Source organism: Megalops cyprinoides, chromosome 7 (genome assembly GCF_013368585.1).
Source record: "Megalops cyprinoides isolate fMegCyp1 chromosome 7, fMegCyp1.pri, whole genome shotgun sequence".
Lineage (NCBI taxonomy): Eukaryota > Metazoa > Chordata > Actinopteri > Elopiformes > Megalopidae > Megalops > Megalops cyprinoides.
In genome coordinates, this window is record NC_050589.1 from 7,092,358 (window position 1) to 7,164,446 (window position 72,089).

General features: G+C 43.4%; 1 protein-coding gene across 3 annotated transcripts; it reads right to left on the reverse strand.

The window, feature by feature from the left end:
- Window positions 1–18,193: 18,193 nt before the first annotated feature.
- On the reverse strand, window positions 18,194–42,012 carry LOC118781162 (SPRY domain-containing SOCS box protein 1-like). 3 transcript variants are annotated; one of them, XM_036534073.1, is made up of 3 exons: window positions 41,894–42,012; window positions 22,835–23,726; window positions 18,194–19,167 (listed from the first exon to the last, which is right to left on the reverse strand). In XM_036534073.1, exons 2-3 carry the CDS (start codon window positions 23,526–23,528, stop codon window positions 19,040–19,042), a joined length of 822 nt encoding a protein of 273 aa, XP_036389966.1. In that variant the 5' UTR covers window positions 23,529–23,726; window positions 41,894–42,012; the 3' UTR covers window positions 18,194–19,039. The 3 variants fall into 3 exon arrangements, with proteins under 3 accessions (XP_036389966.1, XP_036389968.1, XP_036389967.1); XM_036534075.1 differs by lacking the exon at window positions 41,894–42,012 and adding an exon at window positions 41,440–41,485; XM_036534074.1 differs by lacking the exon at window positions 41,894–42,012 and adding an exon at window positions 40,283–41,023.
- Window positions 42,013–72,089: the final 30,077 nt, after the last annotated feature.

The window sequence follows — 72,089 nt, forward strand, 5'->3', positions numbered from 1 at the left end:
GATGAGAACCATTTGTGCTATTTGAGTTTGCCACAACTCTGCTATTCCATTGAATAAGAACGATTTTTGTTGAGGTCATTGATGGACGATTTCCTGTTTCGTGTCTCTATGATCTTGCAAAGGCTGGACTGATTCATAATTCCCTGTCCATTCTGTTTTTTAACTCTCAGCACTCATTCTTAAAATTGTTCTTTCTCTGTTAATTTCAATCAAGTATGGAGGGGCATCTCCTTTCACACCTGTGTTTTTATCTGCTCATTAAACACAGAGAAAGACATCATTTGGAAACAATTTCTCCTTGTTCACTTGCTGGAGAGGGAATCTGTGCTGGACTCCATATACCCAACAGAAATGTCTATAGTGCTGTACACGTTTTAAAATTATCACCTCATCACATCCGAGAAAGCCGAAACGCTGAAGCCTCAGGACTTAAAGCTCAACGGAAAGCGATGGTGCTGGTTCAATGGAAGATTCTGAAGCTTGCTCTTCCAGAGATGTCACTCCTCCCATAAAGGGACATTCTTCTGAGCACTGCCTATCTTCACTGTATTACTCAAAACTGTGGTTATCACGTGAAATTAATCCCAAAATTAGATTATATTTAGATTCCACAAACTTATGATTGAAGGTGTAATGTGACTACATTTAAAAGCATCCTAAACAGTATTGGTATCCCACCTCTGTTTTCACTATAAAGAACTTAGTTATAGTTGTCAGCACAATTTTTCTGCCACATGTTTATCCTATCTTGGTAATCTTTAGTCACAGTTTTAAAACCGTTTTCCCAAGATGTGATGAATAGAGTGTAGCTGCAGTTTAGTTGCAAAGTGTGTCTCTATTCTATATATAGTGATAATAATATATAAACATCATGAACCTGGTCTGATTGATATCTGCACCTCACATGGGTGTGGTGGCACCATTACATTCAAAGCACAGGGACAGGATGACTCAGACAGGGTATGAGCCATTCAAGCTGGGAGATCTCTCTCATGAACACACACTTGCTCTTCTTCATTCACTGGGGATGTCACCATCCCCCAAGCCACTGGGCAGAGGCAGGGACAAGACAACTAAAGAAGAGGGGGAAAGTTGTGTTTCTTCGCATTCAATTCAACAGCTATATTTGAACCTTAATGCCACAGTCTGTTTGAAAAATAAATCCCACAGAGCTCAAAAATAACTTCTTCTTAATATTCTGTAAGGGCACAGTGTTGGTATTAGCACACTGCCCTGATTGCTTATTATTGTACAAGACGAGGGCAGAAACCACAGAGACATCAATCTCATTAATCTGACCCTTTAAGTGAATCTCCATGGCCCTAGAGAAACTGAAAACAGATTGCATCATGTTCTTAGATTCATTTTTTTTTTTGCCAAACTTGATTTATTAGGCCCAATTTTCTTCATAGCCTTTCTCCCGTTCCTTCCCAAAATCAAAGCAGCATCGCTAATTAAATCCTGGGCGTCTATGGGGAGCTAATCAGGGTGCTGATATGAGTTGCTGACCCCATCAGCTCTCAGTGACCCCCATCTAGAACCTCAGACCCATGCCAATATGACATTGTGTGCCCCACAATTCTAACCATTTGTTCATTATTCATTTTGCACCCGGAGACATGACACACAACGCAGGTTAGGAAGGAAATAAAATTAATTCCCAGTTTTTCAGCTTCACCTATAACTGTGTCTATCACCTGGGGGCTAACTGAGGCATGAAGAATCCCCTCAGAGTGGGACCAAAAGAGAGGGAACGAGGACAGTGTAACACCACCATTTTGGGCGGGGTGGGAATGGAGGGGGGGGGGGGGGGGAACCACATTGAGGCATTTATCTTTCCTTTTTCAGCACAAGCCTGTCATTTACACAAGTGAGTCTGAGTTTCACTCTCCTTCCCATAAAAGAGGGGCCTGCTGACGGGAACCAGAGTGTTATCTAACACCATAATACACACCACAGACGCCCTCTATTCCCCTTCTCAGTCATCACAGCATGGGTTATCTTTACACTGTCTCACAAAAAAAAACCTTCAATAAACATGACAAATATTTTTGCCAGTGTTCATGAGCAGAACCAAAACATGCTACTACCACACAAATTAGTCACCATTGGTTAAGGTTTTGAGGCAATTTCAGTCCACCAAAACAGAAAACCTGTGTCTTTTGAAGTTAATTTTCTGGCAGGGTTTTGCAAATGTCTGTACCACTCCCCCCACCCCCCACCACCACAAGGTCGCAGCTGTTACGTAAGTCAGTGATGCTGTCAAAAGTCTGAGGGTAATCCGCAGTCTCACAAAAGACAGGCTCACTGGCTTTGACAAATCAATCAAAAGAAAAAAAAAGAGTTGCAAATACTTTCACTGTCCCTGAGGAGCTGAAAACCCTTTGCTGAATTTAAATGTCATGGTGGTATTAACTAAAAAGCTTCCCAAAATTTGGGGGGGGGGGGGGGGGGGATCTCCCAAAGGACATGCAACACAACTTTATTTACAAACAAACACAAATGCAAACGTGGACAAAACAAGAAGCTGGGCTTTGAATCTTTGAATGCCTGCATTCTTTATAAGGTTGAACAAGCTGTATAGCGCTGTATAAGTATTCTGCACATGTACCGACAACCTGCAAGATGCCATATGGAACACCTGCCATCGCAATTAACATAGTGCGTGATGAGTTTGAATTGCTGAAGTGTTGGGTGCACAGGGATGGGTGTGCAGGAAGACTAAATGCTTAAATCAAGGAGATTTGCCAACCTCCTAGCTTAAGTTGGCATATACTGCAATTCCAAACTTTTGGATGGATGCAAAGGATGCAAAAGGACATTTTTGTAGCCTGGCTTTAACATTTTCTTTCCTTTCCTTTGTCCTGTTGGAGTTAAAGTCAAAAATTATCTCAATGTAAAATACGATATGCATCCTCAGCAAAACTGTTTTAAAGTGGTTTACAGCAGCAATTTATGTTTAAGACCTTTACCTTATGTGCAATAACGTAAGATATGATTAACTGTTATAAGCAAACAAGCAGACTTAGACATGGACTGTGTGATAAACTTGAGTACGCGAGCACATGAGATCAAATGAATATATACTACATATGAATATATTATATACCATACTTTGTGTACCACATGTATTTTGTTAATACTGTAACTATATCATAGAAAACAAATCAATAATTCATCTAATGGGAATATTATGAGAATGTACTGCCTCTACTCCCAGCAGACACTTTGGAGCTAAAATGTTTCTAAAAGATGTCAGAATGATCATGCTAGAATTCCAAAGAGAGAGAAAAAAAATGTGTATGTACATACTAGCTCGTAGGAATACATCATGGTTTACAATTTAGTTTTTCAAAGCAAGTGAGATATGACTAGAAATATTATTATAGTATATAAAAATAATCTCTCCAATGGTCCCAGTGAAAGATGAAACCGCATACCATAGTTTATTGGGCCTCTGTGCTTTGGGATTGATATTATATAGTACACAAGACATTTAAGTTCCTTGGACAATTTGTCCTGTATTGAAATACAATTGGTCAACTCTTCCATGTTCCACTTCCCATCTCAGTTTTGTGGCTGTAATTACAGCTTCCTTGTGTTCAAAGAAGCATATATTCCAAATAGACCACCACCCTTCTTTAGTAATTATAAACGCATGGTTGCCCACCAGACACACTCCACAATTCACACAAAGAACACAGGCCAGGAATCAACTCACCACTGTTCACATTGTTAGGGTTATTAGGGTTATTATTGGTGAAAACTTCAACTGGGTTTATTAGTCAGCTAGAAAATTTGTGAAGGTTTTTGGTCACAATTTGATGTATTTTCCCATGATTTCTCCTCCACAATTCATATTGTTATATATGTCAGTGCCAACGTGATGTATGGAATATATAAGCATACCCTATTGTGTGTTGGTGCTGCAGTGCATATATCAAGCAAAGTCATATTTGTGCGACAGGTTTGATATGCACTAAGTGGAGTGACGGCATATTTTTCTGAGGAGTGAGAATTAATTTCTGAGAGGTTCAAAGTCGTGGTGACAGGGTGAGAAAGTGGCCCAGATGCTTGGACCGAAAAAAAAAAAAAAACCAAAAAATCCTGTCCAAGTGTCCCTGTCCTGGGCATCTTTTCAAAAGCAGTGTAATCACGACAAGATGCACAGTCATAAAAAGAGCTTTCTAACTATTCTGAATGTCTTCACATGGTAATACCAGGAGTCTAGACAGGGACAGTCATATCCACATCCTCATAAATAACACCAGAGACTCCACTCTGCTTTAGCCAAGTATAAAGTTGCTTGATGGATGTGAGAACAGAAGATGGAGAGACATAAATAAAAGATATAAAACAAGTGAAAAGCACAGACGAAGAAGGAGACTGCAAAAAAAGAGAGAAAATATTCAGGAAATGCAGAACCCAGATAAAAGGCTGGTGCAGCAAAATGCCAAAATAATCATTTTTTTCTTAATAAGAGGACTTGTCCTTTATGTCATTTTTGTGAGTGAGAGTGATCTTAAGCATACAGTCATTTTGAATGGCTTATCAGTTTTACAGACGTGTCATTGTTGTAAACGGTGAAAAAAAAGTATTAATTTCTGTGTTTTACAAGAGCGTATCCGAAAAGCAGACATATGAAAGAAAATGAAAATATAGATCTCTCCAGACCTTTAATAATTATGAGGCTGTGTGTTCTGGCACTCACAGACATCTTTCCACACGGAGTCTGCAGAGTCTGAGCGATAATGTTAAATGGCTTCTGTTCATGTTTTTGCACTATAAGGCCCCATTTGGGCCCACCGCCTCCCTCGCCAGACCCTGAGTCACTGAAAAGGGTCATAGCCGGAGTGCCTCTGTCAATATCTTTGTGGTTAGTGCAGCTGCATGTACATTTCTCAAGCTTAAAGATTCCTTGAAAAAAATCACAGTTAACAGTACAAAATGATTGGGGGAAGGGAACTTCTACAGCTGTTCCCAACAGAAGAGATGGGGTGGGAGGATGGAGTGGCTAAAAAGAAACTCAGCACCGAGACGACAATGCTTTGACTTTAGACAGACGTCTTCGTACGTCACTCTGAACAGAAGTGTCCGTTAAATGACAATAACATAATGCAATCTCACTGCCTCACCTATGTTAGCATCTTTCCTTAAACGTGGCGAAAAACACAAACGTAACTTCAGTGGATGTGATGACGCATTAGCCATTATTTCCCACAGTAAAAGTTGTGGGACAGCCATAACGTGCTCCTCTGCGGTTCCCCACTGAGAGGGCCCGGACGTGGTGCTCGATCTGCAGCTCGTTCACTGGGGGAAATGGGTCAGATACATTGCACTCTGCCGCATTCCCCGCCAGTCGTTCCAGGTCAGCTACACCATTGTGTCTGCAACTGGGGCAAATTGCTCACACAGCACTCCCGACGCACTAGGTCGAAGCGACTTCCATGTTGCTCTTTTTTTTTTTTTTCTTTTAATTTATTTTCCTTTTTTTGGGGGGGGGGGGGGGTCTGTGCATTTCTGCCAGGCTTTTTCAATCAGTGCATATCGTCGTTAACCTGCAATGAGGGAAAACTAGAAAGGTCTACTGCCAGCCACCGTGAAGAAATTTCCTCCCTTTTTTGTTTGCCCGGTACCAGGTTTCTCAGAACTGCAAGTGCTTAATGACTGTTTTCTCTCACTGGCCTCCTGTTTCACCACTTAAAGCTAACAGATGGTAATGATTTTTTGGGGGGTGAGTGTGTGCGTATATGTGTGTGTCTGCACGTGTGTGTGTGTCTGGTTTGATCTGTTGACCTTCAGCTCTGGCTGGAATTGGTCTAGTCTAAACCAAACATTTATTGCTGTGATTAAATGCTCAGAGCGGTATGCATCACCATCATTATGTTCCACACCGAAAACACAAGCACAGGATATCATAGCACGTACACTTGTTCTCTGATGCCCCGAAATCCAGACGGGTCACACAACACATCTTCAGGACTTACAAGTTGCAATACATGTCTTTCCCCAGGGGGGGCTATGTTTTCTGCTAAGATATTTAGAAATTACCTCTCTGATTTGAATGTTTTCACAGTGCACAGCAGAAATAATCTAATGGGGAATGAAAGCTGGATACCCTCAGATGCATGGCCAGAACCCTAGACACAAATCCACAGCTGCCTCAGATGATCTAATCTGTGTGTCTTCGTCCCGTACCTCCAGAGAGCAGAGAACCAGAGAGCCCCCACCCCACCCCAACCCCCCCCCCCCCCCCCCCCCCCCCCCCCCCCCACAACCCCCACAACCCCCCCATCCCTCTTTCTTCACAGTAACTGAGAGATGAGAGCTGAGTCAAGTATCTTCAGGAAGTTTGAGAGACAGTCTCTGTCGCAACCTTCAGAGCGCTTTCTGGAAATAGGTTGGCACAGGGGTATGTAAACTGTACCAGTTAAAGAGAAAAATAAACACAATTTCTAAAAATGCGTGAGAAATTTGCTGACAGCCCTTGTGCTATATATATCCACAAAAAGCATTTTGCAAAAGTCCTTGTCAGCATATATGTGACATCGATGACACATGCTTATGGCTGCAAAATCAGGGCTAGGGTTAAATATAAGTAAATGTTTTCCTAAATCCTATGGCATTTATTGATATAAATGCCTGGTACATATTACAAATTATGCCAATGAAGTGTCAGACAAGGACCTATGGGCTATGAAACAAATGAGAGCAATATTATTCCTACAGAATTACTGTCACATCAAAAATACTAGAATGCAAGAACAATCTGAGCTCACATCAATAAAAACGTGGTGAAAACCATACGTCAATTTTGGTTCCAGCCCACAAGATGTACCAGGCTGAGACTCATTTGACTCCTATTATTTGACTGTACAGCTGCATGCAGGGCACTGCATACAGTAGCTGAGCTGTCCTCTGCCATTTTCTCCCTCTATAACTGATTCTCATTATGTCAAAATATGAAATTCTTTGTTTCTATTGGAGAGGAAACGACTGATGGTACTAAGTCTTATATACTGTGTAGTTACGATGCAAAATTCATTGAAGAGCATAAAATAGCAATGTTGAATATACGTACCCAACATTCACAGAATATTTTGCCTATACAAAGCACATGCTGCAATGACATTTATTTCTGGACGGAGGATTCGAGCAACAGTAACTTTTTATATCTTTGGCAAAGGACAATATCTGACGGCAGGCGACTCTTCCAAGAGATGCAGATTCATGCCAAATTGACTAAACAGAAATTAAACTAAACAGTAATTACCATGGCTCCCACAGACCAGAAATCGCCATCTAAACCTGCTTTGATCTCTTCATTAAATTGGTCTTGAAGCCATTCCATCCAATTTTAGTCCCCTGACTGCAAATGACTACAGTAACTGTTCTTTCAATCCTCGGGCCCCCCGACCAAGCTGCTTTCTGACACCCACCACTTCAAACGTGGCGCACAGACCGATCCGGGCCTTAATTAGAGAAGCAGCTTCTGGCTCTGTGACACGCTCTAAGAACACCTAGAGGTTGGGGATATCTGTCACCTCGCTTTCAGAGGTCCTTTGTCTGTCCACCTCGGGATGACCGAGCAGCATTAGAGGATTAGCAGAATGACATTTTGTCGAGGTGCAATATTGTGATGTAAGAGACCTCCTGTGGGTTTGCCCTAAATTTTGCTGAGCGTAATCGGATTTCCACTGCTGATTCATCTGGTCGTGCCAGGAAGCAACAGGCACGCTAACATGGAGACAATGCCGCGCTGAAGCGGTGCGTTTGAGCTCAGATGTATCGGCTCTGTCACTCTGCCAAGCTTATGCCTCCTCAGGCTTCATTAAGTGGAACTGTGCAGTAACTCAGTATTGAATATCAATGGGGGAAAAGATTCGCCTCTTAGACGTATAAAAGGAATAACGTCTGCAGTACCTTCAGCAAAATGATACAGGCCTGCTCTGTATTGGCTGTATTTCCACAAGAACAATCACGTCAGCTCTCAACAGTTAAGGTGAGAGAAAAAATACAAATTGGGTTAAACCAAAAAGGACCAACTCTTTGAAATCATTAGATTATGATTAGGATATGATCATAGATTAAATTTAATTACCCCCTACTACTTTAATGGTTTAACCTAAATGGCTAGTGTGCAACATCATATCAATACACCTGAACAATATAAAAAGATACATTTCCAACCGTTTTGAATAAATCAGGGCTAATCCACATGTTCGTGCTAATCCATGTGCTTCAGCTGTAACAATCCAGTGCTTTTGTTCTGGGGTGGCAATGAGGAGGCCCCGGGGCATGAGGAACGGTCCTGTCATTATTCATCCGGATCAGAAACAAAATTTCCATTGCTTGCAGAGGGTAACAGAGCCCCTGGCCAATCTCTTTAACTGTGACAGTGCACATCAGTGTGTGGCCTGGCCTTTGTGAGTCACTGCAACCAGTAGGCTGGCGCCATAGCTGAGGCCACAGGATCTCAATCACATTCATTCTCAAGCAGTGGTGTGAGGCTGGCTCCGGCAGGTTTCGAATAAATTGCAACAGGTCTCACAAGCACCAGCCTGCCTTGAACAGCTCACTTACTATAATGGCCATTGTTGCATGGTGTATGGGGTGGTCTGGGAGACTGCTGATGGACTTTTGCCCCCAAGAGACGCGACAGAAATCACACCAAACTGGGATATAGCGCAGGAGGGCTGGAGTCACCTTGTGCCAGTGGACGCACTGCAGAAAACACTATTTACTGTAACAGCAGGCAACTATTTCTTTTCCCGCCTATTGAAAATCTCCCTTTGGTATGGAGGGCACGTAGGGTGCTACTTTATAGACAGCACAGACAGCTACGTGTTGTTTTTTATTATTTTATTCCAATGTCTCCGACTGGGGAAAACGGGCGAAATAAGCCCGTAAATCTCCGAGAATGTTTAATGGAGTGGTTCTCAGCTGTTACGCCAACAATAACAAAATAACAGAGGAAACCACAACTTAACTCAGCAGGGAACTGACATGATATGGAAATGGATGAATAGCAAAGGCGGAATCTCTCCGGACTCGTTCCCAAGATCAAGATTAGTGACGGCCTTATGGACATCAGTTAAGACTTGATTAGAGCTAATCAGGGTCTGAAGATCTAACGAGAACCAAGGCAACTATTTTGGCCCCGTTTATTCATTTCCTCTGCAGTCAACTACAGCCTCTCCTTTTTTTGCCGAGTGCTGGGGTTTTGGAGAAAAAATAGTTATTTCCAAATTTGTTCTTTTTAAAACTGGAAAACAGTTGTCCCCTCTCCTCTGCAAGGTCACCTTGAAGTAATGGAAACTTGTGCGTTGGTTCAATGAACATAGATGAGGATGTGGATGGGGTAGGTGGGTGAATATGTATGTGTGTGTGTGTCTGTGTGTGTGTGTGTGAGACCGGTGCCGGTGATGGAAAAATTCCTCAATTCATTACTTTGTGTTCCCTTCATCGCTGCCCAGCACACATGTGCAACAACTGGCCAAGACTCTGCCAGATCCCCGGCACTACCACAGGGAGCCAGCAGGGAGATGCCCTCCTGACAGACAGACGGACAGAGTCCAACCAAGACGGAGAAACTGGGCACCCTCCCTGCGAGGTTATGTAACCGCGTAGAGGGGGAACCCTGGTTTCTGAGGACCGTGTCGACGCGACTGCTACGACAGGGAAAAAAAACTTTTCCACCCGCGGCCTGCTCCGTGCCAGCCTGAAGGACCGGCATGGCCATTTCTGTGATACGTCAGGACAGAGGCTCTCGGAGGGAAAATCAATTAGCCACATTCGTCAGGCTTCCACTGGCAGAAGCTCACGCTGAGAGCAGAGCGAGTCTTCCTCTGACCTGCCTACGTTTTTATCCAGCTGTATTCACACAGGCCTAGATCCTGCCAGTGGGCTTCAGCAACTAAACACTACAAAGAACTTGCTGACAACAGTGCTGTACAGCTCCACATCAGTACGGGAGTGCCTATAGCCCTTTATAGCAGAAAAAAGAGATGACTGCCACATAAAAATCGAATGAATTAAAACTGATTGTTTTCATTGACAGTCAATTTTCACAGCAGTTTTCTCTCTCAAAGATGAGCACTGCTTTTTCATTTGTAGGTTAATGAGCAAGTTTTATTAACATCTCATTAGGGAGAATTTTTTTGTACACTTTTGTACACATCACCAGAACATTTTATCTCTTCTTTAATCCTTAAACCAAAGAACAGATGAGGATTCATGTCCTTTTTTTACAGAAGGAGAAGGGCACAATTAATACCCACAGGTCAGTGCCACCACCAGCACCAATTAATCAGAATGTCTCTATGCAGTAGCCACAATTACAGACACAGTACTGACCTTCACTGGGTTTTCAGACAGCCAAGGCCTTCCATTTCCCCATGTCCACATTACCTAGCAATAACGCCAGGTACAAAAAAAAATAAAATGGGAAATGTAAAATGTCCTTAGCTATTTCAATATGTACTGGGCTTAGAAGCTGAGTGCATGAGACATCTGGATGACTGAGCTTTTTCCACATAATTTGATATGTAGACACTAAACTGTTTTTGTCAGACTGAAGATGCTTTTGGCCATAGGGCAGCTACGTGCATAGAACAAACAATTGTGTTGAAACAACGCAAGATGTGCTTGAACAGGGATGTTGTCTTTTTCCATTTCACAAAGACAAATGTCAATCATTCTTGGGAGCATCATCGTTTCGCCTCGGTTCACCTGAGCCGTTCTGTTCTTTTCCTTCAGTCTCCATCCTTATCCATGAGTGCCAAAGCCACACAGAGAACACAGTCAATCCAGCTGCAGTTTCAATAGTTTTTTTCCACCTTGTTTCGGATCAATTTTTCCATTGTTTCAAACCCAGTTTCATTTTTTTTCCCCCTTGGCTGACTGTAACGTTTTTACGTACACCAGCTTAATTTTCGCTTTTTGCTGCATTGTAGGACATCTCATCAGCATCACAGCTGTTTTGATGTCAGTTGCGCTCGTCTGGCCCCATAAAGACAGATAACCGGTAGAAAATCCTTGTTCTCGTTTGAGGGACTGTTTCAACCTTTCATTCCATCAGGGCTTTCAGAAACCTGGGTCCTACTTTTTGCCTCTGTTGAGCAGTTTCCATAGAGTTGAACACCGTCATTACTGCCATAACAAATATGGTTATGATTTAATTGCGTCCAATAAACACATCCTTGATGAGCATCAATCCAAGACAGTAGGAGTACAGGTGAAACAAAATGTGTATCTAACAGAAGAGGAAAACCTTTTGACTTACCTTATGGCCTCCACGACCCTACAACTTTTGGTGAGTTTTTCATTGTGTCCGTTACAGTAAATTAAAAGATCAAAGAGGACAAAAACTTATGTCTTATTATACGATTTCCATCTCTAACCTTTTTTCATGCTCCATGCTTACTGTAGCTGGTAGCCTTGTAATGTATATTATTAAAATGTATATTATGTAGTGGAAGTTGCTCTGGTTAAGACTGATGCTCATCCCTGATACTTTGACTTTCTACAAAATGAGAGAATGGCACCAGTACCCATAACATGCAGTCATTTAGGTTGAGGACTTGCCGTGATCCACTGACCGAAGTCTATGTTTAACATTTCAGAGATAAAATTTATTGAATGTAGGTTTTTTTTTCCCAAAATGCATGAACAAATTCACTTTCCAATCTAATTTCTATCCACCATCACTGGATCCCAATTCCAAATGAATCTTCAAAGGTAGAAAAAAATGCATTATGTCAGAGCTCCTACAGAAGTACTATCAAATTTATTTAAGACATGAGCAACTCACAACTCATACCAGCAGGACTTGCATTATTAATGTACATTTTTTTTCATTGACGTCATTTGTAATTGCTAACATAGTTTTGCTCATATGATTTAAGAAAACAGCCGAGCTGCATTTGACATATAAGAAATAAAAGCATAAACATGCTGTTGTCACACTCTATTAACGTTTTCCCATTTAGCGCAGAGGCTAACAAGGGTAATAGTTTGTTTTCAAGTACTTTCTGTCATATGATGTTTTTGTGTCACAGGGTATTTTTTTGAAAACACAAGCACAAGATTCTTCCAGTTCCTCTCTGCAGCAAAACAAGGTCATTTGTAATAATTAAGTCTCCACAGTGGCTACTTACAGCAATATATTACGTTCTTACAGTGATTTGTTGTCTTAACCAGAAATGGAATAGAGACAAATGGTTCCCGTTTTCCTCGAATGGAGTGAAACATTTGCTGTTTCACTTGTGGAGTCACCCTTTGGGAAATGGTGGTTGGGGGGATTATAAAGGACATTGATCAACTTTGGTTCGGGATTAGATTGCATAAATTGGTTTAGTCATCATTTAGTTTTCAGTTAGAGCTAACCGGGACTTAAAGTCTGTCAGGAGGTCAAGTCATTCAGTGGAGTTCCACATTATTTTTATTGCATTATGGCAAATTCGTGCACGTATTCCAGAGTGCCCTTTTAAAATGCTTTTTCTTGTAATCAATGTAGGTTAATTTAATCACGTCTGTCCCAATGCCTTCATAAACTGCATGTTTGCGTTTCAGTACCTTACCTTCTGTGTGTTACGGTAACATGATTCCTGTGTGGTCTGCTCCGGCATAAAGGCCTGTGGTGTTTTCATGACTGCAAGTGTGACATGTGAATGTTTACCCCTGCCCCCCCCCCCCCCCCGTGACATGTGAATGTTTACCCCTGCGCCCGACCCCCCCACCCCCGCGACATGTGAATGTTTACCCCTGTGTGTGCCCCCTGCGACATGTGAATGTTTACCCCTGTGTGTGCCCCCTGCGACATGTGAATGTTTACCCCTGTGCACACCCCCCCCCCCCTACTCTGTCTGTCTGCGTGGGAGTGTTGTTGTTATGATGGCAGTCAGGCCATGCTGGGAACTCATTGGTGAACAATATTTAACAGTACAACACAAAGCAATTAAAAATACAGTACACAAATGTTACCACTTTGGTGACATGTATTATCCAGATAGTAATCCAGTTTTTTTTTTTTCTTCTTCTTTCTTTACTTCATTTTCAAGGTGCAGTATAGGCACAATGTTTTCTTTTCAAGGGGAAATAAGTTAGAGAAATTGTTTTATAGCAATGGTTCTAACCTCCAGATGTCAGCACACACTTAATTAGTTGTCACTTATTTTGGCATTCAAACTGTTGAGAATCATGGAGATATGAAGAGTAAGATTTCCCTAGTGCATAAGAGCTGTAGGTCTCATAGTGGATGACCTGTCACCTTTCACCACGTGTCACCTTTAAGACTGACCTCCCTATTCCCTCCCCCTATTCCCAGGGGTTCCCCTGCATTTCTGGTCCCTTACTGGGTGTCTGTGTCTGGGTTCCTGTGACTGAACCCACAGTTATGACAGACAGTCAGAGGACATTTTGTCCAGCTGCAGAACCACTTCCTGAGGGAATCTCTTCTGTAGCATACACAAACAAGTAGAGAAACAGCCATGCGGCATCATCAGTAGAGCCAGACTTGCATTGCGTCATCAATGCCCCAACCAGGATATGAACCCACAACCTTGGGGGTTAGTGTCTTAGGTGGGGCCTTGCTGATGCACCCTTAATTAAGATAGCTGAATTGCTGTAAATGGAAGAAGGAAAAAACAGATGCAAAATATTAGCAAACCAACAAATGAGAAAACTGATTTTTCAAACAGAGCAATCTGAAAGAATGTGTGTATGCTCTCATTACATGTCCATACAGTGAGACATCTCCAAACCTACACTGAACCCCATCTGTCCACAGAGTAAACCGTTACCTCACCATCCTCCATAAATTTTCCACCGAACCAGGAGTGATCTGTGTGAGGATTAAGGGTGAATTTGTATAACTCTGCAAATAAGTAACAGAATTTAAAAAGCTTTTGAGCATGGCACAAAAAGTCAACATCTTTCAAAATTAATGCATAAGGTCATGAATATACATGCCACCCACTTTAAAACACGTAATGATTGGGCCAATTTTCCATTGATCATAGATATGCTAATTTTCCCTTTCGAGAGTGATGTAAATTATCTTGAGCAATGCCAAATTATGTTAAATTATGCTAAAAACACTGAATTATTCATTGACCCTATTCATTTCAGTTACACTTCCAGTCAGGCTGAATCTGAATTTTGGCCTGACATTAAATATCACAGTAATAAAGTATGTCAGCATAAACTTGGGCCTAATTTCTCTACACAGGTCTCTCAATTACCACTCGGTATATAAATATAATGCAACATATGACTAAAATCCAAGCTAATATTTCATGGAAAATGGAAAAACAAAGCCGGAAACTTCTGCACCCTTCTCTGCTTTTCTCACTGAGTTAAGGGTATGGCAGGTGCACCAGAAGACAAAGGGGCCACAGCAGTCAACCACATTTTACACCCTGTCTAAAATCTGATGACAGGATTCTATTGCATAATATAAGTCCCGACTGGTTGAATCAGAGTGCATGTAATCCCCGCTACTTTCCCAGAACGGGTAGGAGTGTGTGTGTGTGTGTGTGTGTGTGTGTGTGTGTGCGTGCGTGTTCCAGACACCCAAACACTGTGCCGTTCCAGCCTCGCTGCATATTTGAAATGAATGACCTCATCCAGAAGCTGCAGATCACTGTGTATGCAAATACAGCGCCATGGCAACCAGGCAGAGTCGGGAAGTGGCTCAGACCATTGAAACAAACTCCACTCAGTTACGCAAAGCTGCACTGAAAGCCATTTGCCTGCCATCAACGACTGGCAATCGCTGCTCTTCTCCTCCATGAGGGTTTTTCGTTATGGAGATTCCCTATGCACCACATCACTGTGCTAAAATGCAAAACACCTTCTTACTCAGACAGAGCAGGAACAAGATTAGGCCCAGCTTGGTGGCAGATTTGTTAAGGCGTGAGAAAGATGTTCCTTCACATGTATTTTTTTTTTATTACAATATAGGTTTTGTTTCATGGAACAGGTAGTGTACTAATGAAGCAAACAAAATAAAATATTTATCTATAAAACATAATTAATTATCAACAGGTAGAACACGCACTCTCTGCCCTTGCCTGGTCAAGCTAAGAACATCTGATTTTTACTTAGCCTGCTGAACATGAGAAAGTCGTATCACAAAACATCTGGTTCAATATTACAGGACAGAACTTTAAATGAGAAGTGGAGAGAGTCCATTATCTTGAATTTATACAGCATCTTTGATATGCACTTTAAATAACACACTGCATTAAATACATGAACGAAGAGTTGCACTGGGCTGAATTAAGAGGTAAGGGTGGCAGTGTAGCATAGCGGTAGGGAGCAGTTAAATTCCCCCCTGGGGCACTGCTGCAGTGTCCTTAGGCAAGGTGTGTAACCCAGAATTCCCTCAGCAAATATCCAGCTGTATAAATGGATAACATTTAAAAATTGTAACCTATGCAAGTCGCTCTGGATAAGAGCATCTGCGACATGACAATAATGTAATGTAAGGTAATGCATGAGACTCAATTGCTGTGTTACCTTGCAGTGTCCCATTAAATAAAGCTGACCAGGGACCTGTGTACCGAGACAGGGTTTCTCCATTCCCCAGCAGAGGCTATGGGGGCTCGGAATGTTGGCATGCACCAGCCAGGGATGGAACTGTCAGTATCTCCCGGCACCACCACACTCTTTTCCTCCTCACAAAATAACGAAATAAGAACAAATTAAGGCCCCGGAGTAAAGAAAACATCATTCCTCCCCGCACCGCCGGCCTCAAAAAAAACAGACGCTTTCTCTCAGGTTACATAAGGCAGAACGTTTCTCACTGCGACCACTGTCTGTCAGTAACTTTAGCTAACTTTATCAGGTCTCCATCTGCTAACTGTGGCGCGCTGCAGACCTCTGCGTCATGGAAATGAGACAGTCCAGGCGTACACCGACGTCACAAATTTTTTCCAAAGATAGGCACAGCTTGCTTTTCCCTGTTACTGGAGATACAATCTCCTGCCCAAATCTAATTCCCGTCACTCCCATGGACAATTGATTTAAATGATCACCTGGAAAAATGTTACTCACTGAATGCTATTTCAGGACGCAGCAGTACAGACTTCCTGGTTCCAATATATTTTCCTTCAAAGTGCAAGAGGGTGGCACTGCATCCACAGCACTTAAACACTAATAGTTTCTTAAGCCTGGAGTGTGAAACTGGTGATGCATTTAACAAAGCAGAGATTAACAGGAATTTAGAAAGGAGCTGGAACTGGGTCAGGGATCTAATTACTGAATTATGCTTTCATAGATATTTAATAAATTACTGTTAGTTTTTTCAATTATTCTTCTGTCTGCACCATTACCTGTAGCCTCAGGAATAAAAAATAAAACCTAGCACAAAAACCTCACTTCAAATAGAAGGAAATTTCAAAATTAAAGTTTCAGGAACAATATTCTATTTCATAACCATTCCAGTAAAATGATTATCAAGAGTATGGAGAGTACCCTCCATTATCACTTTAGAGATTCTACATGCCTATGATGCAGCATAAAAGTGATTACAAAGACAAATACAGCAAAATGTACAGGCCTATTACTTTCAAAAGAAATGTATTCAAAATAAATACTAACACACTATCTATGGATCCTTACATTTTCTCCTTACATGATCATGAAATCATAATTGAGCTGGTAAAAGGACTTATGGAGCACGCTATGCTTTTTTTTTTTTTCCGGTTGCCGTTATGAAACAGGTATCACACAGTGTGACCCTGCGTTCCCCTCTGAGATGCAGGAAGAGTGCCTCTCTACTTCCTGCCGCTGTCACAACCCTGGGCAGGGACAGTCTGAACTCTATGACACAGGAAGCTGTGTGACTTCCTGTGTCTGCAGAGGCTCTCTTTCCCATCCCTGCCAGTTATAGCAGCATCACCTCGGGCACAGGAGAAATATAACCTCACCGGGCCAGCGCGATCGATGACAGGTCAACAACCTTTAATCTCTTATGTCTTAAGTAAATAAATTACCTTTATAACGTGGCAATTATTATAACATATCGGCAGCACTTAGAAGTGAGTCATACCAGGATGAAAAGGACAGGATGGGCAAGGCAGAAGACCTTTACAGAACAGTTATGGTGTTTAACTGCAGGGTTATTGACTTCCCTTTAAACCCAATGGACTGTAGGTCAATCTTGTACCAAATGTCTTTGCAGACATATCCCCATTTCATTCAAAACTATACTTCAATGATGGTAGAAAACAAAATTGGTTGACACAGAAAATGATAATTTATAATAAACTTTATTAGGTAGTTAACATTATCTACAGCACGGAATCCAAAGAAAATGATACTGTGCAGGCCCGACAGTAGGACAGGAGAGGAGAGGAGAGGGGAGCAGCACTGAGCATCCATGCTTAGCAAAGTGAACACCAGACAACTACACTCACACGTCTTAAAAAAAAAACAAAAAACAAAAAAAAAACAGAATTTGTTAAGAGAAAAGCCTATGAAGAGAAACATGACTTGGCAATTTTTCAGCCTCCCTACGTCAAGGCAGAGAGGGCTGCACTATATTTTCCGATTTGTCATTACACCACGTGGCCTTCCAGCGAGAAATTTTCACGACGGATGATTCATTGACAAGGCACCATACAGCAGCGTAACCACATATACAGTTTTAAACGTCTTAACGCCATGAACCCCGCTTGCCCTTCCCTTCCCAGCTACCTAAGCCTCCATTAAAACAGTCTTCACATACCCAATACAGACACACAAAACCCCCCACAAATTTCAGGACACATGATCAGATTCATTGTACAGTCATTTTTTTTTTATAAAATAAAGGATATTTAAAAAGCTGTAAGACTTCCTGATGGGCATATGCTACAGCACCCATCACAGTGATGTGATCATTTCTGTGAGAACCCACTTTAAACGCAACCTTTTTTTTTTTCCTGTAAATCTGCGATGTTCCAGTATTACGCGAACAGGCACTTCATATGTGAAAGACACAAACCCTTGTGCTTCCTGAAGACAAAGAGGGGAACCAGCTCCTCAGCTACACTGAAGCCACAGATATCTGCGTATGTGGTGTGTGTGGTGAGTGTCCGGGCTGCCCCCAAGAACACGCAGCAGTACTCAACAAACAGCGAAACAGCCTACATGTATGACTGCAGGGAGCAGAGGATCCATTTTACAGTCGAATTACAGAATTACATTTTTTTTTTTTTTTAATCTGACAAGATGACAAACAAGAACCATGGCGAAACCCACAGGTGATTTTTAAAAGGTTCATTCTGATTGACAACGCCATTTGGTAATACAGGTGACTTTTTACATGATACGTTTCCGAATATCAGCATCAACGAAAGGAGGAGTATTTTAGGTCAAGTGCCAGTTGGTCTTGAGTCTTAATTAAGTTGACTGACAGCACCAAAGTCCTCTATCAAAAAAAAAATGCCAGTTATTGGTCAGCCATCAGAAGAAAAGTCATTGTCATAAAATCCATAAATTAGATGTGTCTTGTCAAAAGGAGTTTCTCTTTAAAAAGTGGGAGAAGGAGATGATCATGCATTCATTTAAAAGAGGCCATTTCATAGCCCTCTATCGGGTTCAACGAAACCCATTAAAAAGTCAACACACAGACAGAATCACATGGACGGCCTGCTCGGTCTTCAGGGTCCTCATCAACACAGAAAACGTTCGGTGCACCTCTATAAATACTTCCAGTACATGTTTAAAGCAAGCCAGGACAAGAAAAAAAATAAAATTCATTAAAATAAAAAAAAAAAAAATTGATAAATCTAGCAGATCTTAAGAGAGGTCACAACTGTAAGCATTTCATACAGGGATTACAAGTGTCCTCCGAGCAGTAAAAACAGCCCAAGTCAGTGGAGTGGTGGTGCGGTGGCGAAGGGGGGTGGGGGGGACGACTGAAACAAACCGGATCCGATAAAAGGTGTCACTGTGGAGACGGCTCGAACAGTTCGGGAGGAAGAGCGCCATGCCGTCGGCCCGTTCTGCGGGGGGGAGCAGAAAGCAGGGGCACACGCCCCCCCAGTCATCATTGGTAGAGCAGGTAGTTCTTAAGGGAGGCGGGCAGGGGCAGTCCGTGGATCTCGCTGAGCCGGTCCCTCCCCAGCGCCATTCGGACCGAGCGGCGGCACAGGTCCATCAGAGGCAGGGGCTCCGCTGTGAGGAAGAGGAAGAGGAGGAAGAGGAGAGGAGAGAGTGCTTAGAAATGGAGCAGACATCAATAGGAAATCCATGAGCACAACATTGCAGGGGTAAGCATGGGAGCTCGAGCTGATATGGTATTCAAGTCATCTCGTCTTTGTGAAACCAACCCCTTGTGCCCATTTGAAAGCAGCTTTATAAGCCTGGAAATAATCCCTCTGGTAAGAAAGCTGCAATGACAAGTTTGAGTCTCTCTGTGAAATGGTGAGCAAACTGAAATACCGCTCTCAAAGGGCTTAAGCTGGAAATGGATGGGGAGTGACATTTCAAATTCAACAAACACTCCTGTGATGACAGGCTCAGAAATGACCTTTCTTCTGAGCTAGTAAAATCGACACTGCTAAGTATTATTTATCTTGCCCAACAGTTACAACAAACTTGATTATAGTTTCCCCATGCATCTGCTTTCACTTTCATATATATAGTTATTTTAAACTAGAAAAGAAATAATGAATCCATTTTCCAGAATGGGAATGAACAAATTATTCCAATTCAAAAGGAAAGTTGAATTTCTTACTTTGAATATATGTCTTCTTAAATGTCCATTGTAAAAGCTTGTAAACTAATGGATAAACCCAAATGGTGAGAAGAAACTAGTAACATATTTAACCATTTAACAGCTAAATATCATGTTTACTTTGTTCTGGAACACCAAACGGCTTTTTGTTCCACAAATAAAAAAAAAGTCTGTTACAGCACCACTTCAAAGGCTTCCTTGTAAGGATTCACATCACAATGTAGGAAATGAATACTCAGAACAGCCATTAAAACACAAATGCAGCAAAACGCAAAGCACTGTGGGTAATGACTCTTGGGACGACTGAGCCCAACAAAGGATTGCCCAGACTAAACTCAACAAAACCCGTTCGGGGGGTTATGGCCTTTTGTTCCCAAACGCGGCCGCCTGTGTCAAGACGCAAATGTTTATTCAAGGTCAGACATCTGTGACCTCGGTTTGAATAACTGGCGGCGGAGACAGGTAGGCCCTAATGTCTGACCAGTCTGTCAGCACGTCACAGCAACATCTGAATCACCCTCCGAAAATGTTACTTTAAACTCAGGACGTGCTAACTAACGCCGCTGTGGGCGTCCAGATCTGTTAAAAGGAAACATAGTACACATATTCTGACATAACAGACATCTCACTCAGCCAAAGCTGGGTCATAAAGGCCAGTAGCTCTCACAGCCTTCTACTGAGGAAAAGGGGAAAAACTTCCCAGAAAAAGAAAAAAAAAAAAAAAAAAAAAACACAGGAACACCTGTATCCTGAGTTGCTGTGTCACACTACTGTAACATTTTAGCGATCCTTCTCTCCTGTGGTTTAGATCTTCGTCAAAACAACCACCCCACCCTGCTTCACTCAACCTCCAGCCGCCTCACAAAATCAAGCCTTTCCTTCTGTCTGAGTGCCGAGAATCACGCCAGCAAGTAGTTGCACTTCACTGGTTTGGATGAAAAGCACTTTTAGGGCACAGACTACCTCTAACTAAACAAAAGTGCATGCTTGTGGTGGCCTCACTGGACTAGCAGACTACCATTTCCCCCCTAATGCTGATTACCAGGATCCAACATTAGCAATGGAGTCTACATGCCCCAAAAGCCACCATGTCAGCAGCGGAGGGCTTTATATTTGCACCGGGCAGAGCCACCGTCTACAGCCCTCATTAAAATGCAGGTCAGATCCTGCCATTGTTTCTTTATACATATAGGAGGTTCAAAGCTCAGAAAAAAATCCTTTTCACAGTCATCTCATATATATATATATATATATATATATATATATATATATATATATATATATATATATATAGGTCATACATGCTGAGTATGCCAAGGGTCATATGGACTGAATGTACAAAGGCAATCCTTGTATGTGTTCTGCAGTTACATCACACTCACTCACTCACACACACACACACACACACACACACACGGCATATCAGTGATGATGTATCAGTGAGGTGACTGTAGATTCACACACAGCAGTATGTGAATAACCCCCCCCTCCCCCCCCCGTTCCACTCCTCATCGACACCAGCTTTGCGGTGCACTCTGGAAGGTGACAGTGATTTATCAGGACTGCACACTCGTCCCGCGGGTGAGCGAGTGGCCCCTCATTGTCACAGTGGCGGAGAGAGGACCAAGTACCCATCAGCCCTCCCCCTTGGGGCTATACGTCCCAATCCATCAGCCCTGACTGCCGCAGGTAAATGTGATCGATAGCAGGGGGGGGGGCTGGTGGAAACTGACAAAACAGGACAGCAGAACAAAGACACCTCCAGAGCAGCACTGAAATGGGTGATGCCTCCAATCTATCAGGCTGGAGCACCAGACGTGCAATTCGTTTTTAGAGCCCTGTCAGCGACTCTTCAAAGCATTCGCTTTATCGGTTTACACGCACAAGAGGCTGCGCCTTAAACATTCACTAGCGTCAATACAGTCAATTGATGAATCAAATATACTGGACTTTTTTTTTCATATCATGGCCAGATTCAAACACAATACTATATTTTATGTATGGAAAACACATTTCATAATCATAGCACAGGAAGAGGCCAATTGCAAGGATGCATTTGCTGTCAACAGCAAACAGGTTGTTGGTGATTCCTTTTCCACACTGAAGATCATTCAGTCTCTCAGCAAACAGCACTATAAGCTAGGCCATTCCAGTACTAAATACTGTATTGATTCCAAGTTTATGGGGCTCGCATTTGATTCATATACGCCCAGAACATACTAGCTAGGTTAATCTCCCATAAAAAGGCAAAATCTTACTTCATTTTGGACAAAAAAAAAAAAAAACATACTGCGTGAATGGACAAAGTGCACTGTACTAAATGAGCAACAAAGAGTGCCCTGACACAGGTATACATCGCTAGCACCACGTATTTGCACCAATGCGCCAATTTCAGAAAATAAAGAATGATAACCCAGTGATGGAATTTACTGCGATCATTCCATGAAGAGAAAATTTACAGCATATGCAAGCGGCTGTCGCACTTGGCGCAAGTTTCCCGGCTGGGGTGCAAAGGTAAACGATGATATAATAGGCCGTTATCAGGCCTGCGGTACAGTAAACTAATTCACAAGATTACTACACTGGCAGCTGTGAGAACAGCTCTGGAACAAGAACAGAGCACTCAAAGTCACTCTTTTCACGGCCTGCTGAGGCTTACTGCAGATTGTACTATGCCTGGGTTTAGCGAGAATCAAGGCAAGAACTGTAATACTTACAAACTGTAATCTCAGCTTCTGAGCATTTGTAGAAATGTTTTTTTTTTCTTCCCCTGAGAGTACTGGAATAAGGAAATATTTTCCTGTGTAGGTCCACCTATCTGACACAGCGGTGGTGCGTTCTGCACTGCAGACAGGGCTAAGCCGGTTCGCGCCGCCGTCCTCACTTCTACATCGAGTCACACGTTAGCCGCATGACTCCTCACAGCCCACACAACACATGACACCAACCATGAGGACCATCTACGAACAGGACCAATAGCAATAGCAATAGCAGTAGGGACAAGGTGGTCTTTAAAAAATTTAGCACCCTAAACACAACCCCCCCCCCCCCCCCCCCCCCCTTCATGAGACAGACTAAGGCATTGGACTTGAAGGAAGTACTTACGGTCGAGTCCGTTAATGTACCGGATTCTGATTTCACAGTGACCCCAAACAGCGCTCACTACAGGGTACAGTTTTTTGCCCTTAAGTCCTTTGAATGCGACTCCCAAATACTGTCCGTCCACAATGAAACTTAGCGTCCCCTCGTCCATGTCCAAAACTACTAGAAAGGAGTCGGGTACGATAAAGGTCTCGTCTGGTTCCAAGAAAGCGGGATAGGTTTTACTGGGCTGGTTCTTGCCGTCGTGGTACAGTTTATTCCTGCCCAGGTCCCAGCCCCAGGACTCGCCGTTGTTGCCTACTAGCGCCGTGTACCCTACGGAGTGCAAGGGGGCATCGCCCGTGGCCACGCCCACCACCGCGTGGGTGCCCCGCTGGCGCATGGCCCAGCTGATCTCCCAGACGTGAAGTCCCCGTGTGTAGCCCACCCTGCCCCGGATGCCATCCGTGCTCTGCGCCACCGGATGCCGGTGAAATATCAGCTTGTTGTCCTCCTTGACGAAAATGTTGAGGGAGCGGTCGTCGTTGTTCCAGGAGTGTTGGACCTGGACGTCCTGGCTGGCCGGAGGCATGTCCAGCAGCATGTCCAGTCGGGCCGGCTTGGTGTAGGCCAGGGCCTGCAGCTCCAGCTTCAGCGGCCGAAACGCCGGGTCCCGCATGTCAACTGTCTTGATTCCTCCTGGAACCTTCTGCCCCATGCTCTGGGTGGATTTAAGAGCGCTCTTTTTTCCCCCCGCCTCAAAGGAAAAAAAAAAAAAAACCAAAAGAAAAAAAAATCCAAAGCTGTGGACCCTCCCCCACAGCAGCGGCTTTTTCTACCAATCAGGCGGCTACCCCGTCCTCACGGTGTCGGTTGTTGCTAGGAAACTAGGTCAACACGTGTTGGTCAAGCCCACCTGCGGAGATTAGAGGAAAGAAAAATGCAAAGTGAAGCTCAAAGTTAATCATTAAAACAAGAAAAATATTTTACCAATCTCCTCTTTTCTAATCATTGCCCAGACAGCAAGCACCTCAAAAAATGAACAAACATGCAATTCTCCTTACATGGTGCTAACTATATCTTGACCCTTGCGGTTACACCCTGAAAGTCACATGGTCGTAAAACTGACAGTAATGCTGTGGAGATGCATGGATGACTACATGCTTCACATAGTGGAGGACACGCTACCCGGGTGTTTCATAACAGTCTCAGTGTTTCCCCTGGTTTTGTTTAAGCCTAGTGGCAGCAGCAATCACTGCTTTAAAACGGTGCAAATTCAGTGAGGCTGTGGAAAAAGGTTGCCTTTAAAAATCAGGGGACAAAAGAATCCTTCGTCATCGCCGTCAAAAAGTAGTAAAATGTAGGCTATACATAAAGCTTCAATTACAAGGCAGTGTGACTGATTCCATAAACCGTGGTCCATCAAATGCATCCTTGTTCTGTAATGCTCCAAAGTCCTGGTGTGCAAGACCTTACCCAAGAACTTCATCTAAAAGGATGCTGCCCGCGCTTATTAGGCTTTCAAGGCAGAATGGCTAAAAGCCCTACATGGAGTAACTGACTGTGTTCCACACAACATGCTCAGGTGTGGTGTGAGGGTAAAGCACTTAATCCATGAAGGTGGGTGGAGAAACACACATTGGTGTTGGACTTTTAACTGTAGAATGAACACACTGTGATAAATCCTAAAAATCAATCTTTGTATGCATTTAGCGGAGTCAATGGGAAGAACCATGCGTACATATGACTTTGTGCTGTACTTATACCGTACTATTCTTTCTTCCCTCATATAATGGTATTGCCTGCTTTCACAGGGTTTGATCATATATTGGTCACAGTCCACAGGTGTGCATAAATTAGGTCAAGTCTGAGGGAACACCCAGCATAGGAGGCAGATGTGTTTTTTTGCATGTCTGCAGTGTTCGCATGGCTGTGGAGAGACGTGAAGGCTGTGAAGTGTGCAAACTGCTTTTCACGGGTCTGGGACCGGGTCCCTGGTCACGTCCTGCCATGACAAATACAGCTCCAAGACATGACGTGTGAAATACTCTTCATCACTCTCAGACAAACTATAGCCATTACGGCTGCCGGAGGCGTTTTTTTTTTTTTTTAGCTTCACTTAAGTTACTGGATTTTTGACAACATTCATCTGACCACTGAGTCAGCATCTATTCAGCGAGAAAACTCCTGCCTGATTATGCATATTCCTGTCCACTCCTACTGGACACAAGTCAGATTACTGTAGCAGCCTTAACATTAGTGTTTTGAACATGACATAGATGTGATATTTTAAGATCAGAAACAGGTTCCATGTACTGGAAATGTAAATGGTTTAAGCATAAACATTTTGTGAACAAGTGCAACATGATGCATACAGCCACAAACACACTCATGGAAATATGCTGGACACATTCAAACAGGAACTGATTCACAATGAGCTCACAAATCAGGTCTACAGAGCTTTTGCAACAGTCATTGCAAATGCACAGTCATCAGTGCAAGGTTCAGCACATTGTATAGGACACACAATTGCCATCTATGAGTTTCCATTGAGCATTTCCTGACATGTGCTGGTCATTTGACCCTTTATGCCAATTATGTAATGGATTGTAAACATCCCTAAAACAAAGGAAATTGATGTATAAATCAGAAATGTATTTACCAACCACTGGTTCATTAGATGGGCCACTCTTACACTGTACAGGTCTCCTTTACTCCCTTACACATCTTGAAGACCATGGCATGGAGTGTGGTATTGCACTTACCAGAGCCTCACCATTTTTTTTTATTTGCCTACTTCAGGTGATGTATAACTCGAGCATGAACTTTTCCACAATCACAGAATCACAGACAGAACTGCAGGACTGACTTTTCTCCAAATGGAATTTCCGTTTTTGAATGGAACTGGAATTCCATCCGGAGTGGAACTGGGCATTTCCAAGTGGAACTGTGTCACCTGAACACTCGTGTAATTTAATGCTTGACAACTCGGCACAACAAACAGCAAGCACTGTCCAATTATTTGTTACTAATAAACAGGTAGGCAGGTCTACATGGACACAACTGTCCCAATGCAGAAAGCACAAATTAGTTAGCTTTAACGCATTCAGTCTGCAGCCTGGCCATGGTGCATGCATCACCTCTACACAGCCAACGTTGATGGCAGTGCCATTCCGCTTCACAGAAATGTGCTTGTCTTTCACTTTCCAACTGTCTGACAGCTTGACTGAAGTGAGAAGCTGCTAGGCAGACAAGAGAAAAAAAACCTCAAGGTTTATGCCCAGAAGAGCAATTATAGTCTCTGCATTAAAAAGGGGGCATCTGAGGAAGATTTTAATGGTGTATTTTAAATCTTATTCAAATACATTAGCACCAGTGGATGGGGAGAGAACATATTTCCAAGTTGATTTGGTACTAGTTAAAATAAATAAATACATTAAAAAAGCAAAAATAAAAAAACCACATTCCACCATTTTCAAAAAGGAATTATCACTTTTAAAAACTAAAAAGTGGTGTGAACTGACAAAGTTTATATATAGCTTCACCTTATAGTCTATATTTGTGGGTTACAGTCTATATTTGTAAACTGCCTTGCATCTTTTTTTTTTTTCTAAATTGCATCTAATTCTTACATAAACTTTTTGATGACTTCAAGGCATAAACAGAAACTTTGGCGAGCTGTAGGCCTATTCTGCTCTTCTGTACAGTTCTGTACAGTTGTTGTCTTTCAGTTTTCATGAGACATGACCAGCATTTCAGCAGGCTAGTGGCATACAGACACAAACAAAAAGGTTACATTCATTCATCAAAAAGGAATAACTAACAATATTTTAAGAAAAATTAAATACCTTACATAGGTCGCATTTTATGGCTTACATTGAATCTACCTGTGCATACTGCGGAATTTTTTCTCCAACGTGCATATGTACCATTGGCATTTGGGTGGAAGGAACAGGAGATTTCTCAACTGCAAATACAGTCCTTGCCTTTCTATGTGCACTCATACTATCAGTATAGTTTTTATATTCTTCCTGCCTCATGCGACTCCATTTCAGTTAATAAACTACCATACCCTTCCAAAACACAAACAAACTCCTAGCAATACTAGGAAATACGAAAAAAAATAGGAAAAATAGAATGTTCAGCCATTTCCTTTTATGAGCTTGTCTAGCCTGAAGATAACAGGAAAGCCAATATTAAAATGTCTGGCTTTAAAAATATAAAACTATGCAACTGTGTCTTTTTGAAGGAAACCACAACTGGCAAAACTCGGCCAGCAGCCACGCTGGCAGGGACGGAGGGCCACTGGGACAAAATGCTCCACGCTGTGAACGGCGAGATGCAGACGGGCAAAACGTGACACCTCACCGTCCTGGGATGGAGGGACATCACCCACGACTCCTCAGAGACCTCCCCAGAGATGAGCACAGGGCGGCCCGCACTTCCCCACAACGGCGTCCTTCAATATGTACAAATTTACCTCGACTAACCCCACGGCACAGCCACATTACCACTTTCACACATCAACAGAGTGGAAAAAATACAGTCGCGCTCCACAGCATGAGTTCAGCTAATTTTGCAACCACTATGCTGGCAACACGTAACTCAAGATGTATAATTCAAAAATTATATACTGTATTCCCTCTCATTCAGAAAAGCAGGTCGGGAGGAACAAACTCTTGGCAGAAACAAAAACTTTGGTTTTGCCCCCCCAACAACAACCCCTCTGCCCCCTGCCTGATTTCATTTATACTAGCGTAACAGAACTAGTAGGTGTTGGAGTATCTTGTTCCAGATTTATTAGTTCCAAACCCTTTAGCACTGAGCTTTACAAAAATACTACAGTGGCTAAATAACATGGATTGCCATTTCTACATTAAAACCCATTGCCACAAATGTACAAACAAAGCAGTACATGCAGATGTAAGTGTTTTTTTTGTAATTGGTCTGCAAATAAATGAACATACTGTCAGGTGCAACCTCCATCACATCTAACAGCACATGTGGCTCTCACGTAGTGGGAACTTCATAACACAAACAGTTACGGAAATAATGGGTTGCTGTAGGGCCCGGCTCTAATTGAATTGTAGACAAGAGTTCATTGAGAAGCGTTTTGGCCCCCACTCTAATGCGAGTAAACAGACATTTAAATGGGTCATGTCTTTCCACTGACAGCCAAACAGAGGGGAAGGAAAAGCAAGCAGTGGGTGGCGAGTTTGTGAATGTAAACAATATCCTTTTTTTTCAATGTCTGTCCAGCCTTTGGAGAAAATGAAACATGTTAATTTGCACACTCTCCGTGCCGGGTTTAACCGTTTCCTCTCCCCCCAGCGCCTGCAACCACCCCCCCCCCCGACTCCCCAGTCTACTATGTTTAAGTGTGTTTCAGTTTGACGTTTAGACGCAAGACAACAAAATTAATTTGGGAAGGAATTTATACACATGTACATTACAAGGAAAGTGAAATATGAGAGATCATTTGGGGTGGGGGGGTGGGGGGGGGCAAGGCCACTGGAGAAAAGCCACAGCTGGCTCTCTGAGGAGAGATCAACAGCAGCGGTGAGTTCAGGCTGCAGGAATGTGTGGCTGTCTGGCTGGTGAACACTTGTCGATTAATAACTGCAGGACAGACGGTTCCGAGGTACAGGCGGGGTAGGGGGGGGGATTGCCTGCACTGTAACGATCACACTGTGGGTCTGTCTGCACTCGGTGTGGTGCTACATTTGTTTCATCTGATGCATGCAGATCTTAAAACATAACAGACAATAAAAAACGGATACGATGCACTCAATGGCACTAACATAACATGTGCAACTTCATTTCTTAATATCTAAAAACAACAAAAACAATTTCACTTCTTTAAAAGAAAGCACCCAGCTCTCACTTTTTCCTGGTGCATGTTGTATCTTTAAAAAGGGTTTTTTTTTTTTTTTTTTTTAAGGTGTCTGCAGGCCACAATCCTGCAGCTGGTCGGGGGTGTTGGCCCGCCGTTTTGGGGGCTGATTGAGATGCGGAATGGGTTCGGTGGATGTGCAGGACCTCGAGGGGGGGGGAACACTAGCGTCTTTTGTTTGGACCGGCGAGCCCACATTTAATCCTCATGCAAATAGCGGGGCTCTCGGTGGACTTTGCGCTCTCGTCCCCGCTCTGTGATTTGCAAACTGCTGTCCCTCTCATTTCTGTCCCCTGCGCTCTCCTGGTCAACGTCCCGCTTGCACATTTTCGGTCCTGAAGACTCAAAGACTGAAGTAACATTACAGTCTCCCCTTTATGGGGTTGCTGACCGTGTGGGGGGGGCTGTCAAGAACAAGGGGAGCCGGGGTATACAGAGGTTGTTCACAATCCACTTCAACACGCGTCTGTATGTAAGAACGACAGTGAAAGTGCTATTGCTGGCTTCCAGCTCAGCATTAAAAGATAGTAGATTATTTTTCATTTCTCCCTGGTATGCACAGGCCGGAGAGGCCCAATAAAATGACAGACAACAAATCAACAGTCTGAGAACGTGCTCTTGGACAGTTTTTCTCTGGAGTCTGAAACATCTGGCCAGCAGATGTAAGCGCAGAATAGAGTTAAGAGGGTAACTGACCATCGATCAAAGTTTAAATCACATTTAGGATCATAGATCAAGGATATAAGTCACAGAGATGCTGCCCTTACTCTGGCCGCAAGTTGCTAGGTTTGTTAATGCGGCACTGAGCAGACAGGAATTTTCTACACCTATCCTAAATCTCTACATTTGAATTCAAACCAACCCTCTGAGGGCCTGACAGAGGAGGCAGCCTGTGTGTACAGGTTCCAATTAGCACATTTTGATCCAGGATTAAATTTCTACACCAAAAACGTTTTGTATTATGAGCTCGAGGAGAGCGGAAAATAAACGCCTCGCCACAAAAGGCCAGGTTGAATAGGACAAGTTTTAACACTTGGCAGCGTGGGGGTGGGGGGTGTGCGCGGACTCGGGTTAACCCTGGATTAAAGGGGTTTGGCTGTGCCGTAAACGCCAACAGCTCAGCATAGCTCGCTCCACCGGGGCTGAGAGAGTGATGAACACCTCCTGCCTGACTGTTCCACTGGCTAGACAGGTTAAACTGGTCCCCCCCCCGTCCTTGGGTGGGGTGCCAGGCCGAAACAGGTGCCACGCCGTTGCCATTCGTGGGACGGGATGCGGTCGGCACGTGATTACACATCAACCCACGGTCTGCTGCCGCCGCCGCCGCCGCCGTTCCGTGGCCAGACAAAACGAGAGCCACACGCCGCCCTCAGCCCAGCAATCAGCCGAAAAGGCGGCCTTGTGGGATGCAAGGGAAGGCTCAATTCTCCAGCTGCACTCGCCATATGATAGTTTACTAAAAAACATGTCGGTGGCGTGGTGCACAGATCCAAATTGGTACACATCGACATTTCAGTTCCTGCAATCCCTTTATTTTTCTTTGGCATATAGCTAAAAAAAAAAAAAGAACTGAAAACATTATGCAATGTCAGTGTACGGCAGACATATGTATAACCCGTAAGAGAGCAATCCTAAAGCAAAGGCTGGTATTCATGAGCATGTCACCTCTTATTGCCTTCCCTTAGCAGCAAAGCTTGGCTATGCAGTTCTCATTATCAGCCCTGATAGTACTGGAATCAGTGAAATGTTACTCTACCAAGAGCTCACCAAGACTAACAAATATGATTAAAATCATCAACCACAAAAAATGACAAACAAAGCCTTCAGCATGGACCACATCAGAAACGGTATTGAACAGTGCTTTATGTAGTCCCTCAGTTAATGTTCTCAGTTTCATAAATTTAAGTTATAGTAACATCAGGAACACCAAACTGCTAGCAGTGAACCTGAAAGGTTCACTTTTGCTGAAAAATGCTTTGTTGCTTCACTGCTCCAGCCTGCCTTTCTCTGAAACTTCAGAGGCATCCAGCTCTTTTGGTGGTTTTAACAATCATTTAGTGATTATTACATAATCATTTAGTCCCCACACAGCTAGGCAACACAAAAGGTCACCCAAATAACCGTTTTAACGTCTGTATTCTTACACACTTTACATAACATGAGCCACACTGCTGCGCTTCAAGACGCCGACCTCTGAACCTGAAGAACAGGTACCTCGCCTTTCAAATGTCGACAAGGAGCACTTATTTTTGCTCATGCATGCGTGTGTGTGTGTGTGTGTGTGTGTGTAGCCCTCAAGCCCTTGTTTGAGGGGTATTCAGTTAGTGAGCAGCTGTATAGCAACTGTAACCAGAGCATTGCATGACACTGTCATCCTTGAGGATCTCCAGGCAAAGGAATGCTTGTTGACTGCAGTAGTCTCAGAAGCAGCTAGTTTTGTGTGATATTCTTGGCTAGGGTAAGCAGAATATTCATTGGCAGTGGAGAGCATGTGCACTGGGTGTAATTTTACACCAAGCAGGTGCGTCTGAAAAGGAAAAGGAGGGGGAGGGGGGAATATTCTCTGGAAGACACTGGCTGCTCGGGTTATGTTTGCATAAGACAACTGATCACATTGTCTCTCAAAACGTTGGCCCTTACTATTGAATGTAAACACTGAGTCATATGCTGATCACCAAGCTGACCCATGAGGCTACTGAGAGCTGCGCGTGAGAGTGTGCGTGTGTGCGAGTGTGTGACTGTATCTGCGTCTGTGTGGGGAGATTACCCAATATTACCATCTGAAACGCGCATGCAAGCAAATTTTCTCTCCGAGGACAAACTTTGATATCAGCAGAATAAAACGCAGAACTTGTGACATTAAGAGACACACAGTATTGCTGCAGCAGGGAAGGATGTGGTGAGGGAACTATATGTACTGTAACATTTTCAATGTGAAATGTTGGTTACCCATAAAACATATTCACCATAATGAGCCTGTCCAACAGCAAGTGCACAAATTATATCTCAGCTAGTCCTGTGGCTCTGTATGTGTCATCAGTTTGACTGAAAACTGACAGGCAGTCTGCAGTATACAGCTGTTGTCAAAGAGGGCCAGGGACAACCAACATGTCACCTTCACAGCTACCTACTGCATTAAGAATAGGCCCATGTAAAAAATACCCTGTCAATGTCATTGACCCTACTCAATGAACTCAAAATAAGGGGTTAACAGTTCCTCTTTTGCAGTCACCCGGGTGGTACATTCTATGCAGCAGGAAAAGCCTTTTTGAGCAACACGATCCCAATACCGATGATGTCATTCTGAAGTGCATCCAGCCCTGTTCTGGATTTTCTTTTTAGAAGTTACAGGATTCCAAAGAGAATAATAAGTACAGAGGAGCATGGAAAATCTCCACACTGAACTAATCTCCTCCCTGTTTCTGGAGCAACCAGGTCTACATCTCCCCCTGAAAACATGGCAGGGACCTGCCATGCACCCTATAAATAACCAAGCTAAAGATTCAACACCAGAGAGGAAACACGACCGCACTGCCCAATTTCCGAAGAAGGGAGTTAACCGTAGCTTTATTTACCAACACTGTGCAAACAAATCTCAAAATCAATGGCTTTACTTAATGAAATGCTCAAAAAAGGTGAATCTACCGCACATGGACCGTAGACAAAATTACAACACCCTACTTGAGACGGGGAATTTCACTGACCCGATTTCTGAACAATGTGACAACACACTAAAATGTCAAGCTAAACAAGCCGACATATAACGCTCACAGCTTAGACTATCGATTACCAGCATTCGAGTTTCGACGTCCAACCTGGCCAAAAACTCGTTCCAAGATGTATAACCAGTTCAGCTGAATACTGTGAAAACACACAGAGAAGAAACTCCTTCAAGCTTTGATTAACACAAAAACAAGTGGAGACAAAACACCCTCACAGACAAGCATTAAGCTACTTTTACTGTTGCATTTTGTTGGATGGTTCCATCATAATCATTCAGTTTCACTGTAGCGATATCACGCGAATGAGTGACACAGAGTGTTCAGATGAACAACTCTCCTCCGATACAGTTCAACAGAACACCTACCCTTTCTACGCACTCTGCACTATGAGGAAAGACTTCACGTAGCAGCAGAAAACATAGTAGTCACTGCACTCAAACTACTGGGCTGGAGAAAACTGTCCCAACCACAGAACCATAGAGATGCTTCAGAAAAACAGAGATGCACACAGGACCACTAGAACTGCAATCCTGCCATAACTTTACCATAAGAGCAATGCTTTTTCTGTTCCACCACATTCCATATAACCATCACATCCCATATTTGTGCCATGTGAGCTTGCAGTAAACTGAAACAAACACTCCTGACACCCTCAAAAACAGATACAGAGAACTTTTTTTCCAAAGCTGTTAAGAGGCAAGTCTTTGTACATAATATAGTTTACCAGACTTGTTTTGAGTTTTCAAGACCAGTGCTTTGGAACTGCTGAAACAGGGACACAAGCTTGCCAGGGAATATTCTGAAGCAAATAACCACCTAGCATCTAGATCTCCCACCCCAGAGACCTGTGCCATGCCAAAAAGAATGCTTTCGATTAAGTAGTTGTACCATCTGCAGTTGGTGCACCACACAGGCCAAGAATAAAACATGAGGCAGTAGTCACTACAGGCAATAAAATGTTTGACACTCTACAGTAACTACAACTTTTCCCCTTGTTTAGCACTCACTTGAGCTCACCCTCGAGAGAATCCCTTGCCCTGTACGGAGTAAAGTTTCTTACAAGCAAGTACTAAATAAACAAAAAAAAAAAAGTCATGGACATCACTTCGGAAAAAGGAGAAAGGACTAATGGCCAAGCTGTTATAGGACACTTCCTTGGAGAGAATAAATTTCCACCCCAAAGTGTTCAGCTCCTGGTGGACCACGGTCAAACAGGTTTTTCTAATTCTCTTCACATTACAAACACCACCTGAATAAGGGAGTGAAGTTACACTGGTTCAATCAAGATACTGATGACTTCAGTCAGGTGGTTCAATGCCTGGCCAGAAAGAGACCTTGCAGGTGGTGTTGCACACAGAACAAGGGTAGAATACCGCAGCATAAGGAAAATGTCAAGAAGCTACCGGAGAGATTAAGTAATATCTTAAATGTGCAGTCTCCAGTAACTTACATTCCATAAGGAAAGAGACTCAGGGAAAGCATTTTGTTGGCCATGCAAAGCCCTTGTAAGTCATCCTTGGCAGGGCTATGTACCCATCATGCACTTGACATTTTAATACACTGAGCCAAGTGGAAGTGCGAATGACACATCTCAAAGAATAAGGACTCGATGTTACCATCTGTCAGCATTAAGTACAGGTCAGTCATTTCTGTATTACATAACTGCCATGAATTGTTCCAAACCTGTCAGCAAGAGCAGTCAGCCACGAGGGACATGTAAAAAAATAATAAAATGATCATTCATTCTCAGGGAGGGAAAAGTACCTTCAGCAGGGCCCAGTGTGCCGAGCGTGGCGATAAACACTGGGTTGCCATGGTAACCCCTCGCAAACTCCGATCTAGGTACAGTGGATTCTTTCAAGGCAGGCACCAGCAGTCGTTTCACTAGCGGAGCCTGGCCGTTCACATTCTCCGCTTCTCAAGTCTAAACATCAGTCACTTTTCCGAGAGATCAACTTACAACTTGTTCACCTTCACCTTTCTGGTAGATGGAGGAGGGGCTTTTTTTTTTTTGGGGGGGGGGGGGGGGGGGGGGGGGGGGGGGGGTCAGGGGTGGCTTTTTAATATCTCCCACAAAAAAAAACAAGCTGTGAGTGATCCCCCGCTGCAAACAGTGTTAACATTAGTGCAAACCCTCAGGATGAAATCATTTTAAAAAGTTAACAGCTACCACATGTCTGAGACTTCACACCACAACATTGGCTCAACGGTGGGCCTGAGGGACAGCTACTGCACAGGGGGCCCCTGAGTAAAGGGACAAACTCCCATCATGCCTCTGCCCTTTAAACTGAGCTAACCACCAGAAGGGGATGTGGTTGCGTCCACCATGTCACATTTCATTTATCTGCATTGAAACCTCTAAACCCTCCAAAGTTAAGATGTTTTCCCCAAGCAATGAACTTTCAAAACATATATTTCAGTGTATAAGTTCCAAGTAACACACTGACAACAACAACATCTAAACCGGGCAGCTTCCACTAATTAAAAAAATTACAAAAAAAAAATAAATAAAAAAAACTAACCACATATGCCCTACAAGACAGAAACTTCAGCCCTGCTTTGACCTGGCTGCCACTGTCAGAGATATCATTAGGATTTACATTGTTCAGGCAGCCAGACAGATGGCCAGAGCTGGTACGACAGGGCACTAATCCATCATGGCAGTCACTGGGAGTCTGAGTCAGTGTAGAAAATACACCCACAGGAAAGATTTTTTTTTTTTTTTTTTTTTTTTAATCTGTCCCCCCCCCCCCCCCCCCCCCCCAACTTTTTGGAAGGAATAATGTTCTTTATTCAAAGTAACCGAAATGTACTCACATTTTGCTCACATTTCGCAAATGGATTCTTGAGGCATTTTCTGTAAATTTTAGCTCCGCCGAACTTGCAGTGGAAGTAACAGAACATTTGCTTAAATTCTTTACTCAAAAGTTAAGGTGCACTGCAGTTAGACTGAGCTGGGGCAAGCTTATGCAATCAGCAAATGCTGCGAAACTGGGAATTTTCCTAAAACTGAAGGAGGGCTTGAGGAGGAGGGCAATCTCAATCAGACAGCATGCACATGTGCAAGTGCGTGTAGACAGCGAGAACACCCTTCCTTTCATAGTACAATTACTGGAAGACAACTGGAGGAAGAGAGGTGAGCTGGCCTGTAAGCCCAGACCAGACACCACAAAAAGGACAAAAAAAAAAAAAAAAAAAAAAAGCTTAGGAGCATGACAATTGATCCAAACAAACTATGTAGACACCCTCCCCCCCTTTTTCTCAAATACAATAGCACTGAATGTTACAACATTAAATAACTAATTTACCAAGCAAAAAGACATTTAATATTTTGAAATTCTGCTAGGATTAAGACCCACCGAGACGCCTTAATCAATTCGTTACACCATCTTCAGAAGCTTGAGAGGGAAACGGTAATACTGAGTGAAATACCAAAGCATGCACTGAACCAATACAGCTGAAATGCATACAGGGCATAAGCACAGGTATTTGGAAATGCCGTGAATATCGAGCAAGTGTCCTCTCCCTTCACATCGTGCACAGTAATCCATACCTATCAATGCAGGAGAGAGGATGACAGAGAATCTCCACATAACTGGAAATGTACCAATTAATGTTTCAAATTTTAAGGTACTAAAATGGAAGTCACTGTTTTATTTATGGTTTAAATAATACTGCGTAAATGCAACTGTGATCTAAGGCTTAATGATGGAGTGAAACATAAAACACCAACTCATATCCATTATTATTATATTTATTTACTATTAATTAAAATCAATTCAATTCAGCAACACTAGAATTCTTGACTGGAAGGTACATTTTCTTACACCTTATACAAAAGGTCCTTGCGATGTCCATTATAAAGAGGTTGAGAGTTGTCTGACAATCTTCATGCCAGCTATTTTTAACTTCAATTTATAGCTGCCAGAAACTGAATATCCTGGAACAAGCAGTGAAATGTTGAACAGACTGCAGCCTGGGAAATGCTACACTGTCTGAGGCTAAAACGGAGCAAAGAAATTCTATTTCCGTTACATTTTCTGTAATATATATATCCCTGGAAAAGGCGCAGGAGGGAACTGTAGAAGCTCATCTCAACCCATGCTGGACAGATGGTTTACAAAAATAAGGATCACAGGTAACACCATGTAACAGGCTAGTCTGACAACACAAGTCAGCAGTTCTTCTGTATGCCCTCTCAGGCATGTCGATTTGCGGCGAGATCTTCCCTGTAATTCATTACGCTGTAGATACACTCAGTTCTCTCCCCCTCAGTAATATCCAGCAGGTTGTTTGAATATAAAACAATGCCTACAATCCTGTATAGCTGGATTCCACTCGGCGCTCCAATGCTCCCCGGAGAGAATAGCCTCCGACACATTACTCGAGGTGAGAGGTTCGTGAGGATCTATTTTCAGTTTCCTCCAACAACCCCCTTGACAGAATCTCATGTATAACAAGGCCTTTCACAGCCTCTCAGCAAGAGACAAATGGCTCCTCTCAAACTGCTGGTCTGGCTACACTGAAGACTGCTCCCAGGTCAAAGGTGACTACCCAGGGTAACATACAGTCCCCTACCTGGCCAGCTAGAAACCTTCTGAAAAAACATAAAACACCTGTACACACAGACAACAGTGGAGAGTAGTTCCAGAGTGTTTTGGCTGCATCCACTGCTGTGCCTTCACATTCAGGTACACACACCTACCGCTGCTGGGCCAAAATGCAGGTTCAGTCCAAGACAAACAACGGCACAAAAGGGAAGGACCAGTTAGTTCAGTTTAGGCCGATTTACCATTTAGCGGATGGCAACCTTGCAATACCAGATGCCCCCCCCCAATGCAAAAAATGCATTCTGAACCTGATCCACACTTGTGCTCTCAGGTCACGCTAGTTGTACTAGGGAGCCCTATAAATAACACTATCTGTAGACTGTGCCCAGTAATCAGCTTTGTAGTCGTGAGACCAGTACAACCCTTTACACCGAGTTTGTCAACACAACACTGCACCTTACACAAGTGCTCTCACACACACACACACCCTAATCAGCATAATTCACTGGGAACTCTATGAGCATCTCAACTGCGGACGTATTAAAGCAGAATTCAGCACACACACACAACACATTTCTTGGTTATCTCACGCCGCCCAACACTAAACAACCAATGCAGCCAGCTGCCAACAAACTGCCCGCACCGACCCAAAAGACTAGGGTACCCAATCGTACAGGCTTAAAAGGTATCGATTCAAAAAATGCACAATATGCCCCATTGTGAGAGCAAGAATAAGAAAAGCCTCCAGTTTTGCCCCGGCTCTGCTGTGGACAAGCGTTCCTCTGTAAATCACAAAGGGGTATTCATTCAGGCTCTCTGCAAGAGAAGATAAGGACCATTTGCAACCAACTCATCCGACCTGTCTGCGTCCCGGGAGCCCGCAGTTAACTCAAACCAGGTACACTCCGCTGCTCGCTTTCACACCAACCTTAAGAGCAGACAAAACACAGGCCATGCAATCTACACTCGAAACGCATTAACTGATGCTGGCTTAGAACGCTTTGCGGCAAGTTTCGTACATTAAATCTCCCTGTCAGGACAGCTAAATCACCAACTGAACTGCACAGTGAGATAGTACTGTCAGTGGCACAAAAAAACATTTTGATAGAGGTGGCTGTTCACATGCAAACCTGCATTAACTGACAGAAAACAAAAGCAATGCACACTCAAATACAATAAGCTTAAAGGGACAGCTGGGTTGAACAAGTGCATAAGCAGTAAAATGTCCTAGTTACTGGAGAGAAAAATGATCTTGGCTCCCTCTCATTCCAATTACAGGCCACTGTGTTGGAGAGATCATTGCAGTTATTATATCATATACAGCTGGATCATCAGGAGAGAGACTTTTAAAACCACCACAGGAAATAAGGTACTATACAGTATGTCTGTGGGTGGGTCTCATTTGAGTCTATGCGGGGCATTTTTAATCATTTCCAATACCTCTCCATGTTCGGACAGCTCCCTGTGAGTTGGGCTGCTGAAGAAACAGTAGCTCCCAAATGGCCCCTTTGGTAAATACAGTCTGTAATTTTGACCATACAACAAAAAAAACCCAACACGGCCAACAGGCAAGTTATTCCTGGACTTGAAAATGACCATAATTTCCTTACATCCAGTAGTGACCAAGTTAAGACATTTAATTTGCTTTGGTGAGAACATTCCTGGATATGTTACACTTAAGTGGACTGGCTCTCACACAGCTTGTCCACTGAAATGTAGGCAACTGACATGGCCTTTCTGGCGCTGGAGCAAAACAGATGATTTTTGTACAGAGACGCATCACGCTCTGATTCTTGTTAGGAGAATATCAAAATAAGATAATCCCCACCACTGTCCAGAAGTCTGTTCTTGAATGACAATGAATAAAAGGCATGGACCAAAGCTGGGAGTCCTACCTACTGTATGTGAATAATTCCCCCAAAACTTGGCTCTTCAGTCAAATACAATGAATTTATTGGTGCACTAATAAATAGGTAGACTATTCATATGAAAGCAAATTCAGCTTAAATCCATATCATTCACAGTGAATTTTGAATTTGTTTATCCCTCCATATCCCTCCACAGTCAGATGTCAAAGTCAAGTGAGACATACAGAATAATCAGGGATTTCAAAAAAGTGCCATTTATCAGTAAAATGGTCTAAAATGAGAGTTTCACGAATTATATCAGACAATTAGAAGTTGTCAAAGCATTCAAGAATATCAGTTCAATTTAAAACTAAATCAATTACAATACTTTTCACAATGCACTGTTCCTAAGTTTGGAACATTGCCTAATGGACTTCTTTGGAAATACGTGTTTGTGTACACGCTGTTCACAAGACTGGGGTTAACCATGAGCTCACTTCAGTCTCGCTGTCTAGACTTCGGGTACCACACTTCCTCATTTCCAGGTATTATAAGACTCATTTCCCAGAGAACTGAATATATCACCCTCTCATCCCACCACACGACTCAGCTGCGCGAGGCGGGATTTCAAGAACATCCCCTCCGCTTTCCTGTGCCAATTGGTTCCTGCCCCGGTCCCCGCCAAAGCATCCGACTCACACATTCCATGGTTCAGTCTAACTGAGCGCCGCTCGCTAAGGCTAATTCATCTCCTGAGTTCTGAAGTCAAGACTCAGCAAAGCAGACCAGCTGCTATAGTACGGCGCTGACATACAGATGTGCCAACTATCCGAGTCTACGCTGCTCACTGTACACCTTATCACCATGAAGCACCTTCATGCATCAGCGTTGGCTGCCAAGCCGGAGTCGACAAGTTACTTAAAACATGTTAGATTGAAATAGTATCACTGTACCAATCTCTTAATAGCCAAGTTTTAAGTTATATGATACCCAGTACTTAAAAGAAATGACTTACGTTTTATGTCACCATGTGCTGTCAGAATGAACAACATATGACATCAACCAGAGGCAAAGCAAGTCTTCTGCATGGTGCCAGAGCATGACTGGGTCCATAAACTATGTATTCGCCTTGACAGAAGAACTTGGGGTGGGTGGTTTAAAATTCAGTTAAGGCAAATGAAATCTTGCCAATAGGGCATTTCACTTCTTGAGGAAACACATTATTTAAAACTTGTGCGGTGACTGTACAAAAGGTGACACATGGAAAACCTGCTGTTCCTCTTCCAGGATCAATGATTAACCATTTTTATTTATTGCCACGTTACACTACATGCGATAATTTTATTTCTTTTCTTATTTGAGAAGGATAACGCCCAACATTAGAATACGAGATAGTTCTGTCCCCTTGCGTTCCATTTTAAACAGGCTGCCCATTGTCAAAACATTGATTTCTCCTTTACCTGCATGCAGAAATCCATTGCAACCTATCCATGCAACTGCCACGTTGAAGCTCTCCCCGTGGGTGAGCCTCGTCTCGCGCCTCACCCGCGGCTTCGCAGGTGGAACAGAACGGTATGTGTTGCGCGGCTCAACGGAGAACTGGTGTATCGTGGAACTCCACACTATCTATGCATGCACATACGTTTGTGAAATCTGATGCTTTCGCACCGAGTTTCCTTGGCTTTTGGAATACCCACTTCCTTGTCAGCAGCTAGTAGATTTGATAAGCAATACCAGTACCCCAGGGATCTACTGTCAAATAATTCGTATACGCTGGTGGTCACTTAACTAAAATACATTTGCACAACCGAGGACGAAGTAAGACACCCTGCTTGCATATCAGCATCTGGATGAGCAAGAGTTCGACCGAAAAGTAAAAACTTCTATGTGCGTTTTAATCTAATTTTTAAGAGTCATGAATAAAGCCATACAATTCGGGAGATGCAACATCACCTCGTAAGTGTTAACAGCAAGTAGAATTATGCCCCACGTTACCACGATGAACCCTGTTTGAGCAAAGAAAGCTGGCACTTAGCTTGCCATTGTGTAAAATTTGCCGTTGAAGTGAACGAAAATGCCAATAATCGCATGTTGTCATCAAGCGAATCACGTCCTGAATGCAGAACCATTTAAAAACATCGACCAGACCTTTCCGAAATAAAGCTCTCTGGCCAGTTATTAAAAAACGCATCCGTGTTCGACAAGAAACTCGCTCACAAGGCAAACCTGTTTAATTTAGACGCACAAACAAGGTGATACAGCCGTTTCGCAACATAGCTAAACAAATGTAGACCATCCAGTATTGCAACACAGTCAGCAATAATATCATATGGTGTTTGTTTGAAACGAACTCAGCCCAAAATCCAACATGCACAAAGCATTGCCAAGCGATTTTCAAAATGCAATTTGATACATCTGCTTTGCCAAACCGAAAGTAAAATTGGCAGAACGCGCTTATTTTGCAAAGTGTGGAGTCTTCAAAATATATTTGGATAATCATTTGACTTGCCGAATCGCCTTAAAAGTTTGAACTAAATGTCCGAGCAATGAATAATCGACTGTGGCCATGTTCGCGTGTTTCGACTACAGTGCATCAGTGAAGAACATGAAACCTTACCTCTCGTCTTCTTTTACTTTTAGCGAACCTACACAATGCACCGAATGTAAGCCCGGCAGAATGTAAAGACAGACTGAACAGCAGAAGTATAACTGGACTCTTTTCAGCGTACACGTGACATAAACTGTCTCTTCAGATATTTAGCTAACAATAAGTGCCGAACAGCGTCCTAAAAAATGCCACCGAAAGCACCGCTGTTTAAATAGTCCACGTATCACAGAATTACATTAGTGCGGCAACTGAAGCCGCGCGAAGAGGCAGACAAGTTTAATATTGCAACGATTTCGCCTTCAAAATATCAAACTCAACATTAAAAAAAATATTTTAACGCCCGTTTTCTTTCAAACGGCTTGCACAAAGTAATCCCTTGTGCCGAAACACAAACACCTCTTAATTTAGAGCAGAAACAAACGCATGGCTAAAAAAAGGGTCAAAATGATTAATATTACTTTACCTGTAAAAATTAAAATCGATAAATAAAAGCTGAAACGCATAAAGTGTGGGTAACAGTCACTCCCCGATAATTCCTCTGCTAGTCCATGACTATTCGGTTATCCCCGCTTCTTTCTTTATTTAGGGTGGATTTGTGTTGAGTAAAATGATGGCTGCTACTGCGAGAGAAACATCTCTCCTGTCACGTGGTACAAATAGCTCCCAGCTGCTACGCTAAAGCTTCCACACTGAACTACTCGGGTTAATTACCACGTTTCACCGGGCGTAGCACCTATCATAGGTTTTGTTAATTAATCGAGCGAGTACAGTTTATGCTATTTGTTGTTTCCATAGAGGTTTTATTTAGCACGATTTCTGTTAAAAAAAAACGATAATTTTCGCAAACTACATAGCCTAATTCAACACTCGCCGCAGTACATGCAGCCTATATGACATGCACCAAATGCAACCCTCAACGATTGTCCTTCCAAACTCATCTTACAAACGACAATCATTCTATGATTTTAAAGGAAAATGAATGCATCGTATTTTACCAAAGTGCCATACAATAGGTTTCGGAGGCCTCTGTTTTGTTTGTGCTTTTACATTGATTGACAAAATTCTTAGAACTAAATCACATTGTTTTGCGCATATTGAAAAGACTGGCCACAAGGTGGCGCATGCAAAGAGTGGCACAACCAGCATTGATTGGGATAAGGGAATATAACTAGTTTTATAATAATTAGTTTGTTTACTTGGCGTTAGGAAAGAGTCCTGTCACTGCTAAAACTGCTTTTGAAATTTAAGAGTAACGAGGCCAACACGTGTTCAGTTTAAAAAACCCTCAAGGGTTTAAAAAAGCCAATATATTGTCCATGTGATGTGTGATCCAATATGTACTGTAATGAATGTTATTTAATGCCAGTATGTGAAATTAATAAATTTCAGGAGGTATTCATATTGTAGCATTTGAACATCAAACAGAACACTTAGCCTAGTGCCATTAACCGAGGGACCTGTTTGCTTGCATTTGATTGGTCAACATGACATAGTCAGTAAGACATCCACATTTAATTAAACATTAATTGCAAATAGTTGTCGTAGTTTAAAAGCATTGGATCAGGATATGCTTTACTGCCCACTGACAGTTTTGTATGTCTGGGCCATGGCATCAAACCAAATTACAGTACATTTTCTTTTAGTCAGCAACAGAATATTAGGACACCAGAAATTACCTTGAAAGGAGTACGACAAGTGGTCCACATGGGCGTGTATATCTGAATTGATCTTTGGTATTACAGATTCCTTTATTTTTTCCGTGCTGTTTGCCATCGAAGGTGGCAGAGATATGCCCATATGAAGCAAAGCCTTGTTGATGTCTTCTGTTCTTTTGTGGAATGGTTGGGCCTGAAGCATTATAGGATCTTATTATGAGCAAGTGTCAATTGATAAGTTCTTATCTAATGGTTCTATATTTAGCTTGTATCCAGAGGTCAACAAAAAATATCACTGTTTTGTATTCAAACCAAAATGTTCTTGTGGCTCAGAGAGAGACAAGTGATTGGGCAAGGTGTACTACGCATACTTATCTGTTTTGAACTTTGTGTTCAAATGAAAATAATCAATTAAGCTGAAGAAGTAAGAGCAGGTTTTAAAGGTCAAGAACAATAGAGATAGCCGTTCTTACTATAGGAACATTAATAAACAGGCTTGGCAATTTGATTCAATGAAATATTTTTGTAAAGCAATGTACTTTAAAAACTTAACTGATTGAAAATAATAACCATTAGCTAAAAACACAAACCAGTACATACCCAATAATTAGTACAGACTTGTATAAAATTATGGCATGTGTTGTAAAATGCTGACTTTTTTTTATTAGACCACGTCAATAAAATAACTGAGAAAGAGCGTCACCTTTTGGTCGATGGGGGTAGTAATGAAGAGCAACGGTTTTCATGGCAAAACAGTCACTGCAGAGTCTGTGCACATAACGATCATGAAGACTGAGGGCCCCTTCACCTATGGTAATAGGTAGCAGGGCATAGCTTTCTCTGTCTCTGTCTCTGTGTCTCTCTGTCTCTCTCTCCCCCTTTCTCTCTCTGATTTGGGATGGGCTGCTCCTTTTTTGATTGGGATTTTAGCATAAGCTTTTTTGTAATTCTTGAATAGTATTAGCAAAAAGGTTATACCAGTAAATGAGCATATGAAGACCCATACCTCTTTCCAAGGAATGAGCCTGAGGTAAGCTCTGTATTGTGGAGCAGACAGGTATATTGACTGTGACAAAAGTGAGCCCTGTGTGAGGCTACTGTGGCCTACTGTGAGGCTTTTTTGCTACCCATAGGTGTAAAAGTGAATCACAAGACTGGGTTCAACTTCAAAGGGATTTATTCAAAATCACTAGGTTGCAAATACCTAAACTCAATACCAGTTAAGCTCAGGATATTACAGCTCAGAGAGTCTGGAAAGTAAGTGAGAATAGACATTATGAATATATGCCATTTTATAATGAATTCCTGTGCATCTCTTTAGTAACCACATGAAAAGAAACACCCACAAATCACAACTGCAACATTCAAGTTACCACTGCAACCATACACGATGAGGTGCTCAGAAATGTTCAACATTGGAAAACGTGGATGAGTTTTTTGTAAAAAAAAAAAAAAAAAAAATCTCTATGAAGCTGAACATCTTTGTTTCAGTAATGAATTCCAGAATATTAAAAACTGTATATCCCAGATAGGTCCAATGCCATGCCTGTGAGCTGCAGAACATGATAGATACAGTACAGATATGTGCTAATTTAACAGCAGCTTGACCCCGTGGTGTAGTGATATGTGGCAGCTCATCTCGTCTGCCTGGGATTTGTCGTTGCGCTCCGGCTGTTATCATGGCCAGCAGGTCTTGTGATACAGAGGGTCCAGTTAAGTCGGTATTGCTTCTTTGATGATTGCACTGATGGTGAGCCTCCACTGATGTTGCTTTACAGTGTGTGCGGGCACCATCTCTCCATCAGCCCCCCCCCAACACCCAAAGCCTCTTTTAGTTTATCAGCTCATAGACAAGACTTCCTGTGAGAGGATATCAAAGGCTCTTTCACGTTAAAAACGAGCCAACACCCTCATCCAGGGGAACCGACATAGCTTCCATTTCACATATAATCCATGAACACATCTGAGTATTTACTGAAGAAGATCAGGTTAATTGCCTTGGCAACAATTTCAGCATCACACCAAACAACAATGATAAGGATCTGCATTTGATTCTGACACCCTGTGGTTAGCGATTAAGTTCCCCTGAGCACTACCCCACCCTGCCAAGCTAAACAGCCAGTTCTGTTGAAGCGCCCTGTTTTCACGAGCAGGTCTGGTGTGATGGCTACGCCGGCCACCATCACTCTCCACCTGCTACATACCACAGAGAATTGTGGGTTTGCTGGTTTCCTGGTTCCTCCCAAGACCGTTGTGACTATGACTGCTCATTACCATGAGTCACCAGCCAGCCGTGCATCTCGACTACTGTGACCGCCTGCAGACGCACCGAAGCTTGTCTTCCCCACACTATCATCTGCTGACATAACCCAACAGTAACCCGTCTGTCTGACTCAGCTCTACAGCACAGAGATAACGGCGTTAAGACATTGCTGGGGATTTGCACTTTCTTAATCAGCAAAGCTGGGCAAGGGGTGTGTGTATGTGTGTGTGGGGTGGGGGGGGCTGAAATTGAGACTCACAGTGTAAGAAACTGGCGCATGTTTTTTCGTGCTGTAACTGTTTAACAGTTCTAAGCATTACAGCTACCTGGGGAACAGCAAAAAAGGCTTCACTGCCCCCCCGTGTTCAAACTGGCTGTGCCCACTCTGACTCACTGACCGCTCTGGCTTAGGCAAGTGCACAATAAAAGCAACTGCACGCACATGCAAAAAATAAAAAATTCAGATCATTAACAAAAAAAAATGTAAAAACACGTCGTCATGAGAACAGGCCGGGAATCTGGGACCTTGTTCCCGAGTTTCAGTATTTGAATAATTGCATGAACTCATTTTGCATGGTGCTATTGTATAACCTCAGTGCTTTGCTGATACAAAATATAATACGGTATTGTAAGGGTTCCCGATGTTTATTCATTTTCCCAAATGGACACCAATTACCTAAAGTTATGTAGGCAGAAAATGACCGCATAATCTTTTCTCAGTGAGCTCGCCACCATTGAATTTTAGGCTTTGTGATTCAGCATGGTGAATTTCAGTGCAGCTTTGTCACCACCAAAGGGGCATGGCTCACTGAGGATGAGTACTTTCCTTGTGTTTTGAGAGAATGGTCCGCTTGTGGAAGACCAGTTGCTGAGGCACTCAATTATATCTCTGCACATACACACCATTCATTCACTGCGATAACCAGCACAACCTTTTGCCCCCCATGTGCAGGCACACACGCTAACATCCTGCAGCTGGCCTGTCGCTGGCCACCTCTGTAGGCCTTCCCTGTCGTGGCTGAGCTGGGTTGTCTTCTCATGCTTGTCCTTGCCTGTCACCGACCACCCTGATGTTCTGGTCTTGAATGACAGCTTTGGGGGGGGTCGGTCACAGGCCAGGCTTCTGAGAACTGAACAAGACTCTTTTCAGGGCCACAGATTCGTTATTCTGACTGACGGACTGGGTGTCCCATTAGAGCAAGGCCAGGGATGAGGTGCGATGGGCGTTGAAGCAGGGCAGCTAAACATGTTGCAGCACAGGGAAGATGAAGTGGATCTCCTGCCTGGGGCAGGCAGTGCTCACCCCCCGTCCACATGTGGGGCTGCCTTCTGGGGGTGGAATAGTGGTGCAGGAACCTTTTCTGGAGCTCTGCTGGGAAGGTGAAACTCCTGGACTAGCACAACCATTTGCAGTCCAGCTGCAAGTTAGTTATGAGCTTCTTCGCTCACGCCAACACCATCTCAAAGTGCTGGTGTTTCTCTTGCATTAGTGGTTTGGATGTGGAAATCTGGAAGAGTTTGGCGCAAAAGATGTCTTTGTCCTCTGCCTCATCATTCCAGAACCCCCAGCAGGGTGAGCTTGAACAGGTTCTTCCTCACCGTAATGGCCGCTAACTGTATATTGTGATGTTTGAAGAGTCTGCCTTGTTTCACAGTGAACTCTGAATATTTGAGCACCGAATAGACTTCCTGAAGAGCATGTGGATGCAGTAAACCCAGCGTCTTCCCACAGGTCAAGAACAAGGGCACGCAGACAACCATTCCAGCACCTGGAACAACTGAAACATGGTATGTCAGGTCTATAGCATTTGAGGGTTTCATTGAAAGAATCATAAGGGCTGCTTCCTTCCAGATTCACACTCATGCATGGAACTAAAATCAGGATCATATGAATATAAAGGTACTGTTATGACCCACCTTATATAAATGTGCATAATTCACCCCTTGCAAGCTGAGGCCAATGAAAGAATGATAAATTGAACCCGTAACACATAAAAACAGTGAATCACATCCGTTTCCAGGCGGCCTTGCGGCTCTTGCTAGAGCAACATCAAAGAGAGGAGGCTCGCTACCCTTGTGATGAACTGTAAAGATGTCTCATGTGATCAGGGGGTCCGACTTTGCAGCAAACCAGTTCCTCCACATGCAGGGGTTTCCAGAGGAAGCTATTTGAAGTTAGCTGTAATGAAAGAAAAATAGGCGAGCGGGTGGAAAGAGGAGGTTATCTACAAAGTCTAGTACAGACTGTTCTCTTTTTTAAGTGTGTGTGTGCGTGTGTGTGTGTGTGTGTGTGTGTGTGTGAGAGAGAGAGAGAGAGAGAAAGAGAGAGGGAGAAATACCCACTGCTGGCCAGTGCTGAAAGCAGCCTCTGTTGTGACGAGTTTCAGCGAAAGCGCAGCCCTCGCGTCTGCAGCAAACTTCGCCAACGCACAAAAACAGCAACCAACAATGCCGACCCAGTGGGAGCGCGGTCACATGATCCCGGGCTCTTCGTCCTTCTGAGGCACAGCCGGAGGACTTTCTTATGTGAAGCGCGGTGCCGATCGGATTTCCTCCTGCGCCAGCTTGTTTGGTCTCACCTCGGCTTCCTGACACCTGTAAAGAGGAACAGTACTTGCAGTTGAAGCTCACCAACATATAACAGGATTGTTGCTAAAATCACAAAACCACAGCCTCAAAATTACCACAGAACTGAATCTGGTGTAATGAGCACTAAGCTGGGATTTTGAGCAGTGGAAGAAAGTAATATGGTCAGATGAGTCGTTTATTCTTTATCCTACATCTGAACAGGTATCGGTATGGAGAAGCCAAAGGAAACCATCAACAGACATTGCCTTTTCCCAATTGTTAAACATGGTGGTGACCCATCTCATAGGAGTCACTGGGTCCAATTATCACTTTGCATGGCAGAATTATGGCCAAGGAATATAAAGACATTTTAGGTGACCTGGTACACCCTGTGGTACAGACATGGTTTCCTCACTATGTTCCCATATTCCAAGATAATAACATCCCCATATACGTACTGCTAAACAGACTCAAGAGTAGTTTCGTGAACAACAGGATGAAGTCAGATACCTTGCACCCCCCCAAATCACCAGGTCTAAATGTCATTGAAGTTTAATGGGATGTTCTAGAATGTAGTGTTGAGAGATCTCCACCTCCTTCGTCTCACCAAGAACACAAGGCCTTCCTTCTTGAACAACCGTCCAACATCCCACAAGGGTGATATAGACAGGGAAGAAATCTGCTTTTTCAAAAGCAGAATTGCAAGTGTGCAAGAAATGAACATATCTGAACAATTTTAATACTACCAAAACTGCACAGATTGGAGCTGGAGCCTGTCTTACACTGTGAAAATACAATCCACAAAAATCTCTACACATTTATCTGACAATCAGCTTTAGATAAGGAGTTTCTAGATACTGAATCATCCATCCTGACAAACAGCGCACTGACACTTGCTAAGGTGTCAGCAGACCTTTTCTGATCACAGCATGTCAATGGCAAATGCTGAGGTTATTCTGGGACATATACCTGCTGAACTCCGGCAAATCTTTCCTTCATTTTTCTCTCATTCTTCATAGTGTTGCTCATTCTCCATAGTTGAAAGCAGAGACCATGAAGCTAAAAAAAAGTTCTGAATTTAGTCATATTAAATCAATTTTATAGAAGCGCAAATGAAAACCCAGGGTTGGCAAGTCCACCCTTTACTTTGTGCTATTTCAGGACTGATCCAGCCAGCGCTTGGCATACGTGGTACTGTTGTTTTCATTAAAAGGTTCATTTGGCTGACTCTTTTTTCCAAAGTTAACTTCTTATAAACAAATTATATAGCTGTATTTTTATGTACATATCCTAGGGGTAGTTTATCACCAGTGTAGCACCGAGGATATAACATTTGTCGGCAGCTACTTCTGCCCTGAGATGAAGTACCATTCATCAAAGCCGAACGGTGGGTCACGATAAGGTTTTAATATATTTGCATGTTATTTTACCCCCATTGTACCAAAATGAAAAACTCTGCAAAGGAACTGCTGTGTGGCAGATTTGGGCTCCTCTTGGAATTGTGACCAGATGTGAAAACATTTACATGTACCGGAGAGCAGGAAATATAACCTGAGATGTGTGAAATGTGAAAACACCAATGAATAACACTCACCTGTGGGTCTTTCAGAATTCCTCATTCTTCTGCTCCTCCATGAAGGCAATGCAAAGGTCAGACTTTTCTGACCAGTATTTTTAAAATCATATTCATTAACCTTACCTCAGTTCCTGTAATGCCTGAATTATTAATATATTAATAGCATACAATAACAGTGCTAAATATCAATCATAGTAATAGTCATCTGGCTCTGTTTTCAAATATCGAGGGCATTGAGGAATGGTGTATAATTAGCATAAACCTATCCCAGTGTGTGGTACGTTAAAAAACAAGAACAATTCCTTCACTGTGCCTCATTATGTGCTGCTGCACCTTCTAAGAATCCAAGTGTACTGACAAATATTAAGTTTTTTGTGCAGTGATTGAGAGTAAATTGTCTCATGCTGTGCCTAAAATGAAGCTTTTTTGAACAAGACTTACGCATGTTTTTTTCCAAATATTTTCCTCGGAGCATTCCTTACCATGAAGATTTCACCCTTGTGAATATCAGATAACTTGCTAAGGGAGGATTGAACTACAGTCCTCTCAGTCTTGTGCAAGAAAGAGAAAGAGCAAGAGAAATAATCTGCTGCCATCTAGAGGCTACATGCTGCACGATTCAATAAATCTACAAAGGCCAATGAGAGTCATAAATGCATTTTTCTCAATAACATCTCGGGACTGCTAAAAATTGCTAAAAATATAGTGAACTGTGGTTGTTCAGACAATGAACTTATCATGTCAATATTATTTTATTGATCATTAGACTGTTTTTGCCACTCTCTAACACACAGCTCTGTTCAATGACATAAGAATTAGTCGGCATATTTTTTTAACATTTGCACAAAAGCAAATACCTTGTTTTTTGAAGCTGGTCTTTTTTACACATGTTAATGTTATTTATTGCCTAAAATAAAAAAGGATCAACTCACATGCCCATTGCATGCAGCAACCTTTTCAGCATACGCTGTGTGATAAGGAGCTCTGTTCTTCAGTGGAGAAAAAAACGCAAGCCACTGGAGCTATTTCCTCGTGTGCAAGACTTGGGTCTTTTTCAGCACTTTGACTCCATTGTAATTCATTTTAGGGCAACTCATGGGGCCTTTTACCAACGATTCCAATTTAGCTGAATGGTTCCCTCCGCAAAGGCAAACCCGAGGGTGCAAGGTTGAACAGGTTTGAAGGTCATTTAGCTCACTTTACACCACCAGCACCGAGAGCGGCCCCTGAATTAAATTACTCGCTACTCAGCTGTCTCTTAGTGAAATGGCCATTTTCCTGCAGGCTGATAGGACAATGTGCCGAGGACAGTATTATCTGTCAGAGCCCCATGGAGATGCTGCTGCCTTGGGGTGGGGGGGGCATGGTCACTAGTCCTCCCTTTTCCCTGTCTTTAAAAAATAATAATAACAAAACTGGTGCAATTAATAACATTTGTCTGTTCTTCAATAGTTCAATAGGCTGGTGCCAGCTGGACAGACCTAAATAAACTCCCGCTGAACCCAGGAAATGACACACTGCACCGGTCAGCACAGGATTCTCGCACAGAGGATACGGCACAAGAAACAACCAGTAGATGGACGCTGTCTTTTAGTAAGTGGGATGGTGTGCTTCTAGGGAAGTGCAGGGCAGAGTTGATCTGAGGTCCCAGGGACTCATGTCATGCAGGCATGGTTCCTTACAATTTTGACCACTCAAAAAAGCCTGTGTGTGTGCGTGTGTGTGTGTGCGTGTGTGTGTGTGCGTGTGTGTGTGCGTGTGTGTGTGTGTGTGTGTGTGTGTATTTGTATGTGTGGCTGGTTTAAGGGTTTACACCTGAGAATTGGTCTGTTGAAGTGAGGGTGTTTCACTGTAGAAAACACTATACCTGGTTTTACCTGCTATGACAGCCCCTTGGGCTCAAGTTTAAATTTTGCTCTGACCCTCTGCCCCCCCAGATGCTGCCCATAAGAAACAGCCCACATAACTTTTGAAATTTTCACATCACCAGCTTTCCCCGACAGCGTCCTCACTTACCACTGCTGCGAGCAAGAGGAGGGCTCACAGCTGCTTCCTTCAAATGTATGTCTACAGTCTGTGAATACAGATATTGCGATGGGAGGAGCTGATGAGAAAAGGAGACCCTGCACAGATTAATTTCACCATGCAGCAATGTCCACAGCCGAGTCGCACCAAAGACGTTAACAAAACGGCCCCCTTCTGCTTCTCTGCATTGCACCAAAGAGCTGAAACGCACAGAGGCGACGGCTCGCTGATGGGCTTGCGCTTCAAGCTGCTGCGCACCAAAAGAAATTGGGACGGGCTCCAAACCCCAAGAGCGGTCCACGGCGTCGAAGTCGATGGCGGGGGTGCCGCAGCTGTGGGGCGGCGGGGCAGGTACCGCGGTCACGTGGGACAGTACCGCGGTCACGTGTGTGGAGGTCAGCGGACGGGCGCTGCGGGTGGGGTGCGGGGCGCGGCGCTTCAGCCCATCGAGCCACTGCTCCGCGGGGCAGGTAAGCGCTGCGTGAACCTCCCCCGGTGCTGATCGCAGCTCGTTTGTCAAACTGCCTGCAGAAGCGGAATGGCGCATTGCTGCTCAAAGAGAGAGGCAATGAGCTCTCAAACACCCCCCCCCCCCCCCAAAAAAGGGGGGAATTTGCAGGTGCACACCGCTCTCTGCATCCATTGTGGCCATCTCCTTCGCCCTGATCCACCCCCCCCCAGCTGCCTCCAGCAAGGTCACAGATGGGTCAGGCCTGTTCTTCCTCAACGCCTGCTGTTGTAATTCATGTTTCTGCACAACACCTCAGAATGAATAATTCACACCAAGACCAAGATGATCGTGTAAGTCCGACTTCTTCAGGTTTAGATTTCGTACGGACACCGAATAAGCACGCGGGTAGGACTGTTAGGGAAATGAGCAATACTTCAAGGGAGGACTGGACCGCAACTCAGACAGGCGAACATCGATGTGACAGAGAGCAGACAGAGTATCGTACCACATGCGTAATGAGGCAAGGGGGTGAGGTTGCCAGAAGAGAGACATTCCCTTTAGTGTTTCCCATGCTGAGACCCACATCACATCCCCCACAGTCCTTACATAAGCCCCAAACCAGCAGACAGAGGAGCAACACATTGACTGCCTGCTGGGAATTGTGAGTTGCAGCACATGTTAAGTGACTGAGCACAGGGAAGAACACAGACTAAGTATCTAAGGATCTGTTCAGTGGCTCAGTGCAGGCTGGAATCACCCAAGACAGCAGGCCATTGGATCTGTTCCATTACACTTAATCATTTTTTTTTCTGAACACCTATTGAAATTATTCATGTAAGCACAATATCTGTATTTCTCTCCACAATCAGCAAAGCTCAATCAGCTTTCACACAGCGCAATATCAAAAACGTAATTGGAAACAAAGATGTAAATGATCTCGTAGCTAAATCTGGTACTATATCTGTTGACGCAATTGCTGATATGGTCATTATTGTGCACTGTCCTTTTTCTCTAAATAAGTAAATAAATAAAATAATAATAAATGTTTCTTACATCTATTTTTACATTTCCTTGAATAGTTCAAAAATGTGTTCCTCCTTGTAGAACAGCAACATAGTGTATTATGCGTAAACCATACTGCACACAAAATGCATAAACCTACATGGAACCTGAAGTAGCTGACAAGCAAGATACAGAACCTGCTGACAAACAGATACAGCAATACAGCTCCTGATGACCCCACAAAATCAACTATCGCTATAAATGTATAAGAGCTTCAGTGCTGTTGACCCTCAGCTATAGACTCTGAAATAACATTAACAGAGTATGTGCATGCAATGCTGGACTGCACTCCAGGCCCGGAGTCCTGGAGTGGAATGTATGCATTGTATTCAGGTTTTCACTAATGAGTCTCCCACATGAAGCACTCGCTCAATGTAAATATGGAAAGGACATTCCTGAAATGAAATGTAAAACCAGTGTTGAGTATATTTTACCTCTGACTCTCATTTTAAGGTATGTGTTTTAAGGATGTGTGCAATAGCAAAATAACAACACTGACTGACAAAAAAATAGTTATGGAAATTTCATACTGTCAGTTGTTTTGAATATTTGTGGAGCTATTTAAGAGTATCCCAACAGAATAAAATGTTATAAGATTGGGGTTCTTTTAAAGGAGATTCATCTTTATTTAAATTCTGTGCATAATTATGTGGTGTTTGGAATGATTTGATATTAGTTTTCAAGCTGTCTCACTTAAAATATTCAAGGGAACCTTGCTGACTTTTATTAATCTAATACAAAAAACAAATACATTTTATTCATATGCTGTGTACATCATGTTGTTGTTTTGCAGATTTAAACACAGCTCTAGAGTAAAGTAATACCTATTTTACAGCTTTTTCAGAAAGGCACATTTATGGTACATTACATACATTTGCGTCATTTTTTTCCCCTGAAAACAATATTTCGCAGATTTCAGGTGGTAAATAATTATAACGGTAAATGATAACATACATAAATGTATGGCTGTTTAGCCAAATTGTTTCACAGTTTAAGGCTGAACATAGGTTTGATTCTCGTGTAGACCACTGTGTTCTATGTAAGGTGCAAACCGTCACCTGGATTTCTTCAGTGGATTCATTGTAAGTATGCCTCACCTTTATAATTGGGCTGTGTTAAATGTTAGCCATGTACAGTAAATTGCCTTGGATGAGGGTGTCGCTCAAACTGCCAAATGAATTCAGTGAAAGTGTGTTTTTGCATCCTGCACAATGACCAACTCTAAACGGCATGGGTTTTGTGTTTGGCTTATTTAAATGCAACGGGCTCCTCTGATTTAACTGGTCTCTCGCCTGTCTTGTTTCATAGCAAGCGTTTTCACGCTCACCTGATTTGCACTGAAAGAGCACGATCAGAGTGCAGCCCACATACACATCCGCACACTGTTTTATTTCAAAATGAGACAATGAAATGCAGCTCACAGGGAATTGCTTGCGGGCAGGTGAGCTCTCCCCGCTGCCTCTCTCACTCTCACCGGCTCTGTTGCAAATCTCTGCCTCTGCACCATAGAGCACAGGCTGGTGGCACCCCTGACTGAGCTCTCTTGTGACAGCTGGCCAATATCACCTCAGCAAATTGTCAGAGGCCAGCAGGAAAAAACACATATGTCACCAATATAACCTCAATGCACTATCAGAGGCCAGCATAAAAAAAAATATGCATATGTCACCAGCATCACCTCAGTGCATTGTCAGAGGCCAGCAGGGAAAAATATATTTCACCACCATTTGCAAAAAAGCAAGTTATTATTATTGAATACCGTCTTTTTGATGCATGATGCATGACTAATATACTAGCTTCAGGTTTGATTCCCCACTGGGGCACTGCCGCTGTACCCTTGGGCAAGGTACTTAACCCACAATTGCCTCAGTAAAATATCCAGCTGTATGAATGGATAACATTGTAACATATGTAAGTTGCTTTGGGTGAGAGCATCTGCTAAGTAATGTGATGTAAAATATTTGGAATGGAAGAACAGAAGTATGGAATCTAACAACAGGAGGACATTTGATACTGTGGATTAAATCTTGGATTTGAATTAAACTAGTCTTGGTGGCTATATAGTGAGGGCATGGCCCAAACAAGGAAAAATATCTTATATCTGAATGTTCATTGCGCATGGTATGATCTCATTTTAAACACAAATAAAATTGTAAATCAAATTTCAATTGACACGGCAGATGCTGTTTAGAAGAAAAAAAAAAAACCTTTTCCCATTATTGTAAGATTTAAATTAACAGTATGAAAACAAACAAAAAATCAGCAGACCATTGCATCTACGGTCATAATAAAGGACCTAATATCGTGCATTGGCAAAATGAACAAACTACCATTCATTATGATACATTACATTGCTGTCATTTAGTAGATGCTCTTACCCAAAGCAACTTACATATGTTACAATTTTATCCATGCATACAGCTGGATATTTACTGAGGCAATAGTGGGTTAAGAACCTTGCCCAAGGGTACATACATTCATATTATATAACTATACATTAAAGAGTTATGTGATATCTATATGGTTTATTGTTGGCAGTAGAGAGAACACACACATACACACTCTTCCAATGCAGAGTGGGTGTACCAATTACTTTCCGAATCCTTTGAAATGCATAGTAGGAAATTGCTGTAGCAGAGAATGAAAGAAAGTTTGCGATAATTCAAAGGCACAGTACCTCACAGAGCTGTATTGAATTCCATTATAATGGGTCTCTACTCTATAGCCTGAAATTGTGATAAAGTGCCGCAATGTGTATATAAGCAAAAGGCATGATGGAGTGGGTCTGTTTCATCTGTGAATGCCGAGCTAGTTGCATTTGCTTAAAAGCAGGTGTTTCATCCAGCTCCCAAAAACACAGCCATCACACAGAAATAAACCAGCCCTCTGAAGAAACAACGACAAAGAAGTGGAACAACAGGTATTCCAATTATTGCTCCATGACAATCAAATCATTTTCCTTTTAATGTGACTTTGATGTGGAGCAGTGGAGGTTGTTTCCTTGGTGGCGCTCGGAGAGGCACGGGGATTGTATGTAACGCCTTTTGGATGATGATAGAAAGAAAAGCCTTTTGCAAGTACTTTTTTAATGAGTTCTCACAGAGGGTGGTTTTACGTGCCCCTGCTTGCGGTACTCAGGTAAGGGGTAAGCCATCCTCACCCGCCAAGGCCCGCAGAACCCGCGGCCCTCTCATCTTTTATGAAGCAGTCAGGGAGGTTCTGGATGCAGGCCCTGGTGTGTGATTGTGGCTCTCCCGACTTCCTCCATAGCTCAGGTTCCTGTCCAAACACGAGGCATGGCTTGCATCCAGGCATGGTATCTCGGCTGCCAGATCCCCCCCAGCCCCCCCCAGCCACCCCCCCCCCCCCCCACCTCCACCTCCACCTCCGAAACATTTAAGGATCAGTGCAGTGTGTGGAAACCAGATAAAAGATGCTGGTACTGATCTGAGGGTTAGATTTAGACTTCATTCAAATACTCACCTTTAGCAAGAATTGGATTGCGAGCTGATCGTGATGGATGTGTGCACCGTTGCCTCCCATACACAGCGATGTTCATCCCTTTAATGGTAGCAATCTACATAATGAGGCTGGGGCCTGGACTTACAGTCATTCTGAAAGATCAGCATGATGTTTCAAAATAACAGATTGAGTAACGTAACAAGTGGGAAACATTTTAAGACCACACAGTTAACATAAACATGATTAATCTGATAATGCTAACATTCAGCTGATAAATGCTTTATGGTAATTATGTGTGGTCAATTCAGACATTTCTGTATCCACACTTATGTGAATGAAGAAGAAATTTAATAGAGCATTAGTTTTTGGCACAGCATACACTTTTTTCAGGACATTCAATCATATTGCAAAGTGCCAAGATATAAGGATATCTAAAATGTAATAAATGTATTGAAGGCACCATTTTGAAACATAAGTGTCTTAGCATTACAGGACAAAAACTGATCTGTATATGAGAAAAAAAGTAATACAACCTAAGATGTGCCTCTGATTTTTGTAGGCGTCAATATGGCTTTCATTTTAAAATCTTCATAAACCTCTGTAAACCTCCATCTGAACAGAATGCAAAGTGAGATGTTTTTGAGCATGCAGCAAAATGTTTTAAAAGTTTTTAAAAGTCTTGCAAGATTTCAGAAAGATAAAACTCCTGACTATTGGGCCTTGTGTCCAATGCCTTCTCTTCTTCCCAAGACTAAAACTATCTCCTACTAAACTATAAAATTTTAATTTTAAAAAAAATTGTAATGGTTTAACACACTCGTTAGTTTTACCTACTAGTTTGTACCTTGTCTGGCCAACCTTTGGAACTTTGTCATACAGTGCTTCTAATATTGTTGGCTCTCTACGTTTTTTTTTGCTTGCGTTGTATTATGCCTCACTTATAAGTCGCTTTGGATAAAAGCGTCTGCCAGATTAATAAATGTAAATGTAAATGCAATGCCCTGCTTCCACGTTATTGTCAGCATTGACCTCATGGTGTCGGTGCGCTTCCTGAACAGAGTGCAGAGGCCAGGGAAATGCACTGGACCAGCCTGTGATAGCCTTTAAGAAGAGCAATCACGCAGCCTTTAATCTCTTTAAAGAGAGATTATTCATCATGTATCTGCTCAGATGACATCAATACCCAGAACAACCTAGAGTGATTTACACACTCAGTGCCTCGTTTCTGCAGCTGGGTCTTTATGGTCTTAGGGAAAGCGCCATGCTCGGGAGTAACAGTGAGCCACCTGGCATTGCAAGCCCAGTTCTGTGACTGGGATCACAAATGCAGCCAAAGACATTACACCTTTGGATGAAAGAAAAAAAAAAAATAATTCTGATGCAGTTTAGCATATTTACCAACCAATCACCTGATCATGACCCTGATAAACATTTTTTTCTCCACCATTACCTCCTTCTGAGATTATCAAATGATGGCGATGAACTCAGTGCAGGAATGCATGCCATCTCCAGAGGGCGGGGCTTATTGTTACAGCAGGAATGTGCAAAACACTCCCACAAACCAGAAATGTGATCAAATGACAAATGACAATACAAACTTATATGTAACTTTTATGTTATTTCCCCTTCATCACTAGCTATGTCAAATCAGGTACAGGTATGCGTACGTTACTAGCATGAAGCCATTCAGACACAAATAGAGACCGAAGAAAACATTATTCATCAGAATGAAAGTTGTTCATCTTCAATATGTTTTTTTAATAAATGAAACATTTGGTCATATCTGAGTCACATCTGTTGTTTATCAGCCGTAGATTTGAAATTTTACCACTTATCTTCAGATATAAGGAAAGTGAATTGGGAGGTAAAACAGTTTTGAGAATTATAGCAGACTCGTAAAGATTTGGCTGAGGTCTATCCCTCCACAATCTTGGTACTGCTTATCTCAGATTCATGCATATATCTAGTTGTTACTTTGCATCTCAAAAGGTAACTGTCTCAAATTCTCTTTGTGAGTGAAGAGACGGATGTAGTACTTTTCCTTGAGCGCTCAAATAGTATTTGTTTTAGGATCCTTCTCCGCCTCTTAGAAGTATAATATTTCGATGCGGCAACAGATTATAGATGTTTTCTGACAGGCAAGTCATGTTTTTCATTCATGTTTGTTGTGTGTACATTGCAAAATGTGTCCAGTTTTATTTGTATTGATCCACAGAATCATGGTCTAGTAACACAGCCACAGCAGTTCTCCATTGTCATATACAGTTACACTTCTCAGAGGCATGCAGCATTTTAATTCTAGAACAGAATAACATTTTTTTAATTATGTGTTGTGGTTTCAGGAAAAAAAGGCAACGAATTTGCAGTTTTGTTAAGATGAAAAACTTGAATGGGTTTGAATTGGAATCCTTTCTTTTATGGGGAGGATGTGTGTGCGTGTTGAGTCTTGAGTCAGGTGAATCCTCACGCAGGTGAGGAAGCTGGCTCTGTCCGTAGCTCTCTCCTCAGCGTGCTACTCCACTTCCTCACAGCAGAGGGGGTGAGGAGATTGTGTTAGGACATCTGTTGTGAGCGTGAAAAAGATGACTTTTCAGTGAGGGCTGCTTTGCTTTATGATGACAGGCCTTGGCATAATGACACAATAAAAAAAAAAAAAACCTTTGCAAAAGCTGCTCGCGCTCTGTTCACAGCCATGTCAGGTGTGGGTTGGCTAAGGGTTGCTCAGTATAGGTGCATTTGATTTTGTGTAGATAAATCTAACCTTTGATCTATTCCAGTAGCCTCATAGGTTGACTGGTTTTCAGTCCAATGAAATGTTCCACCCCTTTAATAATGACAGTGAGGTACTTTTAAAGGGTTTTTCGTTTGATTGTTTGCTTATTTCGGGGTTTCTTTTTTGCATGTGCAAACTATTTAGATCTTTCCATGTGGATGCTTGCTCCAGAACTAATGAAGCGCAGATGCTGAAGAAGATGGAATGAATGTGCATCTGTCCATCTAAATCCTGCTTTTTTATACCTTTTCCCCTTCACGCCACCCTCTTTAGAATTTCTGATTGGATATGCTGTGCTTGCGACTACCACCACACTCATGCAGGAACAATGGGGCTTGGCCAATGCAATCCTCTGATACACCCACACACCAACCGCAAATAAATTTTCACATTGCAGTGAGCTAATCACCACCTGCAGGATGGGTGAGGCTTCGATGACATCATCCAAGCAACCTGCAGGTGCTTGATGAGTCACAGGGTTACCTGATATCGGCGAGACGAGCAACCCCTGTCGACCCACCCCTATCCCTGGAGGAACAAAGCCAATTTGGGGGTGAACCTGGGCTGTAGATCTCTGCATATGCTCAATGTGAACGCCTTAACCACCGAGCCACCCAAGAGCTCCTGTTCATCTACATCCTGTTGTGTGCACGTCTGGTAAAAGCTAAAGACTGACATCAGCAGGGTTCAGAGTGTACTTTTCCATTCCTTTCTCTTTTTGCATCTCCCAGTAACACAGTAAAAAAGTAAAGACCTTTCTTGGGCGAGCTAGTTATTTTTGGATGTTGTGCAAAAGTAAACATCCCAATTCATCATTCTGTAATGCCACAATCAACTCGCCTGCTTTGGCTCGGCTACATTCTGCACCGTGTCTGAAAATTGGGCCGAAAAGAGGCTGCTCTCCAACTGAGGACTGAGATATATACCTGGAGTATTTTCAAACATGACCAAAAACCTCAACCTCAAGGGGGTACAGCTGAATGTGGGCTAATGCAACCGCCTAAATTACACCCTTGACAAGAAGTGCTAGTTTTTAAGGGGAGAGCATTGCTTCACTCCGGCAGTGTGGTGATGAATGATGTTGAAGTTGGATGGGGTTTGGAGCATAATGGCAGATGCCCTGAGAAAACAGACTGCCTCGACTAATAGCACACTGTGTGAGGTGGCCTGGTGATATGTAGGTCAGATTATGCTTTCTGATTTTCATCTTACCTTTTCAGGACATTGCACCTCGGCGTCGAGGAAATCAGGGCTGCAATTTCTTTTTTCCAGCCATCTAGAAATCATTCAGTCATATTTCATCCCTGCAATAAATTATTTGAAAAGGTACAGATGAACACAATAAAAGTCACGTAATTTTAATACTAAGACTAAGACCGCCGTGCTTTTCTTCCTCCCCACCTGATCCGTGTCTTTGTAGTTCACTGCGCCAGTGCAAACACTGGAATTAATGGGATTTATGGGAATTAATGATCCGGGTTCATGCTTTGACAGCTCGCAGGACTTACCCTGTGGTGGTAAGCAGCCAGGCATATCAATGCTCCTCCATGACAGGATGTCAATCCATTGTAGGGGCTGTTACTCCAATCCCTATAATGCCGAGAGAGAGCGAGACAATGGCTCCCATTTTTCACGATGCACTACTGCGGTGCCAGGGAGGGCTTTCTACCTTTAAGCACACTGAGCTACCCCACTTACCGGGATTGCTGCCATAATCACACATCTCTCACTGCCAGCACTCACTGCTACAGCAGTTGTGACGGAGAACTGGCGTTCTCCTTGAGGATCTGCAGGAAGGTGACTTTGGATTTCAAGGTCCTCACAAGGCGCTACCTTAATCCATGAGAGTACCTCCCCATTGGTTTAAAGCTTCCGGCAGCAGCAGCAGCAGCAACAGCAGCAAAGCTATGCTGACACTGCCGAGTCATGTGACCCACCGAGCTGAGCTTGCATGCTGCAGAGATCTCCACCATCGTGGATTTCCCAGTGGGTGCTGATGTGCAGAGTGTGGGGAGAAGAAACTAAGCTCTCAAAAGGCTGTGGCACTTTTTCCTTGTTTGGTCTTTGCGTTTTTTTTTTTTTTCATTGCATTCATGAAAAAAAAAAAACTTGCCTGTATGGCTTGCTTTTTAAAATACATTATAGACTTACACTTCAAATATGGCCAATGGGTAAAGCAGAGTGTGGTGAATAACTGCAATTGATAGAATGCTTTCAATTTTATTATTATCATCAGTCTCGTCATCAGAATCATTTAAATTTTATGGATGATACTTTCTGTAAGTAGCTCCACTTGTAAAAATCTAAGGTCAGATAAGGCTAAATAGCAATCTCTTGGGTCAATTTTTCCAGTCCTGCTTCAGTGAGAAATACTCTGCTTCTCACTGTGTGTTCAGAAAATTGATTCACCTCCCTTTTCCTCTGTGGTCTGTGGCATTTGGTTTTCTCTCTTCATTGTTGAATTATTTTTCTTTTTTGCTCACATATTGTCAGTCATAAATGCCCATTGACTGAGCGCAGTTCGTCTATCTGTTCTCTGAGTTCTGAGACACAAAGAGGCTTTTAACACATGCATCTGGTCTATTATTCTGCCCATCATTCATTCAAAAGAGAAAACCTGCTTTGTGCCACCAACCTGCAAATCCTTAAATTTACACACACAACAGTTCTCCTCAGTGGAGGAACATTGCCACTGGCACTCACTTGCAGGCAGTCAGGACGGACCGCTCCGGTTTTCACTGATTCATTCACATGAGGGCGTATCACGAGGTAACATGCCTAGCTAAGTGAATTGCCTTCCTCAATGAAACGGGAGGGCATGGCCACAAAGAAGCATTCGCCCGGCAGAGTCTGAGAGGGGTGAGATCCGAACGTGTGATACTGACATTGAGTGAAGGGGTGAACGGGGGTGGGGGTGGGGGGTTAGTGCTCCTGTCAGTGAGGACAGGGGAGAGACACCAGGGACCCAGAAGTGCAACCATTCAGTCCACCTCCTCCCCCAGATTGAACGGAGCTGAGAATTAGTGCAGACCGATGATTAAACCATTCAATCCACCGAAGGGGGAAATCAATGAGTCTATTATCTTTCCTCAGCAGACCAATGCAGGGGCGGAACTGAGTCAGGAGTGGACAAGAGAGGACCTCTATCTGCATTGCCCCTACAGACTCCTGCCAATGTGAAGCTCGCAGCAGCAGGGCATGCGATACGCAGTGCCAGCATCTCCCATGAGCGCATGTGTCCATCACATGCACCGTCCTGCTCATGCTAAATAACATTTCAATGTTTCAATGTCTTCCTTTACATTACATTATCCAGAGCGACTTACATCAATTACAGTTTTTTTTATTTAAACAATGTTATCCCTGTATACAGCTGGATATTTACTGAGGCAGTTGTGGGTTGAGTACCTTACCCAAAGGTACAGCAGCAGTAACCCCGTGGGGAATCAAACCGGCAACCTTTCAGTTACGAGTCCAAAGAAGGGGTGACCTTCTGGTCATGTTATAGATGACCGAGGCACCTGCGTACAGTAAGTGTCTTTAATACATTAAAATAATCAATGTAAACCTAAGCACTGTGGGTCAATTGAGTGAGGAATGATGGGAAACCAATTAAGAGATGGTGTCAGGTGTTTCATTGCATTAGTGTGAGTTCATACGGGTGACACTGACAGCATGTGCAACATGACACTTCCTAACGATCAGAAAGCCCTCTGCAGTGGTACCTAGAATTGTACAACACAGTTAAAACATAATTAGACAGCCTAAGGTGATAAAAAGTAAATGCACACACCAAGCATTTTGTAAGGACTGTTTACTTGGTGTGAGCTTATCATGTCCAACTGTACTCTTTTCCTGAGGTTCATTTTCAAAGCCTTTCAAAATAAGCTCATTGCCCTTATATTTTTCCTGTTCTTCCAATATTCTCCACATAAAAGCCAGTGAGTTAACTGACTTAACTGTGAGGTGCATTATTTGAAAGGCACACTCTTGCTCAGAGCACACTGCTGTTGCAATGATTATTAAAGATAAAGACCTCAGCATTTGCAGCAGGGAATTTCCGAGTGAGCAGAGCGCCACCCCCTGGAATGTGGCCAGTTTGGCTACTGCAGCGAAAAGCGGTGGCTGACGGAAGAACGCCGTGCTCTTCCGAGGAAAGGAGGCGCTTGGTGCTCACAGCTGACTCAGAGCTCAGATGTTGGTGGAGGCAATACGATACGCCGTGTAAAGGGCCCGCCTGCATGTTTTATTTATCAAAGAGGATGCCATTACCAAAAGGTGATGCGCATGAAAGAGATGCTTGACTGGGCATTTTTTTAAATCTATGTTGAAGTCAGCAAAGGGCATATCTTAAGTGTGAGATGAATTGAAGTGCAGCAATGTGACATTTCTGGTTCCTGAGGAATGTAGTACTGTGATTCACAGAGTACATACCGTATGGAGGACTACGGGATGTTGCTCGGTTTCCGGTGACATTTACAGTAACATAAATACCATTTTAACGTTAGACTTAATATTATACTTACATAAAATTAAATAAGCCAGGAATTTTACCATCTCTATGTTTTTCACATATGTAATAAAAATTTATATTTGGCATGAAGGTAGCTTAAAAAGACCTATTTTCTGTTGAACTGGTGTGTTATATATACTGATATAAACCATACCTTTCAAACACTGCCATTGACGAGCAGCTTCCACTGATAAGCAAAATTAAGCCATCCTAATTATAATAATATAACAAGGATGATGAATTTTGGCAACAGGAAGAGAAATTCACTGGAACAGACTCCTGTGTCACCCAACGACTGGGCAGATTCAGAGCTTTGAAACAACGGCTCACTGTTGACCCCGGTGATAAACAGTCATCCACCCTATAATGGGGGGGGGGGGGGGGGGGGGGGGGGGGGGTGCCCCTAACTGGTCAACATTACGAGAAGGTCACTGCACTTCTGGGTAACCTAGCATGGTCATGTCACTCTTGCACAGGAGGACAAGAGAGAAGCCCACCCCAAGGGACCTTACAGACACCAATCAATAGAAGTGGAGGCTCTTTAGGAAGCAGCCAAGGGGGGTTTGCCCTACCCCACCGGTGCCTGAGTTGTGAATGGAACCCTACACCATCAGCGCTAACCGCTAAACCGACCGCCACCCCACCAGGTGCTCAAGTCAACACTAACATATTTATGATGACATGGGTGGTTCATTGTGCTTTCTTCCACCCCCACCCTCCCCACTGCAGCAGACTCTATAGAAGCTGACACCCAACATGCTGTCCGAGTCAGGGTTTAGCAGAGCTGGAGGGGACTGGGGACTTCACCTTGAAGCGCTGCTGCTCCCACTGCACGTCGGGAGTGCCTCTCTCCATCTCATCTGACCTGAGGTTAATATGAGATGAAAGCGCGTTCCCCCCTCTCCCGCGGCACCCCCCACCCCACCCCCACCCCCCCCTCCCTCCGTACTCCCTCTCTGCATACACCTCAGTCGGTGTTTAGTGCAGAGCTCTGGAAACCGTTGTGGAAAAGCCTCGGTCATTTCTGCAGAGAAGTGCAGAGCATGGGACAGCTGCAGGCTTCCTGAGAAGGAAGATGATCACTGCTTTTGAAGTGTTCAATTAAGCCGCGTGTGTAACGCTAACGCGTGAGCGCAGTTCCCATGGCCGCATAGCATTATCTCACCCCCGGAGAGCCTGGGGGGACGTCTCCTTTGTCAGCTATAAAGGGCACCTCTGGATGCTCTTTGAAAAACGATCAGTGGTTTACTTTAAAATTGTCATTTTCAATGAACGTCTCTGCTGTTGGCCTAACCTTCTTGCATGGGCTCCCGCTCTGGATAAGAGCATGTGTTAAGTGAGTAAATGTGAATGTATCGTCTAGTTTTCTGGTCAGAGTCACTGAGTATTTTAACATGTGTCAAGGGGAGAGTGTTTGGTTAGGCAGAACAAGCACACACCAAGCCAACAGCCCTTACGAGACAGGTTTAAAAATCCTCAGTACATCCAACCAAATCAAACGCTTTTTCCCCAATTGCTTTTTTCAGATAAATTGTCCATTTTCCTCCCCCTGCCCATTTTACATCCATTATCTGCTAGTGTTCCTCAGGCTGTATTTTTACATTTCACATGAAACACTGCATGGAACATTTTAATGTTGTATGATCTTTCTCTTTTGCATGAAGTGTACTGTAGCTCCTCCATTGTAACAGATCTTGATCCTGCAGGTACCCTTGGCCTGCAGCTTGTACCGGGTGCATTTGCCCGTTGAACAAACAGACTCAGACCTCAGCTCTGTTCTTCCCCAAGCTGAAGGTGGTTTTGGGTTTCTGCATTATGCATTTTTATTATTTTCTCACAGGGTCTGCAAACGACGGCCTCAGCCCTAACCTCTCTCCGCGGGCCCGTCTGCTTCCGCAGGACCGCGCGAGCGCCGGTACAGACAGCAGCTCGCCGTGAAACTTTCACTTTGCCTCATTAGAGCATATGGGACAAGCTCCTCCCGCGATGATGGATGTTACCTCCACAGCGCATCCTGCTGCAAATTTTTAAAGGGTTCATTTTTGTCCCCTCATAATACACCATGGGAGAGAGAGAGAGGCAGCAAGCCCCCTCCCCCCTCCCCCCGTGGTATCTGGGTGAAACGTGTCATCCGGCAGGCAACGGGGGCACGGTAACGTTGAGGTGTGCGGGGGGTGGGGAGGGTGGAATTGAGGGGGTGGCGTGAGGAGGCGCATGCTGACCCTGGAGGTTGCGTTCCCCTTTAAAAGTCATGGCACACTCGGATACGCAGAGCCCCATGCAGGAGCCGCTGCTGCGGCAGTCAGGGAACACTGCTGAGCGGTGCAGTTTGTGCTGCCAGTGAGAGCGAGAAGAGGAGGAGGAGGAGGAGGAGGAGGAGGGGGTAGAAAGAGAGAGAGAGAGAGAGAGAGAGAGAGAGCGAGGGAGGGAGGGAGAGAGAGAGGGAGAGGGAGAGGGAGGGAGCTAACAATGTCATTCTTTTCAGGGAGGCAATGCTGCAGTCAACTTTCCTAGATGCGAGCACGCAGCGATCTCCAATCCTTCCTTCCTCCATCCGCCCCCACCCCCCCCCCCCCCCCACCTCTCCCCCCCGCCTGTCACCGAAGAGCACGCTCTGAGTGAGTATAAGGAAGTTTTCCTTTTCCTTTTCCATCACAGGAGAGCAACTTTCATCTCCGCTCAGACGGCTGCCGTGTAGGCTGTGTAATGCTGAATTCTTTGCCAGGGAATCTCCTTTGTGATCACTGTTTCAGACTCATCCCCACGCGGGGGAAGATTCTTACAGGAGTCCTGCCTGTATCGATCGAGCTGCTGCCAGGCTCCCGGGGTCAGACCTCGTAGGCGATAACATCAATGTCACAGCCTTCGTACCGGCCGGTTTTTCACGGAGAGCGAGAGCTCCGCCGCTCCCGCCGCCCCCCCCCCCCCCCCACGCGCTTAACGCAAAGCGTGGTTTCAGAATCACGCAAAACCTGTCAGAAAGCAGCTCCGGCGTGGAGATTCGGTCATGGGGAGAAACGAGAACCGAGAACAGAGCAGAGCGATATGTGGATAGGTACATGCGCGAATGAGTGAAAAGATGCTTTTGCTGAGGAATTTAAATTGCCTCTTTAGACTGCGCGCGGTGTCAGCCATCGTTCCTCAGTTTGCTGTACTTCCCAGGAAAACGTCTGCGAATGCATGGCTCGGTTTGCGTGTCGCGCGGTGCTATCTCACTGCGGCTGCGCTGTGGGACCCGGCTCTCTCTCTCTCTCTCTCTCTCTCTCTCTCGCTCTCTGTGCATGCTGGTGAGGGAAGAGTTAAGGAGCTTGCAGTGCTTTAAGTGAGGGTGAGTTTTTCGGAAGGGCCTATACAGGACGCGAGACGCCACGCCGCAGGAGAAAGACGCATTGCTCCTGAACCTGGCGTGCTGTCCACTCCAGTCCCAGGCTCCGCTCTGCTACAAACCTGGGGCTCCTCTCGCTGGTGCCAGACACCAGGGCCGTGAAACAGGTAAGGGGTTTTTCTCTACCTGCTCAAGGTGCTGACGGGGTTATGCGCTGTTAAAGTGAGCTGCAGACAAAACCGCTCACAGGTAGAGGTAACCCGGGGCTGGACGGGTGTCCCGTCACTCGGTCCCCTGCGGTGCACTGCCACAGTGCCCCGTCTTTGTAGAGGTGGGGTGCTGTCGGATCCACAGGTCCCAGATCCTGCTCCTTTAGGTGACGGTGGCAGGGAGGAAGGAGAGTGATGCTGAGCGCATGAGGATCAGAGATCTGCTAGTGGAGCAGGAGTCTGTTCGGGTCTTTTCTTTACCCCTCTTTTGTGACAGATATATCAGCATCTACAGTTAAGCACAGATCTTGTTGCTCCTTAGAACTGTTCTCTCCTCGTCTTTCTGTTCAAAGATGACAGTGAAAGCGCAGTCTTTATGAATTCTCATGCGATGTGAAAGGTGTTCTGCTGTTGCTACACCGTAAAGTTAAAATGCTGATCTTCAGAAAGTTTTTTTCTTTCACATCTATCCTAATGTCAGCCTAAAAGGAATGCAAAAATTCTCATTATTGTAGAGAAACATTGTACAAGTTTCTATGCAGAGCAAAAATGGGTTGAAATCTAGTTTCTGAATGCACTGAGGCACATGAGATCACTTGCTATTCATAAGGAGTCCAGGGCATAATGACTTTGTGCCAGTTCTGAGTTCATTCAAGGCTGTAGTGTGCACCCTCACATGGACCTTGAAAAATCTCTGTGCTCCAGTTTCAGCCTTTTGAATGATGCAAGATGTGAGGTCTAGAAAGGTACAGGACTGCTGGCCAGAAGGATTCATCAGTGTGAGATCTACAAAGTTACAGGACCGATAAGTGAGTGAGATCTGCGGTCTGACATTATTTTGAGCAGGCTGCAGTTTTTACTGGCACCTTAAGGACAAGATGTGCTTCACAGCCAAAAAGCAAACTGCAGCAACTGAACTCACCTGACATCCTCTGCAGCTCTATCTCTCTTTCTCTCTCTCTCTCTCTCTCTCTCTCTCTCTCTCTCTCTCTCTCTCTCTCTCTCTCTCCCTCTCTCCCCCTCTCTCCCCCCTCTCTCCCTCTCTCTTTCTCTCACTCTGCCCTGCTCTCCATATGTTTGCATCTGCAGCATGTGCACTATGCGTTTTCATTTTTTTTTTTTTTTTTTTAATTAATTAAAACGCATGCAGTGCTTTCTCAGAAGCTCCTTGCAAATAATTTGCATGAGTCAGGAGGGAAGGTGAAGCCAGCAAAGTTCCTGCAGTGTCCGGTGCAGCCCCTGCATTTCAGAGGCAGTATCATTCTGTGGAGCCAGAGTGTGGGTTTTTTTTTTTTTTTTTGGGGGGGGGGGGGGGGGGGGGGGGGGGTAATGTGAAATCAGTCTCCGGCACACTGTGCACTCCAAAGTGTCCTCCGTCAGTACGGGGAGAGTAAGACTCCAGAGAGATGCAGTGGGGGCAGATTAGCTTGCCTGTTCTCCTAATGGTGCATTGTCCCATTCTGGTGTTCCAGTTCTGATGATGTAATCAATGCAGCAAGCTTTGAACTTGCTAGGGTAAGGATTCTTTGCATCCTCCCATTGACTTGTGTTTTTTCCCCCCCTCTTGAGTAGAGTAAACCTCAGAGAGCGCATGGCTCAGACAGTCATTAGAAGCTTGTCATTAGGTCTGGTGGCAGGAAGTTTTGATGTGCCGTAGGGGGGACTGGTGTCTGGTAAAAGGACAGTAAGCCCAGGCTGGAATTCCAGAACCTGAGATCTTAAATTCCAAAAATTTATCTTACAGGTTTTCCTTCCTGTCCCGATTATTGAAAACCTGTAGTTAAGAATTTCAACACACAGACTGTGATTTGTTAAGTGATCTCTTACAATGCCTCTGGGAATGCATCATCCTAATGTCATGGGGGGTTTGTTCCATCTAACTGAAAGGAAGAGTTAGCGGATTTTATGCTTTTTTTTTCCTGAAGGGTCACTTTTAGGACAAACCTATCAGACAGAGCAGTCTCATTGTTGAGCAAGATGATTTGCACTGCAACACCGGACCCGTGCCAGGCTCCTCGGTGATGGTCACTGCAGGCGTTCCCTTTATAGCGCGTGCAGGTGTGCGTTCCTAAAGTACCTGCAGCGGGAAATGGGGTTTCCGCACCCTCCCTTATCCCCTCGCTGCTTCGTTCACACAATCCGCACTCCTACATTACGGCGCACGGTTACGTTCCCAGCGTGCCACGGATTTTGACTCCAGCGTGAATTACAGTATGGTGACTTTGTTCTTTTTATTGATAAGGTCATCACCGCCTCCCCACCCCCCAGCCTCCGTGGCACGGCAGCAGAATGCAGTACAGTGCAATACAGTATGGTACAGTAGTCTACAGACTGCAGACTGAAGCCCAGGCGCATTGGGAGCACCGGTGCTGAGCTGTGCCGCGCAGTAAATCTGCCCCGTGATGAACTTCTGCTTCAGCAGAAACGGACTCGCTTACCGCCGCCGAAAGGATCCAGCGCTCCCTTCTTATATTTCCACGTAGGATTTATTGCTAATAAAATAACAGCGTAAGTCGGACTGCTGTAATAAAACAACAGATTTATGTTCTGCTGATGGGCTCAGAGGGCTTTCCTAAATATCGTCGTTACAGTGAAATATCCTGAATGCGTCTTTTCTTCCGCGAGCGTTTGCACCTCTGCAATTTGCTGAAAAACTGATCTTTCGTATATTAGGTTATTCCTTATTTCTCATCTAAATTGTATTTAAAATGATATTTATTTGGTTTTTCGCTATTCTCGATTCTTTTCTGTTTTTATATTACCGTTTTAATATTAAATTCAATTTTTGACTCAACAGCATAGCATCTCAGATTCTGTGTACTGCGTGATTTCTTTCAATACAGATAATTTATCAAGGGGAGTCGTTTGATCGTGTGAGCATCAAATGTCCTCTTTTGATACAAATATTATTTGTAAAATCAAATATTGTGCCTCTGTTCCTAAAATATTGTATATGCGATATATAGGGTAATTCAAGTCAACCACTGTACATGTATGTACTGGAGTGAGAAAGAGAAAATAAGTGTATTTGTGGAAAGCACCTGGTCATTCTGGGCTGGACTAAGTTAAGTTTTTAGTGAGTCTTACAGAGGCAGTGAAGCATGTTGACATAAAGAATTTAAAGCAGGTAATAGAAGAGTCAGGTGGACACTAGACATTTATCTGGGTACGTTTTATTTTTGTAATCAATATAGTCCTTACTGAATGTATCCATGTCCCTTGGAATGGAAAGCAAGTGGGGTGGCCAGAGGTTAGTTTTCCTAACGTTTCATTCTTTTATCATTTCTGAAATGTGGTCCCATTTTCGACAGTCCCTCTCACGTATTTGAAAAGTTAGCATGAGGAGTGTCCTGTGTTGCTGCGGGAATTCCACATGGAAGACACAGGTGTGCTGAAATTAAGCCTGGGAGCAGACAAGGAAAATAAATGGGTATCTCTCAGCATTCTTTCATATCTGGCATAACTTTATGATATGTCTGACATTTATGGGATGAGGTTGCTGGAAAAAAACAGGAGTAGCTGAATTTTAAACTTGCTTTTTTGTTAGTGAGATTTTCAATATTTAATGGGAACCTCCAGTCTTTACCCGTGTAGGATTCCTAAGGCTTTTGTGCAGTTATATTTGCGGTATCCTTGTAGCTCATATTCATAGTTGAAAAGCTGGTCATTTGTGGTGAATGCTTTTTTTGTGTTTTATTTTTATTTTCATTTTCTTTAGATTATTTGAACTGCAGACACAAAGTATGATAGCTGATCAAAAAAGCTGATATTTTTAGCAATTAATATTTGGAATCAAATATAAGCTTTTAAACAGTGCATAAAATGTCTATACGGTCAAGTTCTCAGATAAGTTCTCAAGATCAAATTCTGTATTAAAAATAGCATCCGTTCATATTCATCAAAGAAATAATGTTCATATTTAAAAAGCAGTTTAACAAAGATTAGTCACTATAACAAAGTAATTACAAAGTTACAGTAACATTGAGAATAAATCTACTGCACACATGCAAGGAAACCCATATGGTTTTGCACAGGCTAGTCAACCTTCTTTCAGGGAGGGAGCTGCGAAACCTAAATTATGAGTTTAATTGCAAAGCTCTCTGAAGCCCTCAAGTGCTCTGTGGAATTAAATGACTTACACTCAATGTGTGTGTGCATGCGCACACATGTGTGTATGTGGCTGTGTGGGTCTGTGTGTGTGGCTGTGTGTGTGTGTGTGTGTGTGTGTGGCAGTGTGTGGCTGTGCGTATGACTGGTCTGATGGGTCTGGTGAAAGGAAGGTTTGTCACTGTGTTTCTGTGCTTGAGGAGACACTGTACGTGGTTTCACCTGCTATTACAGGCCCTCAGAGCGTATAAGTTAAGTTTTTGCTCTGGCCGTCTGTCCCCAGATGCCACTTATAAGAAACAGCCCACATAACTTTGAACTTTTCACATCACCAGCTTTCCCTGACAGCCTCCTCACTTACCACTGCTGCAAGCAAGAGGAGGGTTCACAACTGCTTCCTTCAAATGTATGTCTTCAGTCTGTGAATACAGATATTGCGATGGACGATGTTATGGGAAAGACCTCAAGCACGGATTAATTTCATTTCATTTTCATGAGTGTGTTTGTGTTTCTGTGTGTTCAAAAGAGAGACAGTGAAAGAGAGGTGTACACAATCCAAGTTCCCTGTATCGTCCTCGAGTTAAATGTTTGTGGCTTGCCCAAAATTTAGTACACGTGTAGCCTACGTATCTTGAATGCATACATTAATTGATATACCTAAATAAAGTGG

What these genes read in the sequence shown, in the direction of transcription:
- LOC118781162 (XM_036534073.1), bottom strand. Translation starts at nt 23,528, where the DNA reads ATGGGGCAGAAGGTTCCAGGAGGAATCAAGACAGTTGACATGCGGGAC. An exon ending in GTACATTAACGGACTCGACC is followed by an intron (nt 19,168 to 22,834) that starts GTAAGTACTTCC and finishes TCTTCCTCACAG; the next exon opens with CGGAGCCCCTGCCTCTGATG.